The sequence below is a fragment of the Salvelinus fontinalis genome, chromosome 37 (genome assembly GCF_029448725.1).
Source record: "Salvelinus fontinalis isolate EN_2023a chromosome 37, ASM2944872v1, whole genome shotgun sequence".
NCBI classification, from domain to species: Eukaryota; Metazoa; Chordata; class Actinopteri; order Salmoniformes; family Salmonidae; genus Salvelinus; species Salvelinus fontinalis.
In genome coordinates this window covers 8,747,870-8,819,958 of record NC_074701.1, presented here as the reverse complement: position 1 = coordinate 8,819,958, position 72,089 = coordinate 8,747,870, and the positions used below count along the sequence as shown (strand labels likewise).

General features: G+C 42.8%; 2 protein-coding genes across 5 annotated transcripts in view; one reads left to right on the top strand and one right to left on the bottom strand.

The window, feature by feature from the left end:
- Nucleotides 1-23,036, top strand: part of LOC129836074 (suppressor of fused homolog) — a 23,074-nt gene extending 38 nt beyond the window's left edge. The window contains exons 1-12 of one of the 2 annotated variants that reach the window (XM_055901845.1): nucleotides 1-321; nucleotides 754-888; nucleotides 10,650-10,786; nucleotides 13,386-13,528; nucleotides 13,665-13,750; nucleotides 13,864-13,936; nucleotides 14,097-14,250; nucleotides 16,664-16,766; nucleotides 17,294-17,428; nucleotides 17,680-17,818; nucleotides 17,906-17,974; nucleotides 21,135-23,036. The exon at nucleotides 1-321 is cut by the window's left edge and continues 38 nt beyond it. In XM_055901845.1, the coding sequence (XP_055757820.1) occupies nucleotides 170-321; nucleotides 754-888; nucleotides 10,650-10,786; nucleotides 13,386-13,528; nucleotides 13,665-13,750; nucleotides 13,864-13,936; nucleotides 14,097-14,250; nucleotides 16,664-16,766; nucleotides 17,294-17,428; nucleotides 17,680-17,818; nucleotides 17,906-17,974; nucleotides 21,135-21,224 (1,416 nt within the window). In that variant the 5' untranslated portion in view covers nucleotides 1-169 and the 3' untranslated portion in view covers nucleotides 21,225-23,036. Of the gene's footprint in view, nucleotides 322-753; nucleotides 889-10,649; nucleotides 10,787-13,385; nucleotides 13,529-13,664; nucleotides 13,751-13,863; nucleotides 13,937-14,093; nucleotides 14,251-16,663; nucleotides 16,767-17,293; nucleotides 17,429-17,679; nucleotides 17,819-17,905; nucleotides 17,975-21,134 lie in introns of both variants that reach the window. The other variant, XM_055901844.1, reaches the window with a different exon arrangement.
- Nucleotides 23,037-34,928: 11,892 nt separating this feature from the next.
- Nucleotides 34,929-70,301, bottom strand: LOC129836073 (protein O-GlcNAcase-like). Of its 3 annotated transcripts, none has more exons than XM_055901841.1 (18): nucleotides 69,618-70,301; nucleotides 68,476-68,527; nucleotides 68,179-68,276; nucleotides 65,183-65,313; nucleotides 60,179-60,350; nucleotides 59,754-59,852; nucleotides 59,335-59,619; nucleotides 58,419-58,577; nucleotides 57,988-58,166; nucleotides 57,483-57,737; nucleotides 55,163-55,366; nucleotides 49,838-50,012; nucleotides 45,710-45,795; nucleotides 42,585-42,689; nucleotides 42,179-42,270; nucleotides 41,770-41,962; nucleotides 41,269-41,428; nucleotides 34,929-40,879 (listed from the first exon to the last, which is right to left on the bottom strand). In XM_055901841.1, exons 1-18 carry the CDS (start codon nucleotides 69,787-69,789, stop codon nucleotides 40,743-40,745), a joined length of 2,754 nt encoding a protein of 917 aa, XP_055757816.1. In that variant the 5' UTR covers nucleotides 69,790-70,301; the 3' UTR covers nucleotides 34,929-40,742. The 3 variants fall into 3 exon arrangements, with proteins under 3 accessions (XP_055757816.1, XP_055757817.1, XP_055757818.1); XM_055901842.1 differs by having other exon boundaries at nucleotides 57,997-58,166; XM_055901843.1 differs by lacking the exons at nucleotides 68,476-68,527; nucleotides 69,618-70,301 and having other exon boundaries at nucleotides 65,183-65,308; nucleotides 68,179-68,269.
- Between the last annotated feature and the right edge of the window lie 1,788 nt (nucleotides 70,302-72,089).

The window sequence follows — 72,089 nt, the reverse complement described above, 5'->3', positions numbered from 1 at the left end:
AGGGGGCCGATAGTAAAAAAAACATATTGGAAGCAATATCAACAAAAACAAAAAATACAGGGACTGTTTCATCAACCAACACTAAACCAAGGGACCCTTTCTTATCTTCGCGAAGAAAGTAATTTCTGTCGCCCTTTCAGGTATTACCACATTTAAAAAAAAAGCTGGGATGGACGAGGTGCGGCCTATCAACGGACCAGCAGCAGCCCCTGGGCTGGCGTCAATCTTCCCCCCGGGTCTGCAGGCAATCTACGGGGAATGCAGGCGCCTCTACCCCGACCAGGCCAACCCCTTACAAGTTACAGCCATTGTCAAATACTGGTGAGGAGATGGCTAACGACGTCTTATTATGGATACATTTCTTTGCAACAACGTCGGATTCCTCGAAAGCTAGCTAGGCTAACTTGGATTGCAATGTTGTTAGTTACGTTAGCTAACATAATATATGTTGAAAACGCTACGCTTAGTTACCTAGCTTGCTAGCCAGAGAAAACATGTGATGTGATTACTCTTTATTGTTGACCAAATTACCAGTGAGGAATGGGGCTGGAGAAATGTAACATTAACCACTAAACGCCTACAGAGTTTGTAAACAAACAATGGTGTGTAAATCGCCTCATATTTTGGGTTGTGAGTGCAACTATTAGATAGTTGTCCTAAGCTTATTAGACATGAAATAATCAATGGTAATATAATTATTTAAAATGGGAGTAAATATTGCAGATCGCACTTATCAGTGGTGTGTCTCTACAGGTTAGGGGGTCCTGATCCATTGGACTACATCAGTATGTACCGTAACGTGGGCTGTGCAGCGCAGGATGTACAGGAGCACTGGCACTACATCAGCTTCGGACTCAGTGACCTGTATGGAGACAACCGAGTACATGAGTAAGTATTGTACGTCAGGTTAAAGCTCCATCAGACCAGGTTACTAAGAACACACACACATGGTTTGTGCAGCTGTTGTTAACTCATTTTCATTCCGTTGTATCATCCTGCAGAATCAACATTGAGACACTAACACACTCCACTTGTATTTTTCGTGTTCCTCTAAAGCAGTTATGTCAAGCCAACAGCTTTCACCCCCGTTTGTTCTTGATTAGACTTGCCAGCGCTGAACATATTATTTTCTGTTATATAAATTACACAACTTTCTCCAGGTCCAGAAAGACCTCAGGAAAGTGGTGTAATTTAAATAAAACCAGAGAGGAAGAGGCAAACTTTAGGCTACTTTGGTGAATTTACGAGGCATACAAGATGAGATACAGATTACCAAGACATAGGCATACCGCGGTTCTTTCTGCCTGCCCCCTCCTCTTTCTCCCTTGTGCTGGCAGCATCACATTAGTGGAAACCAAGACCGTTCTCTGGGCAGGCCTGATTGTCAGGGACAATTTTAGCTAACCTTAACCTAATTCTCCTACCCTGCTGCGTAAGTTCTCCTAACCTGCTACAAAAAGGCAATTATGCTACTCAAAACTGGGAGACCTGTCCTCAGAATAGTCTTGGTTTCCAGTAATGCAATACAGCCTCGCGCTGGCCCACCTGCTCTTTCTCTTCGCTAATGATGCCGAGTGTGTGTTCAGTTTTCGGTCTGTTGCGTTTTAGAATTTCCTAGCCTATTCATTGATGATAGGCCGTGCTTTACTGAAGTTGCAAGACATTAAAAGGCAAGAAATTCTGATCAAATCTAATTTGCATAATACATAATGTAAAAATCTGACTAAGATAGAGATATCTGTTTTTTGCATGGGGCTGTGTCTCAATGGCGGCCTTCAGCATCTGCGGTGCAAGGTGGCCGAGCTACGGCTATTAGGCCCATGATCTACTATGGTTAGGCCCACAAACTACTATGACCACTCCATGGAGAGATGAGACTCTCACGAACACGATGGTGTTCTCTGTTTTGCTCTTCGACACCCACAAGTGTCACAGAATCATTGGTATAACTTTTAATCTCCCCCTCCGGGCTTAGACACTAAAGTATTGATTGCTACTCATACAAATAAGATGATTTCTTAATACGTTTGAAACAAGGTCCAGTTGTGGCTGCAACCGGACTAGATTGTGAACGACTCTTGGCGGAATGCATTGCTTGACTGCCGTGAGGGTGAAAAGTAGCCTGACGACTCGTACCGTCGTTCGCTACATACTGCTGCAGAGAAGAAAGTAACGTCTGTGGCATAGCGTTTGGCCGGAGCCTGGGTAACCGGGCATGGTGACAATCAGTCGTTCGCGAACTGCAGCCCCCCAAATGATGAGTTTGAGTTTGTTTGGCATTGTACACAGCAGAGGCTGTGTACAATGCCTTCGGGAAAGTATTCAGACCCCTTGACTTTTTCCAAATTTTGTTACTTATTCTAAAATGTGCCTTAAACAAGTTTGTTATGAAAGTTCACATGTTTACCTTCAAATGGCACTCCTGTGAAGTAGTGACGCGCGACATACACCTAGTTATTTGAAACAAGTCAAATTTTGTTATGGTACAGCCTTATTCAAACATTTATTTTCCCCAGCAATCTACACAGAATACCTCATAATGACAAAGTGAAAAAGGTTTTTAGAAGTGTTTGCAAATGTATTTAAAAAAAAACATGAAAGGCACCTAAAGACTCTCAGACCATGAGAAACAAGATTCTCTGGTCTGATCAAACCAAGATTGAACCCTTTGGCCTAAATGCCACGGGTCACGTCTGGATGAAACCTGGCACCATCCCTACCGTGAAGCATTGTGGTGGCAGCATCATGCTGTGTGGATGTTTTTCAACGACATGGACTGGGAGACCGGCAAAGATGAACGGAGCAAAGTACAGAGAGATCCTTGATGAAAACCTGCTCCAGAGTGCTGAAAATTGCTCTGCAGCAAAACTCCCCATCCAACCTGACAGTGCTTTGAGGATCTGCAGAGAAGAATGGGAGAAACTCCCCAAATACAGGTGTAACAAGCTTGTAGGTCATATCCAAGAAGACTCAATGCTGTGATCACTGCCGAAGTTGCTTCAACAAAGTACTGAGCAAATGTCTGAATACTTAGGTAAATGTGATATTTCAATTTTTTATTTTTGATACATTTGCAAAAAAATCTAAACTAGTTTTTGCTTTGTCATTGTGAGGTATTGTGTGTAGATTGATGAGGGGGGAAAACAATTTAATTACATTTAGAATAAGGCTGTAACGTAACAAAATGTGGAAAAAGTATAGGGGTCTGAATACTTTCTGGAGGCACTATGTTTTTGTTCTACAAAGCTGTGTCCATAAAATTCAATAATCAATTAATTGCAGTCATTCTTGGACCATGCGATAAATTAGCTGTTCTAAACATAAAGAAACGTATTTTGTTTCTTTATGCTCATGATCTATTTTCCTGTGCGTATATGGCAGATAGTTGGTGGTCAGATCATGTCTCTGGAGTCGCTGAGCCGGAGGAATGTGCAATGCTATTGATCCAGCTGTAGGACTCATTGCAGCCAGCGCTAGTAGGTCAAACCCATATCTCAGTCGGTGAAACAAATGACTAAAATCAGGGTTCGCACTAGAAGGTCGGCCGATTAATCGGAATGGCCGATTTCAAGTTTTCATAACAATCGGTAATCGCAATTTTTGGACACCGATCATGGCCGAGTGGTTCAACGGGTGGTTTAACAAGCGCATTCGTGAAAAAAGCACCGTCTTTGCACCTATGTGCACCTAACCATAAACATCAACGCCTTTCTTAAAGTCAATACGCAAGTATATCTTTTTAAACCTGCATATTTAGTTAATATTGCCTGCTAACATGCATTTCTTTTAGCTAGGGAAATTGTGTCACTGTCTTGCGTTCTGTGCAACAGAGTCAGGGTATATGCAGCAGTTTGGGCCGCCTGGCTCATTGCGAACTGTGTGAAGACCGTTTCTTACTGACAAAGACAACCAACTTCGCCAAACGGGGGATGATTTAACAAAAGCGCATTTGCGAAAAAATCACAATCGTTGCACGAATGTACCTAACCATAAACGTCAATGCCTTTCTTAAAATAAATACACAGAAGTATATATTTTTAAACCTAAATATTTAGTTAAAATAAATCCAGGTTAGCAGGCAATAACTAGGGAAATTGTCACTTCTCTTGCGTTCATTGCACGCAGAGTCAGGGTATATGCAACAGTTTGGGTCGCCTGGCTCGTTGCGAACTAATTTGACAGTTATGTCATAACTAATTTTCCGTAGTTATGACATAACATTGAAGGTTGTGCAATGTAACAGCAATATTTAGACTTATGGATGCCACCCGTTAGATAAAATGTGGAACGGTTCCGTACTTCACTGAAAGAATAAACGTTTTGTTTTCGAAATGATAGTTTCCGGATTTGACCATATTAATGAGCTAAGGCTCGTATTTCTGTGTGTTATTATGTTATATTTAAGTCTGATTTGATATTTTATAGAGCAGTCTGACTGAGCGGGGGTAGGCAGCAGCAGGCTCGTAAGCATTCATTCAAACAGCACTTTCGTGCGTTTTGTCAGCAGCTCTTCGCAATGCTTCAAGCATTGAGCTGTTTATGCCTATCAAGCCTATCAACTCCTGAGATTAGGCTGGTGTAACCGATGTGAAATGGCTAGCTAGTTAGCGGGGTGCGCGCTAGTAGCGTTTCAATTGGTGACGTCACTCGCTCTGAGTCCTTGAAGTAGTTGTTCCCCTTGCTCTGCAAGGGTCGCGGCTTTTGTGGAGTGCTGGGTAACGATGCTTCGAGGGTGGCTGTTGTCGATGTGTTCCTGGTTCAAGCCCAGGTAGGGGCGAGGAGAGGGACGGAAGCTATACTGTTACACTGGCAATAATAAAGTGCCTATAAGAACATCCAATAGTCAAAGATATATGAAATACAAATGGTAGAGAGAGAAATAGTCCTATAATAACTACAACCTAAAACTTCTTACCTGGGGATACTGAAGACTCATGTTAAAAGGAACCACCAGCTTTTATATGTTCTCATGTTCTGAGCAAGGAACTTAAACGTTAGCTTTTTTACATGGCACATATTGCACTTTTACTTTCTTCTCCAACACTTTGTTTAATGCATTATTTAAACCATATTGAACATGTTTCATTATTTATTTGAGGCTAAATAGATTTTATTTATGTATTATATTAAGTTAAAATAAGTGTTCATTCAGTATTGTTGTAATTGTCATTATTACAAATAAATAAATAAATCGTCCGATTTAATCGCTATCCGATTTTTTTTGGCCCTCCAATAATCGGTATCGGTATCGGCGTTGAATAATCATAATCGGTCGACCTCTAGTTTGCACAAGGTGCTTAAACTCTGAAATTCATGTACCTTGAAAATCAGACATTTTCTCAAGTTGGTTCTTGAAAACTACTTGAATTAAAATGGAGAACAGAAAATTATCAAATATGTTAATATGGAAAATATTAGAAATGCATTGGTCTTGCAAATTAATTTCCAGGCAGCCAACCAAGTTTTATTTCCTCACGTGTTTTGCACGCTGGTTGCCAGGTGAGCTCGCTTAATCTACCCAGACTGCCACTCAGCTAGGCAGGTACAGAACTGACTGATTAGGCGCCGCCAAACGTCACATTGACAGCTGGAATGTACATTCAATCCTGCCTGGCAGGAAATTGATGTTTATTAATGGGTTTTGCCAGACCCAACCAGGGATTTAGTGGAGAGTAAATGCCATATATGCACCTTTTTATTTGTAAATTAGTTTACTCAACTTTTTATTTAGTTAATTATCATTTACCCACTTATTATTGTGTTCCCAGCGTTGATCAACGCTCAGAAGGCTGAGTTCTAATCGCGCTTCCCTCTGTTAATGAGTGGAATCATGAATGATTCATGTATCTTCATTATGTTTGCCTGCTCCCCCGGATTTTTCTTGTTAGCAGTGCATTCATTCACCACTCTGCCCAATGGAAAACTCCACCCACGACATAGGCCAAGATGTGAAACAAACTACCTTAGCCCAGACCTACAGTGTCAAGTAGCAGAGAGATACCTCGACTCCTGCCGTTTCAACAGACATCCCCCAAATAAAAACCCCTCACTCTCGAGAATAAGTGTATAACTGGTAAATAGTCGCTGATAATTCAGTCAGATGTCTAGCTAGCTAGGCAGCTCAAGGGCTCTGGCTATTAGCCAGGTAGCTAGCTATTACTAGCTGGCTAGAAAGATGACGTTCGACGCTAAAGTTGAACGGAGCCTGACCTCAGCAGGAGCAGTTTGCTGAAATTAAGCTAGCTAGAATCACAAAATGGGTTACTAAACTCAGCAAAAAAAGAAACGTCCCTTTTTCAGGACCTTGTCTTTCAAAGATAATTAGTAAAAATCCAAATAACTTCACAGATCTTCATTGTAAAGGGTTTAAACACTGTTTCTCATGCTTGTTCAATGAACCATAAACAATTAATGGACATGCACCTGTGGAACGATTGTTAAGACACTAACAGCTTATGCAATTATGCAGCTATGAAAACGTAGGCCACTAAAGAGGCCTTTCTACTGACTCTGAAAAACACCAAAAGAAAGATGCCCAGGGTCCCTGCACATCTGCGTGAACGTGCCTTAGGCATACTGCAAGGAGGCATGAGGACAGTAGATGTGGCCAGGGTAATAAATTGCTATGTCCGTACTGTGAGACGCCTAAGACAGCGCTACAGGGAGACAGGACGGACAGCTGATCGTCCTCGCAGTGGCAGACCACGTGTAACAACACCTGCACAGGATCGATATATCTTAACATCACACCTGCGGGACAGGTACAGGATGGCAACAACAACTGCCCAAGTTACTCCAGGAACGCACAATCCTTCCATCGGTGCTCAGACTGTCCGCGATAGACTGAGAGAGGCTGGACTGAGGGCTTTGTAGGCCTGTTGTAAGGCAGGTCCTCACCAGACATCACAGGCAACAACGTCGCCTATGGGAACAAACCCACCGTCGCTGGACCAGACAGGACTGGCAAAAAGTGCTCTTCACAGACGAGTCGCGGTTTTGTCTCAACAGGGGTGATGGTCGGATTCGCGTTTATCGTCCAATGAATGAGCGTTACACCGAGGCCTGTACTCTGGAGGGGGATCGAGATGGAGGTTCCGTCATGGTCTGGGGGCGGTGTGTCACAGCATCATCGGACTGAACTTGTTGTCATTGCAGGCAATCTCAATGCTGTGCGTTACAGGGAAGACCTCCCTCATGTGGTACCCTTCCTGCAGGCTCATCCTGACATGACCCTCCAGCATGACAATGCCATACTGCTCGTTCTGTATGTGAATTCCTGCAAGACAGGAATGTCAGTGTTCTGCCATGGCCAGCAAAGAGCCCAGATCTCAATCCCATTGAGCACGTCTGGGACCTGTTGGCTCGGAGGGTGAGGGCTAGGGCCATTTCCCCCCAGAATTGTCTGGGAACTTGCAGGTTCCTTGGTGGAAGAATGGGGTAACATCTCACAGCAAGAACTGGTAAATCTGGTGCAGTCCATGAGGAGGAGATGCATTGCAGTACTTAATGCAGCTGGTGGCCACCACAGAGAGCCTAGGTTAGTAGTACAGTGGTACCCAAACTTGAGGCCCCAGAGAGAGTCTTTCATCTTTTCGAACACATTAGTAACTTGTTTCTCTTCAAATGGGTATAGAATACAATATTTACACTGTCAGAATTCACTACCATGTCAATGTGTTGGGACAGCCTGTGGGACCTAACATTTTGTGAAATATAAAGACAATTTGTATATAAAGACAATTTAATATTATCATGTACACTGAACAAAAATATAAACGCAACATGCAACCATTTCAAAGATTTTTCTGAGTTACAGTTCATATAAGGAAATCAGTCAACTTCATCATTACTGACTTATCACTCATGTACAGTGGGGCAAAAAAGTATTTAGTCAGCCACCAATTGTGCAAGTTCTCCCACTTAAAAAGATGAGAGAGGCCTGTAATTTTCATCATAGGTACACTTCAACTATGACAGACAAAATGAGGAGAAAAAATCCAGAAAATCACATTGTAGGATTTTTAATGAATTTATTTGCAAATTATGGTGGAAAATAAGTATTTGGTCAATAACAAAAGTTTATCTCAATACTTTGTTATATACCTTTTGTTGGCAATGACAGAGGTCAAATGTTTTCTGTAAGTCTTCACAAGGTTTTCACACACTGTTGCTGGTATTTTGGCTCATTCCTCCATGCAGATCTCCTATAGAGCAGTGATGTTTTGGGGCTGTTGCTGGGCAACATGGACTTTCAACTCCCTCCAAAGATTTTCTATGGGGTTGAGATCTGGAGACTGGCTAGGCCACTTCAGGACCTTGAAATACTTCTTACGAAGCCACTCATTCGTTGCCCAGGCGGTCTGTTTGGGATCATTGTCATGCTGAAAGACCCAGCCACATTTCATCTTCAATGCCCTTGCTGATGGAAGGAGGTTTTCACTCAAAATCTCACGATACATGCCCCCATTCATTCTGTCCTTTACACGGATCAGTCGTCCCGGTCCCTTTGCAGAAAAACAGCCCCAAAGCATGATGTTTCCACCCCCATGCTTCACAGTAGGTATGGTGTTCTTTGGATGCAACTCAGCATTCTTTGTCCTCCAAACACGACGAGTTGAGTTTTTACCAAAAAGTTCTATTTTGGTTTCATCTGACCATATGACATTCTCCCAACCTTCTTCTGGATCATCCAAATGCTCTCTAGCAAACTTCAGACGGGCCTGGACATGTAGTGGCTTAAGCAGGGGGACACATCTGGCACTGCAGGATTTGAGTCCCTGGCGGCGTAGTGTGTTACTGATGGTAGGCTTTGTTACTTTGGTCCCAGCTCTCTGCAGGTCATTCACTAGGTCCCCCCGTGTGGTTCTGGGATTTTTGCTCACCGTTCTTGTGATCATTTTGACCCCACGGGGTGAGATCTTGCGTGGAGCCCCAGATCGAGGGAGATTCAGTGGTCTTGTATGTCTTCCATTTCCTAATAATTGCTCCCACCGTTGATTTCTTCAAACCAAGCTGCTTACCTTTTGCAGGTTCAGTCTTCCCAGCCTGGTGCAGGTCTACAATTTTGTTTCTGGTGTCCTTTGACAGCTCTTTGGTCTTGGCCATAGTGGAGTTTGGAGTGTGACTGTTTGAGGTTGTGGACAGGTGTCTTTTATACTGATAACAAGTTCAAACAGGTGCCATTAATACAGGTAACGAGTGGAGGACAGAGGAGCCTCTTAAAGAAGAAGTTACAGGTCTGTGAAAGCCAGAAATCTTGCTTGTTTGTAGTTGACCAAATACTTATTTTCCACCATAATTTGGAAATAAATTCATAAAAAATCCTACAATGTAGGCCTCCCGGGTGGCGCAGTGGTCTAGGGCACTGCAGCGCTAGCTGTGCCACCAGAGTCTCTGGGTTCGAGCCCAGGCTCTGTCGCAGCCGGCCGCGACCGGGAGGTCTGTGGGGCGACGCACAATTGGCCTAGCATCGTCCGGGTTAGGGAGGGTTTGGCCGGTAGGGATATCCTTGTATCATCGCGCTCCAGCGACTCCTGTGGCGGGCCGGGCGCAGTGCACGCTAACCAAGGGGGCCAGGTGCACAGTGTTTCCTCCGACACATTGGTGCGGCTGGCTTCCGGGTTGGAGGCGCACTGTGTTAAGAAGCAGTGCGGCTTGGTTAGGTTGTGCTTCGGAGGACGCATGGCTTTCGACCTTCGTCTCTCCCGAGCCCGTACGGGAGTTGTAGCGATGAGACAAGATAGTAATTACTAGCGATTGGATACCACGGAAATTGGGGAGAAAAGAGGGTAAAATGTTTGTTTTTTTTTAATTAAAAAAATCCTACAATGTGATTTTCTGGATTTTTTTCTCTCATTTTGTCTGTCATAGTTGAATTGTACCTATGATGAAAATTACAGGCCTCTCTCACTTTTTTAAGTGAGAGAACTTGCACAATTGGTGGCTGACTAAATACTTTTTTTGCCCCACTGTATGTAGTGAAACTTGTATTATTGAGTAGATGAATAGTGTTTTTTTTTTTATTAGGTTGTGGTGATATACTGCCTTCTGGTGGCGACTAGAAACAATTGCATAATAGGAACTATTACATATTGATGGTCCTTGTAAATACATTTTAGTGCTTTGAAAAAGACCTACGAACCCTGTAAAAATGCACATGACTGGAGTTGATGCGCAAGGAATCAATTATTTTGGAGTAGACTCTTCTCCACTACGTTACCATCGTTAACAGTTGGAAAAATGACAGAGGAAGGCGAATACTTTGAGAAGTTAAATGACAAGGAAATGTAAACTTTGCGCGGTGGAAGTGAGGCACAGTAATGGTAGTACAGGTGCAATGTTTAACTATTTGGAAGAGACCCAAACCGTTGCATTGTGAATTAATGTGTAATTTTACGAATGTTCTTATAGTTTAAACGTTAAGAACTTTTTTCATTTGTCACATCCCTATTGGAGTAATGGAATTAAGCTAACGGGAAGGCTAATCTGTATTGGGTTTATGTTGTCTTGGGTTGTGTTTACTCATGGTCAAATAAGGACGGCCCAGGGTTTGTTATTTTTGAGAGGAAGACACACACATGCACACCAGAAGAGAGAGGTGGGTTAGACAGCTTGAATTAAGTGTGTGTATTCCATATGTGTATTGTCAGGTTTACAGGTCAGGAAGGCCCCAGTGGCTTTGGCTTTGAGCTGACGTTCAGGCTGAAGAGAGAGGTGGGAGAGACCGCACCCCCTACCTGGCCGGCTGAACTCATGCAGGGCCTGGCCCGCTACGTCTTCCAATCAGGTAAGAACCCAGGCTCTGTGTTTGTGTCTAGTGTGCAAGGGATTTAGTAATTACGGAAGGAAGGATAGGAGATGGTCAGTTATCTACCAATTATAAACCCGGCGCTCTGACCGTTTTGTTACTCTCCACCACACACAGCACAGAGGGCTCTGCTACCCCCATATTGAGATTGACGCATGTCAATATTTGTAACCTTATGTCGCTCTACGTCAGTGACGTTTCGCTTAAGGGGAGCACTCCAGCTTCCAATTGACTCTTTCAACGCCTTGCTTCTCCACCTCAACTTCCTCATGTAGCCTGTAAAAGAGAATGTGTTCTCAGTCAGCTTACCTGGTAGAATAACGGCCAAATAGAAGTAAATGCCTGGGACAAGTTAATGCAGGCAAACTTCAATCCGTTTTACCTCATTTCTATCAGCATGTCACGTGCAACCAGGGGGGAAAAAAACTCTAGACCACCTTTACTCCACAAACACAGATTTTTATTTTATTTTTGTTTTACCTTTATTTAACTAGGCAAGTCAGTTAAGAACAAATTCTTATTTTCAATGACAGCCTAGGAACAGTGGGTTAACTGCCTTGTTCAGGGGCAGAACGACGGATTTGTACCTTGTCAGCTCGGGGATTCGATCTTGCAACCTTTCGGTTACTCGTCTAACGCTCTAACCACTAGGCTATGCTGCCGACTATAGATGCATACAAAGCTCTCCCCCGCGCTCCATTTGGCAAATCTGCCCATGATTCTATCCTCCTTAAGCAGGAAGTACCAATGACTCGCTCAATACGGAAGTGGTCAGATGACGTGGATGCTACACTACAGGACTGTTTTCCTAGAACAGACTGGAATATGTTCCGTTATTCATCCAATGGCATTGAGGAGTATACCACCTCACCCATGATTGGCTGAGATGAGTGGGCTGGACATGCCGAGAGATGAGTTCGGATTGGTCTGCCATGTAGCACGCTTTTGTCGATAACATGAGCTAGTCGGTATGTGTAGGTAATCCTTTTTAACACGGCTTTTTTGGAAAGATATCACATAGTACAACTGCATAAGGGTTGCTCTCCACTTTCAGGAGGACCGAGTTTTTAAATCAGTGGAATTAGGTTATGATAGCTAATTCTGGCATTTGATTGTCGAAAAGACAACTGTCGTATGAAACACTTTTCGCTCTAAGGTCAACCATGGCATCCGTGATAGAGAGGGAGAAGCGTCCTTCCATGTTTACGGGTAAGATAGTCTAGCTAGCTACATTTTCATATATTACACATTTCATCGAAGTCGTTTTAAAGTTAGTGTACTGTTAGCTAGCTAGCTAACATTAGCTGGCTGGCTTGTTAGCTAACGTTACGTGTATGATCTGTGTAGTAATATTATTCATATCTCAGAGCCATTTGCATTGCTACTTATAGCCTAATGTTAGCTAGCTAACAATGAACCTTGTTGGTTAGCTACCTACAGATTTATGCAGAGTAGTAATGTTATGAGTTGGGATTATGGTTCATTGTTTAGCTAGCTAGCTAAATATCTAAACAATGGACTCCACTATGCAAGTAACCATTTCAATAGAATGTTCATGATGTCACTGCAACAACTGTCGATAGACGTAGCCAGAGCGAATTTACCAGCTATCTACTCCGATTTCAGAGCACTGACTGTGCAGAATAACTTTAGAATTTATGAACGCTCAACACCCGTTAAATATGGCCAGTGTCAGTAAACGTTGGCAAAAAAAGTATAATTCAATTGTTGCCAGCAGCACAGTTGCAGGCTCCAACACTCTGGATCACATAAAACAGCCTAACCAGCTCTGCTAGTGTGAGTAAAATGGTCAGAGTGAGCTGTTCTGGAAGTAGCTAGCAATCTAGCCAACTTTAGCCAGTTAGCTTGGGTGCTTGACTACTGCTATTAGGTCTGAACGCTCCGAGATTGAAGCGCTCTGAATTTACGAACGGACGATCTGACAACGCTCTTAGTTTTCGAACGCCCAGAGCACACTCTTGCGCTCCAAATTAAATTTACGAACACACCCGTAGTATAAACCAGCCTTTAGTCTTGAACTCTTTGGTTGTTTAGTGAATGGCCTCGCATGTAAATACTTAGAGATAGGTGGGGTTAAAGCTTAAGAGGGTGTGAACGATACTCAATGGGTGTAGACAACGGAGAGTTCTTCAGTACGTGTACCAAAACATTCAAGGGCCATTTTCTGAAAGTGAGGTTACAAGTTTATCAACTATCAAAGCAGAATTACTTTCCCATTGTTCCTCAACTGTAGTGTATGATATACCATGTTCTAGCTGAGTCTCTACTTTTATCCAATGTGAAAAAACACAGTTTAAAATGTTGCTACATAAGGCAGAATTGAGCCGGTCGGTCACAAATCTGGAAAAAGTAAAGGGGTCTGAATACTTTCCGAATGCACTGTATACACACACTCCCTTTTTTCCTCACTTTCTCCTATCATTCTTACCATCAGACTGAAAGAAAAGTCTGATGGTCTTTTCTCGTTTGCTGTTAGACTAGTGATGAGAACTGTAACGTATTTTCCAAAATATCACAGAGTTGTCTTTGACATCCATGTCTCTCCTCTCTCCTGTAGAAAACACATTTTGCAGTGGAGACCACATATCGTGGCACAGTCCCCTGGACAACAGTGAGTCTCGTATCCAACACATGCTGCTCACTGAGGACCCCCAGATATCGCCGGTCCACACACCCTTCGGCCTGGTCAACTTCCTGCAGGTGAGCTAATCTAGCCCCAGGCTCTCCGGTCTACCCCCTCAACTCCCTCCGTTGAGTCTATAATGGCCTTCTGTGTGTGTTCTTTTACCCTCTTTCTTTTTTTTCTCTGTGTGTTAACTCCCTCTCCTCTCTGTAGATTGTGGGTGTGTGTACAGAAGAGTTGCAGGCGGCCCAACAGTGGAACGGGCAGGGAATACTGGAGCTTCTCCGAGGGGTCCATGTGTGAGTTTGAAATATGAGATACCTCCCTGCCCAGACTACCAGTCTTATTTCACATTAACCCAGTGTGACCGAGTCCATGATTCTCTTTTCTCCTCCATGCCGTCTGTGTTCAGTGCCGGAGGACCCTGGTTGATAACTGACATGAGGAGAGGAGAGACCATGTTTGACATCGACCCGCATTTACAAGTAAGGCTTTGATGAGTTACTTTCGTGTATTAATTCAAATTGTATTTTCATTCAAACAGCGCCACCTGCTGGTTCAGTCCCCACAATGTGTTTGAGTGTGCGTTAATGTGTGTGTGGGCTAGTGTTAAGGTTTGCGTGTGTGTTTGCTCATCCTAAGCAGGAGCGTGTGGACCAGGGTATAGAGACAGAGGGATCCAACTTGAGTGGCGTGAGCGCAAAGTGTGTGTGGGACGACCTCAGCCGACCGTCCGAGGATGAAGAGGACAGCCGCTCCATCTGTATAGGATCTCAGCCACGAAGACTGTCGGAGAAAGGTATAACACACACACACACACCTAACTTATATCCCTATACAATTCTAATGGGCCCTCATAGATCTGACCTGGGTTGTGTCAGTTAGGATCACCACTTTATTTTAATAAAGTGAAATGCCAGAATAATAGTAGAGTGATTTATTTCCGCTTTTATTTATTTCATCACATTCCCAGTGGGTCAGAAGTTTACATACACTCAATTAGTATTTGGTAGCATTGCCTTTAAATTGTTTAACTTGGGTCAAACGTTTTGTGTAGCCTTCCACAAGCGTCCCACAATGAATTTTGGCCCATTCCTCCTCACAGAGCTGGTGTAACTGAGTCAGGTTTGTAGGCCTCCTTGCTCGCACACACTTTTTCAGTTTTGCCCACAAATTTTTTATAGGATTGAAGTCAGGGCTTTGTGATGGCCACTCCAATACCTTGACTTTGTTGTCCTTAAGCCATTTTGACACAACTTTGGAAGTATGCTTAGGGTCATTGTCCATTTAGAAGACACCTTTGCGACCAAGCTTTAACTTCCTGCCTGATGTTTTGAGATGTTGCTTTAATATATCCACATAATTGTACTTCTTCATGATGCCATCTATTTTGTGAAGTGCACCAGTCCCTCCTGCAGTAAAGCACCCCCACAACATGATGCTGCCACCCCCATGCTTCACGTTTGGGATGTGTTCTTCGGCTTGCAAGCCTCCCCCTTTTTCCTCCAAACATAACGATGGTCATTATGGCCAAACAGTTCTATTTTTGTTTCATCAGACAAGAGGACATTTCTCCAAAGTAAGATCTTTGTCCCCATGTGCAGTTGCAAACCGTAGTCTTTTTTTTATGGCGGTTTGGAGCAGTGGCTTCTTCCTTGCTGAGCAGCCTTTCAGGTTCTATCGATATAGGACTCGTTTTACTGTGGATATAATTACTTTTGTACCTGTTTCCTCCAGCATCTTCACAAGGTCCTTTGCTGTTGTTCTGGGATTGATTTTCACTTTTTGCACCAAAGTACTTTCATCTCTATAAGACAGAACGCGTCTCCTCCCTGAGTGGTATAACGGCTGCGTGGTCCCATGGTGTTTATACATGCATACTATTGTTTGTACAGATGAACGTGGTACCTTCAGGCGTTTGGAAATTGCTCTCAAGGATGAACCAGACTTGTGGAGGTCTACAATTGTTTTTTCTGAGGTCTTGGCTGATTTCTTTTGATTTTCCCATGATGTCAAGCAAAGAGGCACTGAGTTTGAAGGTAGGCCTTGAAATACATCCACAGGTACACCTCCAATTGACTCAAATGATGTCAATTAGCCTATCAGAAGTTTCTAAAGCCATGACATCATTTTCTGGAATTCTCCAAGCTGTTTAAAGGCACAGTCAACTTAGTGTATGTAAACGTCTGACCCACTGGAATTGTGATACAGTGAATTTTAAGTGAAATATCTGTCTGTTAACAAGAAATTTGTGGAGTGGTTGAAAAAATAGTTTTAATGACTCCAACCTAAGTGTATGTAAACTTCCGACTTCAACTACATACATACATACATACATACATACATACATACATACATACATACATACATACATGCATACATGCATACAGTGCCAGTCAAACGTGGACACACCTACTCATTAAATGTTTTTTCTTTATTTTTACTATTTTCTACTTTGTAGAATAATAGTGAAGACATCAAAACTATGAAATGACACATGGAATCATGTAGTAACCAAAAAAGTGTTAAACAAGTCAAAATATATTTGAAGTAGCCACCCTTTTCCTTGATGACAGCTTTGCACACTCTTGGCATTCTCTCAACCAGCTTCACCTGGAATGCTTTTCCAACAGTTTTGAAGGATTTCCAACATATGCTGTGCACTTGTTGGTTGCTTTTCCTTCACTCTGCGGTCCAACTCATCCCAAACCATCTAATTTGGTGAAATAGCCCTTACACAGCCTGGAGGTGTGTTGGGTCATTGTCCTGTTGAAAAACAAATGATAGTCCCATTAAGCGCAAACCAGATAGGATGGCATATCACTGCAGAATGCTGTGGAAGCTATGCTGGTTGTGTGCCTTAAATTCTAAATAAATTACTGACAGTGTCACCAGCAAAGCACCCCTACACCATCAGTCCTCCATGCTTCACGGTGGGAACCACACATGCAGAGATCATCCGTTCACCTACTCTGCGTCTCACAAAGACACGGCGGTTGGAACCAAAAATCTAAAATTTCCACTCATCAAACCAACAGACAGATTTCCACCGGTCTAATGTCCATTGCTTGTGTTTCCTGGCCCAAGCAAGTCTGTTCTTTTTATTGGTGTAGTGGTTTCTTTGCAGCAAATCTATCGCTCCTTACGGAGTGATTTTGTGTCCTAATGTTACTGTATGTCCAACAACTAACCCAATGGTTTGTCCACTGCAGATACCGAGCAGATCAGAGAAGCCCTGAGGAAAGGCCTGGAGTTCAACACCAAAGCAGCACTACCCCCTATCAACTCCCAGAAACAAGGACACGACAGGCCTCAGTGAGTACATACCCACGCAGTGCAGCTGCTGTTTACTCACTTTCCCGCTCTAAATGTTCATTCTGAGTCAGCATTGAGGCACACACACGCCACTCTTGTTTTTCTCTCTTTCCTCTCAAGCGGTGATGTCACATCAACAGCTTTCACCCCCTCCTTTGTAGTGTTCTCTAGAGTAGACTGTACACATGCACACACCTCCCCTTAACCCAGCCAGAGACCACGCCATGAGACCCAAGTGTGCACACAGTATTGGGACATTGAACAACACATGATAGGTGTGTGAAATTGTATGTGGTAGAATTCGCCCCCTGGTTTCTCCGTAGACAAACAATGGCCATTTGCAGCGCCAGCCGTATCACAGGTAAGAGAAAGCCGAGATGAGGGGTTAGGTGCTTATGCACATGTCCAGTTCCACAGCAAACTCGTTCACACACTTTATAGGGAGCTACACGCCACCATGGGACTTGTTTCCCCTGAACGTAAAGTGGTCATTTTAAATCTCTTTCTGACTCCCCTTCTTTCTCTAGAAGTCGTAAGGACAGTCTGGAGAGTGAGAGTTCGGCGGCCATCGTTCCTCACGAGCTAGTTCGTACCAGACAACTGGAAAGTGTTCATTTGAAATTCAACCAGGAGTCAGGAACACTGCTGCCCCTCTGTCTCAGGTACACACACACACACACACTGGAGTTGGGGGTGAGCCTTGGTCTTCCCACATACATACAGATTACATAAAACAAGACCAGGGTCATCTGAGCCCTTTGTGTGTGAAAGCCGGTGAGATTGGGAGTGGTGTGTGAGAAAGAGAGACGAAGGGTGAGAAGAAGCAGGTTCTCCAATCCAGCAGACTTCTTACATACAAGTATGTATTCGGTGACGTTTAATGATTGTTGTGCTGGTCATCTTCCATGATTAGGGGTCGTTTGCTCCATGGTAGACACTTCACCTATAAGAGTATAAATGGAGACACGGCCATCACCTTCGTATCCACTGGAGTGGAGGGGGCCTTTGCTACTGAGGAACACCCGTACGCAGCACATGGACCCTGGCTACAGGTAAACACACACACACTGGCTCCTGGTACACACTGCTTCAAGTGCATACTTGCTGCATGTACTTATGTTACCATATCTCCTCCTCAGATATTGCTGACTGAAGAGTTTGTTGAACAGATGCTTGGAGACCTATCGGAGCTCAACACTCGAGAGGAGGTGAGGGGAAACACCTTTTACCATTCTTTACAGGGTTAATATAAAGAATGGAGTGGCTGCGGGTCCGAGTTCTCTGGAACCCTCTTCCCGACAGCTGAAGGCACGACGCTTCTGCGCATGTGTGGGATTCTCTACTTTACGCACAGCACACTCTGCTCTACTCGTTCGTCTGCTCAGAGAACAGGCTACTCCGTGTGATGAATTGAGAATGGTGTTTGTTTAATCAAGTTAGATCAAAGCTCAATCAATGTCTACGTGATCAACGATAGTATTCTACACAAGAGAATATAATACAATATAAGATTACTGTAATACAAAAACACCACATTTTCTTAGGAGATTTATGGATTGTGCGAGTGGTTGCATTTTTCTTTAATGTGGCCAAAATTCAACTGTGCACTAGTGTAGGCAAAATACAGTGTCTTCAGAAAGTATTCATACCCCTTGACTTATTCCACATTTTGTTGTTACAGCCTGAATTCAAAATGGATTAAATTAATTAAATTTTTCCACTTATCTACACACAATAACCTATAATGACACAGTGAAAATGTGCTTTTAGAAACTGTAGCAAATGTATTGAAACTGAAATATCTAATTTACATAAGTATTCAGTCAGTACTTTGTAGAGGCACCTTTTGCATTCATTACGGCTGTGAGTCTTTAAGAGTCTCTAAGAGCTTTCCACACCTGGATTGTGCAACATTTGCCCATTTAAAAATATATAAATATTTTCAAAAATCTTAAAGCTCTGTCAAATTGATTGTTGATCATAGCTAGAAATACATTTTCAGGTCTTGCCATAGATTTTCAAACGGTTTTAGTCAAAACTGTATTGTGGCCACTGTCTTTTTGGTTTGCAACTCGAGTGTAGATTTGGTCTTGTGTTTTAGGTTATTGTCCTGCCGAAAGGTGAATTGATCTCCTGGTGACTTGTGGAAAACAGACTGAACCATGTTTTCCTCTAGGATTTTGTCTGTGCTTAGCTCCATTCCGTTTCTTTTTTATCCTGAAAAACTCCCTGGTCCTTAACGTGATACAGTCACCACTATGCTTGAAAATGTGGAATGTGGTACTCAGTTATGTGTTATGTTTGATGCAAATCCAATACAACACTTAATGTTCAGGACAAAAAGTCAATTTCTTTGCCACATTTTTTTTGTTGCAGTATTACTTTAGTGCCTTGTTGCGAACAGGATGCATGTTTTTGAATATTTGTATTCTGTACAGGCTTCCTTTTCACTGTCAATCAGGTTAGTATTGTGGAGTAACTACAATGCTGTTGATCCATCCTCAGTTTTCTCCTATCACAGCCAATAAAATGTTTAAAGTCACCATTGGCCTCATGGTGAAATCCCTGTGCGGTTTCCTTCCTCTCAGGCAACTGAGTTAGGAAGGACGCCTTTACCTTTGTAGTGACTGGGTGTAATGATCCCCATCCAAAGTGTAATTAACACAATTAATTACACCAAAGTGTAATTAACACCAACAGCAAGGGATATTCAATGCCTGCTTTTAAATATTTTTTTACCCATCTACCAATAGGTGCCCTTTGCAAGGCATTGGAAAATCACCCTGGTCTTTGTGGTTGAATCTGTGTTTGAAATTCACTACTAAACTGAGGGACGGTAACAGTTATCTGTATGTGTGGGGTACAGAGATGAGGTAGTCATTCTGAGATCATATTGAACACTGTTATTGCACACAGGATGAGTCTGCAATGTATTATGTGACTTGTTAAGCACATTTTTACTCCTGAACTTATTTAGGCTTGGCATAACAAAGGAGTTGAATAATTATTGACTCAATACTCCTCCATGCTTCACGGTGGGAACCACACATGCAGAGATCATCCGTTCACCTACTCTGCGTCTCACAAAGACATGGCGATTGGAACCAAAAATCTCAAATTCAAAAATCTCATTCTTATTTTTATTGGTGTCCGTTAGTAGTGTTTTTTTTTGCAGCAAATCGACCATGAAGGACTGATTCACAGTAGATGAACAGTAGATGTGGATGAACTCTGTGAAGCATTTATTTGGGCTGCAATTTCTGAGGCTGGTAACTCTAATGAACTTATCCTCTGCAGCAGAGGTAACTCTGGGTCTTTCTTTCCTATGGCGGTCCTCATGAGAGCCAATTTCCTCATAGCACTTGATGGTTTTTGCGACCTGCACATGAAGAAACTTGCAAAGTTATTGAAATTTCCCAGATTGACATAAGGAAATAAATTCCACAAATTAACTTTTAACAAAGCACACCTGTTAATTGAAATGCATTCCAGGTGACTACCTTGTGAAGCTGGTTGAGAGAATGCCAAGAGTGCAAAGCTGTCAACAAGGCAAAGGGTGGCTACTTTGAAGAATCTCAAATATGAAATATTTTGATTTGTTTTACACTTTTTCTTGCTTACTACATGATTCCATATGTGTTATTTCATAGTTTTGATGTCTTCACTATTCTACAGTGTAGAAAATAGTAAAAATAAAAAATAAAAACTGGAATGAGTAGGTGTGTCCAAACCTTTGACTGGTACTGTATATACATTTGCAAACATTTCTAGGAACCTGTTTTTGCTTTGTCATTATGGGGTATTGTGTTCAGATTGGAGGGGGGGGGACAATTTAATATATTTTAGAATAAGGCTGTAACATAACTAAATGTAGAAAAAGTCAAGGTCCTGAATTCTTTCCGAATGCACTATAATTCAAATCAACACTCATAAATGCATATTTCCATGAAACTGATTGAGGTCAAAAGTTTGGTATGCAGATGCTGCATGGACGTTTCACCAGTAAAACTTGGAGAATTATCACTCACGATTGACGGTGAGAAATGTGAAGGGAGGGTGACCATGAACATGTGCGCATAAAGTAGAGGTAAAGAAATGCATGCGCCGAATGTGATTAGGATCTCTGGCTCTTGGGAAGGCTTCCGGGGGGGGACTACCTATGGATCTGCATCCTCGGCCTATAAAGAAGCTGTTCTGTAATATTACGGTTGCAAAATTACAGAAAAGTTCCTTGATTTTTCAGAAATCCTGGTTTGAGGATTACGGTAATAACCAGGGAAGGAAAAACCCTGCAAAGTTTCTGGAATTTTAACTTTGTTCTGGGTCTATCATTAAATGTTTTTCTCCTGTTTTGATTCCTCCTTCCAGACCAAGTTACCGAAAGAATATAGCTGGCCAGAGAAGAAACTGAAGATCTCGGTCCTGCCTGACTCTGTGTTTGACAACCCTCTGCAGTGAGACTGGGATCCACTCCTCTTTTCAGAATACTCTGGACCTCCTTACACAGTCAGTTCCCATGGATGGACCTGTTCACCCAGCCTTTAAATGTGTCATGTTCATTAGGACAAATTGTAGCAAAGTGTTTTGCAACAGAATATGAAAGCAAGTTTTTATTTTTTTATATTGGACATGTTCAGATAGTAGCTCCTGTAACACACACGTTTCGGACATTTATCTCTCATTTTGTGCCTACTGAACACAACCATGCTCTTTTCCAGGGGCTCTGGTCTGCCTTGTATACCCAGGGCGAGAGAACCTGACCCAGCTACTGCAGGATGTCTATCACATCTTCCTTTGACTGTAGACTGTTACTGCCTTCTGTCCAACCCACCTGTTTCGACTGGGTTTTTCAACCCTTTAGAACCATCTGTAAATGTTCTGGAAACCTGTTTCTCCAAATAGCTGCCTTGTTAGATGAGACGTCGTTGCCATGCCTTGTGAATGGGTCAAATGTCTAGTTATGAGACATCCACTAGAGTCGATAAGTTTGTAACACAAGCAAAGATGCGGTGTCAGTTGATTTAGTTCAAACATATCTTTGTTTCGGTGGAATTTTGTTTATTTCCATGTGTTCATGAATGTCGCTAATTATAACTGGTGAGGTAAAAAATGATGAAAAACTATACCAAATCGATTCATTTTTAATTGTTGATCATCTCTCCTTGCCGTTATCGTTCACCTGATGAGATCTTATTTTTATTTTGTCTGGGCAAGAAAAGTTTGACCCCTGGCAAAGGGTGCCATTTTGGATGCCGACTCTGTGAAAATCAATCAAAACTACATAATCCTCTCATTCTATTGTGTCTGTCAAATCTTAGTTCTCCCTCTTTGCCAAGAGAGACCAATTATTTTATTGAGTAATATTTTTTGTGTTTATTGTTTTCCCTTCATTTGATTTAGATCAAGATTACCCTATTCTGTGACTTGCTCATGAAATGTATGGCTAAAGCTCTACGACCACTTAACTACTATCGGTGGAAAGATTGTGTTTGTAAGAGTTTTTATAAGGGCTGAGAGAGAGTGAAACACGGGAGAGTGTATCATAGAACGTCCCATGTGGCCACACAAAGTTTAGTATAACTTTCTCACTGATTAACAGTTACTGTATTGTGTTTCTTGTCCTTAATTGAATCGGAGTTGATAGAACTCACGCTAATTCCCCCCATCTCTGTGTTTGTTTTTAGGAGGCCAGTAGAACTTGTCAAACCCTTGGTCGACTCCACGTTTCTGATCAATACTTTCTTGGGAACTCATTCTTTTAGTTTTGATACCAAAGCCAAAACTTGTGATACTTTGTCCTTTTATCACTGTCACAATGCGTGTCCTCAACTGTTACATGAATTGTGTTCTCGTAGATTGACTCTCGCTGCCGTTTCAGTCTACCAAGGCCTTTGTGTTTAGACTAAATGTATTGTCTAGACTATCCACTGCCTACTGCTCCTGTATTTTAATGTACATCGGTTTCAATCAAGGGCCTCGGTCTTCATACAGCATCCCAGATATCTCTAATGCCACGACTGCATTCCATAGCTAGATAGTCAACATGAGCTAAGTAACTCTTTCTTCTCTTTCTACAGTGGCCTCCTGTTCACTATGTATTTCACTATGTCTTTCTGTTTCTATTCCTGAGTGAAAATGTAAAAGAGCTTTTTATTAGGGCATTTTTGAAAGGTGAGTTTTGTAGTACTGTTATTTTATAATGAGTGAATGAATTACTGAACTGCCTGTTTCTATGTAATCACAAGTGCATTAAACGTAAATGTACATTAACGTCAGTTGTTTTTGGTCTAATGGTCTATTGACATACTACGGTGTAAATAAATGGAAGAAATGTTCCGGGAGCTTTGGTAACTACGAAGTATATATATTTTTTAAATATGAGTGAGAGCCAGCAAGATGCACATGATGCATCCACTGTAGAGGGAGAGAGGGAGCAATAACGTGGTGCGCATATCTACACGTGATGAACTATGCAATTATCGGTAACCGCTTTTGGGCACTAATTTCAGAATGACTGGCTGAGAAGTATCCAAAAGTACCGGTGAATCTCTTTAATTGTTTCCATATATTGAATATATAATTAGATATGTAGAAATGTGTATTGAATATTTTGGTATTGTTTTGACATGGGAGATTCTCAATTGGGCAAAAGTTCATCCTCTTGTCGACGACTCCGTCCTCCTTTACTTTGTGACTGGGAAACCAATAAGTGGTCTAGGAGGGTGTCAATTGGCTAGTAGGTGAATGGAGGAGTGTCCTCCTTGCCTCTTCCTGCCGAGGAAGCACAAGAGAGTCCTTCGTGGAAGAGTTTGGAAATCTGCCGCGCCCTTTGAATCAGCTCCTGTTTTGTCCGAGGAGAAAAGCATCCATATATTTAAAATAAGTAGCATGTAAAATATACATTTTATCTATAAAATGTCTAGCACAACTAGCTACATTTGTTTACTACTTAACACATTTATTTTGGGATTCCACCCCTGTAAATGTAATTTGCATGATGACCCGCTAGTGAAGGATTTCCTCTTACATTTCCTCTCCTCACTCCCTCTCCTCGATTACCTTTGAACTTTTTCCAAAGGAGGATGGAGGAGTTGAGAAAAAACAATTGCGAATCTACCAATGATTTCCTCTGTAGTATTTTCACCTTGAGACGCTCTGATACATGCATTCACAGTGGTAGGCCTACTTAGGAACAAAGACTGAAGCAGAAAGATAACTTTCATATGATTCCACCCCCCTGGGTATCATAATGAGAATCTGGGATGAGTTGCCCCAGAGCCATATATTGTCTGATATTTTGCAGATGAGTTGTTATTTTAAAGGGTAACTCCCAACCCCGATTTCAGACTTTGCCCAACACCTTAAAACAAAAATGTAATGCATTCAGGTGAGAAGTTGTCGGTGGGTGTAAATGGCACAACAAATACCGGATGTTCCACTGCGAGGTGGAGCAGGTATGTCAGTACTGCTGCTTCTCCCGTTGCTCCTCCAGCGATGGACACGCTGTCTGCGACGCGGAGGTCAGGCACAACGACCTACGGGTAAGTCATCAAGAGGTGGAAAAAGTTGTAAGTGGCAAGGAAGCAGGAAGTAGGCCTGTAGAAGTTGAAACTAACCATTGGTCAAGGGTCAGATACTGTATATCATCCCCCTGATGGATAAGGTTAGGATTAGGGATATTGTCTGATCCTAGAACTGTGTGGTTTGAGACAAGCAGGCAGTCTACCTCTGTCTCTCCAGGTATAAAAATCATACTTTTTTTGTTATTTTTGCTTTGTACTCCAGCACTTTTGATTTGAAATGATACAATGACTTTGAGGTTAAAGTGCAGACTATCAGCTTTAATTTGAGGGTATTTTCTTCCACATCAGGTGAACCGTTTAGAAATTACACCACTTTTTGAACAGTCCCCCCCCATTTTAGGAGACCAAAGGTATTGGGACAAATTAATTTACGTGTAGTCAAAAGTTAAGTATTTGGACCCATATTCCTAGCAAGCAATGATTACATCATGCTTGTGACTCTACAAACTTGTTGGATGCATTTTTTGTTTGTTTTGTTTGTGTTTCAGGTAATTTGTCATCAATAGAAATGAATGGTAAATAATGTATTGTGTCATTTTGGAGTCACTTTTATTGTAAATAAGAATACGTTTCTTAACACTTACATTAATGTGGATTCTACCGTGATTATGGATAGTCTCAAATGAATTGTGAATAATGAGTGAGAAAGTTAGACGCACAAAAATCATACCCCCAAGACATGCTAACATCTCAACATTACAATAACAGAGGTGGTTGGCGTTTTTGGGGGGAATGATATTTATGCCTCTAACTTTCTCACTCATAAGTCACAATTCATTCAGGATTATACGTTTTTCTAAATTAATTCAAAATGAAAACCTGAAATGTCAAAAAGTATTCATAGACTGTGTGCGTAGACTCACTCTGTGTGCAATAATAGTGTTTAACATGATTTTTGAATGACTACCTCATCTCTGTACCCCACACATACAATTATCTGTAAGGTCCCTCAGTTTAGCAGTTCACCCACCCCTCACAGTTTGAGAGCAGTGCTTTCTCTCACTGTATCCAAATCATAATTAAAACATTTGATAAATTATCCAACCCAAATTTAGAATGACAGTCCTTAGTGCTTTACTTTGAGTCTATCATTCGAATTCAAGCCCCTCTACCTAGCCCACATCACGGTTTCAATGTACATTTACAAATGGGACCATATGTTACCGGTAATAACTTTTCTCATTTACAGCCCCCATTTGTCCATGTTTTCCTGTTGCGAGTGGCATGGTAATGAAAGATCGGTATTTCAATGCATTCTTAGTATAAATGACTATGAATTTCTCCTAAATAAACCTGACACCCTAACTAAACAATTACGGGCACGGTTGACCACCCCCCTCTTCTCCCGGCACTTATCCTTCTAGCGTGTCTTCATTGGTTCTTCTTCAGATAGCGTTACAGTTGATCTTCCCAACGACACACATGTAACTTTTGCCTGTCACATTTGATATCCAAATAAATTAATCTGTTCACACACTGTTCGTGGTCAAATGATCCCTTCCGAGAATTAAGACACCATCTGACGCCACTCTTGCCATTACTTGAGAGGGGACAGAGCAAAACAACAGTTTAAGACACTTCTGAATCTGGAAATCCAGATCGTCCATTCACTGTATGATAAATTATTACATTCCCAATTTTCTTAATACCATTATCTCTAAGACATGTCAAAGAGCATAACAACATACTGCTGAAACCATTTTCAAAATTAGTTCATACGCCCTTATATTACTGGCGACCTCTCTGAAGAGTTACCAGATCAGGGAGTTAAAACTCCAACCCATCGAGGAAATCCCAACAATCCAGCAGACCCAATCTGGTGAAATTTGTATCGAAACAAAAAGGAAATCAGCAATACACATATCTGAATCCATTTGGAGTCACTGTCAACCCTTAACATATATTTTTCCTTCTATATGCAGACTGAACAAAATACATTTGTGTTTTTACCAAAGGGCCAGGGCTCCAGGGAACTGTTAATTTCACCTTTGAACACATGATTGACATCGTGATTCAAAAACAAACGACACTGTTAACTAAAAAATAAACAAATTAGAATAACCAATCAACTTAGAATTACAACTCTTGATAACTCCATAAGGAAATAATGGTATCCCGTAAGGTAATGGTGAAATAGACTAGACACTGATGTCACTCCTTCATATTATAATTAAATCCCACCTGACTCGATCATTTCTAGCGAGGTTGATCAGGCATCACCAGAAATTCAGGACACAGGTCATTCAACACCATTAAGTATTTTCTTTCACTGTTCTTCAGAAACCATTTACAAACATTTCCATCATTCTACGTGCACAGTTTAAAACCAAATTGAAAAGACCCCACACAATAAATCCCACGGTATTAACGGCAATAACAAATATTCATAACTGGTGAGTGGTGTGTGCAAGCTGGTGTGTGTGTGTGTGTGTGTGTGTGTGTGGTAAACCATAGGTCAAAAATATACACACGAACAGGCCTTTCTTATCTGGGAGCCCCTTCTACGGACTAATCCGGGGACTTTTATACTTATAAAACGGCCTAATATCACTAACTGCTCTCTTACATACTGTTTTACCCACTTTATATGTATAATATATACTGTATTCTAGTCATGGCTCATCCTATATAACTACTTTTGTACACACATTTCCTGTTCATATACTGTCTATACACAAATTCCTAATATTGAGTTGCACCCCCACACCTTTTGCCCTCAGAATAGCCTCAATACGTCGGGGCATGGACTCTATGGTGTCGAAAGTTAGCTGGATGTCCTTTGGGTGGTGGACCGTTCTTTATACACATGGGAAACTGCTGAGTGTGAAAAACCCAGCAGCGTTGCAGTTCTTGACACAAACCAGTGCGCCTGGTACCATACCCCGTTCAAAGGCACTTAAATATTTTGTCTTGTCTTCTGAATGCCACAAAACGCAGAGCGCTGTCTACTTATCAGAAAGTTGTACACAAGCAACTTCATCCGGATCGGTCTACACATTTTAAAGTTTGAATGGGGTTTCTAGTGTGTGTGTGTGTGTGTGTATGTGTGGAGTAGACTCCTCTCAGAGATACTGCTGGCCCCTGTTCTACACAGCTGGCCAGAGAGAGAATGTGAAAAGGAGAAAGGAATGGGCAAAGGATGTAGGGCAAGGTTCAGGGCCAACATTCCTTGTTGTGTGGGCGTGCAACCTTTGTGTGGGCGTGCAACCTTTTTTCCCCCATTTCCTTATTCATAAAGTCTGAGTAGTCCCGAGGGGTCAGGGGCAGACATGAATGAACCAGATAACATCCTGTTGCTACATAGGCCTACACCCACACACAGTCACCACTTCCTGTTTGACTGATGACATCACCAACCCTAACTCATGGTACTGGGGTGATGGGGCAATGCTCAGAAGAACGTGAAGTTTTCACAAATTTCCATAGACTCTAATCTAAGGTCAATATTGCATTTCCCCCCCTGATGGTTAAGGTTAGTATCGGGGAAGATAAAGCTGAACCTGGATGTTGGGTTAAATTAACTTCTACCGGGACTATGGTCAGAAGAATGGAGGGTGGTACGGTTTAGAAGAGGAAAGACAGAGGAATAAATTACATGAGGTAGTCCAGTTGTATCCTCTGACTGTCTCACCCCCCCCCCCCCCCCCCCCCTAACCAGAGATAATGCCACATAGATATGAGTATGAACTGTCTTGTTAAGTGATTGAGAGAAAATGCCTGTTTGTCAAATGAGCAGACAGCAGTCACCTGTTACTGAATTGATGACGATAAACATTATCAGAACGAGGACAAGGATGTGCATTTGATCAGACACAGACGTGATCGACCAGTATTGAACTTGTTTCTCTCGACCTTGTTAGCCCACTGAGCTAAAGCTTGAGAACCAACATGAGTCTTTAGATATCAGATTACTAATTTCACGAACCACCGCTACTATAATGACACACTCAGTATGCTTTATTTCTCGATGCATCGGTGTAGATCTGACATTTACATAAAAAAAATATGCAAACTTCAAGAGCATTCTGTCGGGCCGTATCGCCGCCTGGTAAGGCAACTGCATCGACCACAACCACAGGGCTCTCCAGAGGGTGGTGCGTTCAGCCCAACGCGTCACCGGGGGCACAATGCCTGCCTTCTAGGACATCTACAGCACCCGGTGTCACAGGAAGGCCAAGAAGATCATCAAAGACCTCAGCCACTCGAGCCACGGCCTGTTCACCCCGCTACCATCTAGAAGGCGGAGACAGTATAGGTGAATCAAAGCCGCGACCAGGAGACTGATAGAAGCTATTTATCTCCAGGCCATCAGGCCATCAGGCTGCTTAACTGTCATACCCTGCCCTGAACCTTTGACTAAATTACTAGCCCGCTACTACCCGGTACTCTACCCTGCACCTTAGAGACTGCTGCCCCTTTGTACATAGTCATTGAACACTGGAAACTGTTGAGCATGAAAAACTCAGCAGCGTTGCAGTTCTTTACACAAGCCAGTGCGCCTGGCACCTACTTCCATACCCCGTTCAAAGGCACCTAAATCTTGTGTCTTGCCCATTCACCTTCTGAATGGCACACATACACAATCTATGTCTCAATTGTCTCAAGGCTTAAAAATCCTTCTTTAACCTGTCTGCTCCCCTTCATCTACATTGATTGAAGTGGATTTAACGTGTGACATCAATAAGGGATCATAGCTTTCACCTGGATTCACCCGGTCAGTCTATGTCACGGAAAGAGATGGTGCCCTCAATGTTTAGTATACTCAGTGTATACACTAGGTGGCCAGTTTATAAAGTACACCACCATGTTCATGAAAACGGTTCGCTCCTACAGATAGTGAGTCACGTGGCTGTAGTGTGCTATATAAAGAAGGCAGTTAGGCATCAAGTTACTCTTGGAATGAATGTTAGAATGAGGCAAAACGAGTGACCTAAGAGACTTTGAGTGTGTTGTATGATCCTCGGTGCCTGGTGCACCGGTTCCAGTATCTAAAAAATGGCAGCCTCCTGGGCTTGTCGTGCACAAGTGTCTCGGGTTTACCAAGAATTGCGTGACAAACAAAAAACATCCAGTCAGCGGCAGGCCTGTGGGCAGAAAAAGCTAATTGATGAGAGGTCGAGGGAGAATGGCAAGAATCGCGGAAGCTAACAGGCAGGCCACAAACAGGCAAATAATGGCACAGTACAATAGTGGTGTGCAGAACAGCGTCTCGGGAAACTCGTTGGTCATTGTGACAAATGGGCTATTGCAGCAGACGACCGCACCGGTTTCCACTCCTATCAGCTTAAAACAAGAAGAAGCGGCTCCAGTGGGCATGCGATCACCAACGCTGGACGATTAAGGAGTGGAAGAGCGTCCCCTGGTTCGATGAATCCCGGTTCCTGTTGTGTCATGCTGACGGCAGAGTCCGGATTTGACATAAGCAGCATGAGTCTATGCCAACATCCTGCCTGGTGTAAATGTTACAGGCTGGTGGCAATGGTGTAATGGTGTGTGTAATGTTTTCCTGGCACCCTTGATACTAATTGAACAATGTTTCCATGCCCCAAAGAATTCAGAACGTTCTGGAGGCAAAGGGGGTCCACCTAGATGGGTGTACCTAATAAACTGGCCACTGAATGGATTCAGAAAGTATTCACACCCCTCGACTATTTCCAAATGTTGTTGTGTTATCAAGTGGGATTAAAATTGATGTAATTGTCATTTTTTGTCAACGATCTACACAAAATACTCTGATGTCAAAGTGGAGTAAAAATGTAAAATAAAACACTGTAGTAACCTGGTATATTTATCTTTACCAATATATGGCAGTATTGACTCAAGACGGGGGTTAGCTTTCCGCTATCCGTAGTCGTTTTCTGTGTCTGCCATATATAACCATGCTTGAAAAAGCCTCTGGTAGCTTACGCCAGGTGCATAAGGGGATGTTAATCTAAGTTACAATTAAATACTAAAACCGTACTTACGTGTACGGTGTCATCAATCTAAGAAGACTCTTAAGATACTACAAACACTAATATATAGTGCTTTCGGAAAGTACTCAGACGCCTTGACTTTTTACACATTTTGTTACGTTAAAGCCTTATTCTAAAATTGATGAAAACATTTCCTCAGCAATCTACACACAATACCCCATAATGACAAAGCGAAAACAGGTTTAAAGACATTTTTGCAAATGTATTGAAACAAAACAGAAGATAGACAGAAGCTCCATAGAGCTCTGAGACAGGATTGTGTCGAGACACAGATCTGGGGAAAGGTAACAAAAAATGTCTGCAGTATTGAAGGTCCCCAAGAACACAGTGGCCTCCATCATCCTTAAATGGAAGAAGTTTGGAACCACCAAGACTCTTCCTAGAGCTGGCCGCCCGGCCAAACAGAGCAATCGGGGAGAAGGGCCTTGGTCAGGGAGGTGACCAAGAACCCGATGGTCACTCTGACAGAGCTCTAGAGTTCCTCTGTGGAGATGGGAGAACCTTCCAGAAGGACAACCATCTCTGCGGCACTCCACCAATCAGGCCTTTATGGTAGACTGGCCAGACGGAAGCCACTCCTCAGTAAAAGGCACATGACAGCCTGCTTGGAATTTGCTAAAAGACACCTACAGACTCTCAGACCATGAGAAACAAGATTCTCTGGTCTGATGAAACCAAGATTGAAATCTTTGGCCTGAATGCCAAGCATCACGTCTGGAGGAAACCTGGCACCATTCCTACGGTAAAGCATGGTGGTGGCAGCATCATGCTGTGGGGATGTTTTTCAGTGGAAGTGACTTTGAGACTAGTAAGGATTAAGGGAAAGATGAACGGAGCAAAAGTACAGAGGGATCTTTGATGAAAATCTGCTCCAGAGGGCTCAGGACCTCAGACTGGGGCGAAGGTTCACCTTCCAACAGGACAACGCAGGAGTGGCTTCGGGACAAGTCTCTGAATGTCCTTATGGCCCAGCCAGAGCCCGGACTTGACACCAATTTAACATCTCCCTAGTGACCTGAAAATAGCTGTGCAGCAACACTCCCCATCCAACCTGACAGAGCATGAGAGGATCTGCAGAGAAGATTGGGAGAAACTCCCCAAATACAGGTGTGCCAATGTTGTAGTGTCATAACCAAGAAGACTTGTGGCTGTAATTGCTGCTAAAATTGCCTCAGGAAAAAGTATTTTGTCTTGAAGAATCTATGCGTAATGCCAGGTAAATGAATTCTAAAGAGGTCATTTTAATTTGTTTTCTGGCCAAACATTTCTTGCAAACTCAGAAAACCTTGGGGGGTTTTTAATCTCGTGAGACATGTTATGTTGTTTTATTATGAAATAGATTTACGTTTTAAGTCTTACTCTGAAATAGATTTATACAATGGACGAAAGGGAGAAGGGGTCACGAGAAATTAGCATTGGGGTTACCAAACCTAAAATGAACTTTACATTTTTTTAGTTCATGAACATGAAGAGCAATGTGGTGCGGTGGATATGGAGAATCATGGGGAAAAGAGACCAGTGAAGGCGTCATTATCTCGCCACCGAGTCTAAAGGGTGGTACATGCCAAATAAGAGATACGTAAACGATGGGGTGGATTAAAACAAACGTTTAATGATTGGAGTGGACAGTGGATTTACCATTATCAAGTTTGGTTTATAATTAATACTTTTGGATTGCTGATTAAGATGTAACATACATAGTGAATGCTAACGAAATGTACACTTTCTTTTCCAGAAGAAGAGGGGGATTCATTATCTCTCTTTGGAATGTTTCCTGAGACTATGGTCTTGGGGAGAGCAGTTAGTGATATTAGGCCGTTTTATAAGTATAAAAGTCCCCGGATTAGTCCGTAGAAGGGGCTCCCAGATAAGAAAGGCCTGTTCGTGTGTATATTTTTGACCTATGGTTTACCACACACACACACACACACACACACACACACACCAGCTTGCACACACCACTCACCAGTTATGAATATTTGTTATTGCCGTTAATACCGTGGGATTTATTGTGTGGGGTCTTTTCAATTTGGTTTGATACTGTGCACGTAGAATGATGGAAACATTTCTAGATGGTTTCTGAAGAACAGTGAAAGAAAATACCTAATGGTGTTGAATGAACTGTGTCCTGAATTTCTGGTGATGCCTGATCAACCTCGCTAGAAATGATCGAGTCAGGTGGGATTTAATTATAATATGAAGGAGTGACATCAGTGTCTAGTCTATTTCACCATTACCTTACGGGATACCATTATTTCCTTATGGAGTTATCAAGAGTTGTAATTCTAAGTTGATTGGTTATTCTAATTTGTTTATTTTTTAGTTAACAGTGTCGTTTGTTTTTGAATCACGATGTGAATCATGTGTTCAAAGGGGAAATTACCAGTTCCTTGGAGTCCTGGCCCTTTGGTAAAAACACAAATGTATTTTGTTCAGTCTGCATATAGAAGGGTAAATATATGTTAAGGGTTGACAGTAACTCCAAATGGATTCAGATATGTGTATTGCTGATTTCCTTTTTGTTTCGATACAAATTTCACCAGATTGGGTCTGCTGGATTGTTGGGATTTCCTCGATGGGTTGGAGTTTTAACTCCCTGATCTGGTAACTCTTCAGAGAGGTCGCCAGTAATATAAGGGCATATGAACTAATTTTGAAAATGGTTTCAACAGTATGTTGTTATGCTCTTTGACATGTCTTAGAGATAATGGTATTAAGAAAATTGGGAATGTAATAATTTATCATACAGTGAATGGACGATCTGGATTTCCAGATTCAGAAGTGTCTTAAACTGTTGTTTTGCTCTGTCCTCTCTCAAGTAATGGCAAGAGTGGCGTCAGATGGTGTCTTAATTCATGGAAGGGATCATTTGACCACGAACAGTGTGTGAACCTCAAAACCCTCCCTAACCGGTTGAAGAAAGAGCGACAAAGGCGTTCAATACGAAAGTGACTTTTAACACTCCTACCTGTGACCTGAGTCCGAGCCATAAACCTGGGTACGTGCGGCAGGAGTGCGCCATGAATCCTGAGACCGTGAATGTGGAGTGAGCCTAGAGAGAGAGATCACATTCAAACTTGTATAATACTGCTGGCGTACTGGTGTAAAAATAGACCAGACAGAATGATGGTGGTGGCTCAGGTGAGAGACTTGTGTACTTGGAAAAAACAGATTAATTTATTTGGATATCAAATGTGACAGGCAAAAGTTACATGTGTGTCGTTGGGAAGATCAACTGTAACGCTATCTGTAGAAGAACCAATGAAGACACGCTAGAAGGATAAGTGCCGGGAGAAGAGGGGGGTGGTCAACCGTACCCGTAATTGTTTAGTTGGGGTGTCAGGTTTATTTAGGAGCAATGCACACTGAAAAATTCATAGTCATTTATACTAAGAATGCATTGAGATACCGATCTTTCATTACCATGCCACTCGCCACAGGAAAACATGGACAAATGGGGTCTGTAAATGGGAAGAGTTATTACCGGTAACATATGGTCCCATTTGTAAATGTACATTGAAACCGTGATGTGTGCTAGGTAGAGGGGCTTGAATTTGAGTGATAGACTCAAAGTAAAGCACTAAGGACTGTCATTCTAAATTTGGGTTGGATAATTTATCAAATGTTTTAATTATGATTTGGATACAGCGAGAGAAAGCACTGCTCTCAAACTGTGAGGGGTGGGTGAACTGCTAGAATTGATTGGGTCTGGGGAGGGTTTTTCTCTAGAAACCTTCTCTAACTGTCCTCCGAGAGGGAGGTTATTAGAGAACACTAGATGATAGCTTGAGTCAACCATGAACGGGTTTCTCTAACACATTTGTGGCCTGCTGGAGGTCATTTTGTAGGGCGCTGGCAGTGCACCTCCTTGCACAAAGGCGGAGGTAGCGGTCCTGCTGCTGGGTTGTTGCCCTCCTACGGCCTCCTCCACGTCTCCTGATGTACTGGCCTGTCTCCTGGTAGCGCCTGCATGCTCTGGACACTACGCTGACAGACACAGCAAACCTTTTTGCCACAGTTTGCATTGATGTGCCATCCTGGATGAACTGCACTACCTGAGCCACTTGTGTGGGTTGTAGACTCCGTCTCATGCTACCACTAGAGTGAGAGCACCGCCAGCATTCAAAAGTGACCAAAACATCAGCCAGGAAGCATAGGAACTGAGAAGTGGTCTGTGGTCACCACCTGCAGAATCACTCCTGTTTTGGGGGGTGTCTTGCTAATTGCCTATAATTTCCACCTTTTGTCTATTCCATTTGCACAACAGCATGTGCAATTTATTGTCAATCAGTGTTGCTTCCTAAGTGGACAGTTTGATTTCACAGAAGTGTGATTGACTTGGAGTTACATTGTGTTGTTTAAGTGTTCCCTTTATTTTTTTGAGCAGTGTATATATATATATACTGTATATATATATATATATATATATATATATATATACAGTACCAGTCAAAAGTTTGGACACACCTACTTATTTGAGGGACCTTCTTTATTTTAATTTTTTTTCTACATTGTAGAATAATAGTGAAGACATCAAAACTATGAAAAAACACATATGGAATCATATAGTAACCAAAAAAAGTGTTAAACAAATCAAAATATATTCTTCAAGGTAGCCACCCTTTGCCTTGATGACAGCTTTGCACACTCTTGGCATTCTCTCAATCAGCTTTACCTGGAATGCTTTTCCAACAGTCTTGTAGGAGTTCCCAAATATGCTGAGCACTTGCCTGCTTTTCCTTCACTCTGCGGTCCAACTCATCCCAAACCATCTCAATTGGGTGATTATGTTGGTCATCTGACAGATTTCCACCGGTCTAATGTCCATTGCTTTACAGAGTTCAAGTAACAGACACATCTCAACATCAACTGTTCAGAAGGGACTGCGGGAATCAGGCCTCCGTGGTCAAAATTCTGCAAATAATTCACTATGAAAGGACACCAATAATAAGAAGAGACTTGTTTGGGCCAACAAACACGAGCAATGGACATTAGACCGGTGGAAATCTGTCCTTTGGTCTGATGAGATCAAATTTGAGAGTTTTGGTTCCTATCGTCATGTCTTTGTGAGATGCAGAGTAGGTGAACGGATGATCTCTGCATGTGTGGTTCCCACTGTGAAGCATGGAGGAGGAGGTGTGTTGGTGTGGGGATGCTTTGCTGGTGACACTGTCTGTGATTTATTTAGAATTCAAGGCACACTTAATGAGCATGGCTACCACAGCGTTACGCAATCCCATCTGGTTTGGGTTTTGCGGGCATTTGTTTTTCAACAGGACAATGACCCAACACACCTCCAGGCTGTGTAAGGGCTATTTTATTAAGAAGGAGAGTGATGGAGTGCTGCATCAGATGACCTGGCCTCCAAAATCACCTGACCTCAACCCAATTCAGATGGTTAGGGATGAGTTGGACCGCAGAGTGAAGGAAAAGCAGCCAACAAGTGCTCAGCATATGTGGTCAAAAGAACTGTCCGTAGAGCTCCGAGACAGGATTGTGACGAAGCACAGATCTGGGGAAGGGTACCAACAAATTTCTGCAGAATTGAAGGTCCCCAAGAACACATTGGCCTCCATCATTCTTAAATGGAGGAAATTTGGAACCACCAAGTGTCACGCCTGCGCCCGCTCCCCCTCTCCGGTCCTCGAGGGAAGCCAGGCGGCCCATCATTACGCACACCTGTCAGCATCGTTATGCTCATCAGCGCTTCAAGGGACTCACGTGGACTCCATTACTTTATTGATTGCCTCCCCTATATCTGTCACTTCCTCAGTTTCTTCCCCGTGTCTGCATTAAATATAGCAACTGGTATTATTACTGAACCTGTGGCTCACATTTGACTTGAGTCTCTTGACCAATTCCATACCCAGCATTTGGAAATAGGCTTATATCCTCCCACTACTAAAAGGGGTGGAGATCCCTCAGACGCTAATAACTATCATCCCATCTCCAAACTCCCTATCCTGGCCAAAGTCTATGAATCCCTAGTGAACTCAGTTAAACGTCTTCATTGAAAAGAACACACTGAGTGGGGTTTAGTCTGGCTTTAGATCGCCATAGCTACAGTTGTGGTGCTGTGCCCGTGTCAAATGACAACTACACTTGATAAAAAGCAACATTGTGCTGCTCTGTTTGTTGATTTATCAAATGCATTTGATTCATTTGACCATGAATTGTTGCTAGCTAGACTCAGTAACATTGGTCTCAGTGAATGGGCGATACATTTGTTTAGGAACCATCTTTGACAGAACACAATTTGTATACAGTATGCTGAGAATCACAAGTCTAGCTTTATTGAGATTAAAAGAGGTGTGCCCCAGGGCTCCATTTTAGCTCCTGTGTTGTTCTCCATTTTATTAATGATCTGGGAAACGGAAAGTTGGAAAGTATGGATTAAAAATAAAAATAAATCTACACACAATACTCCATAATGACAAAGTGAACAGGTTTAGATACGTTTGCTAATTTATTACAAATAAAAAAACAAATACCTTATCTACATAAGTATTCACACCCTTTGTTATGAGACGCTAAATTGAGTTTAGGTGCATCCTGTTTCCATTGATCATCCTTGAGATGTTTCTACAATTTGATTGGAGTCCACCTGTGGTACATTCAATTGATTGGACATGACTTGGAAAAGCACACACCTGTCTATATAAGGTCCCACAGTTGACAGTGCACGTCAGAGCAAAAACCAAGACATGAGGTCCAAGGAATTGTCTGTAGAGCTCCGAGACAGGATTGTGTCGAGGCACAGATCTGAGGAAGGGTACCAAAACATTTCTGCAGCATTGAAGGTCCCCAAGAACACAGTGGCCTCCATCATTCTTAAATGGAAGAAGTTTGGAACCACCAAGACAATTCCTAGAGGTAGCTGCCCGGCCAAACTGAACAATCAGAGAAGGGCCTTGGTCAGGGAGGTGACCAAGAAGCCGAAGGTCACTCTGACAGAGAAGAGGAGAAGGGAGAATCTTCCAGGACAACCATCTCTGCAGCACTCCACCAATCAGGCCTTCATAGTAGAGTGGCCAGATGGAAGCAACTGCTCAGTAAAAGGTTCATGACAGCCCACTTGGAGTTTGCCAAAAGACACCTAAAGGACTCTGACAATGAGAAACAAGTTTCTCTGGTCTGATGAAATCAAGATTGAACTCTGACCTGAACACCAAGCGTCACGTCTGGAGGAAACCTGGCACCATCCCTACGGTGAAGCATGGTGGCAGCATTATGCTGTGGGGATGTTTTTCAGCGGCAGGGACTGGGAGACTAGTCAGGATCGAGGGAAAGATGAACGGAGCAAAGTACAGAGAAATCCCGATGAAAACCTTCTACAGAGCACTCAGGCAGAGCACTCAGGATCTCAGACTGGGGTGAATGTTCACTTTCCAACAGGACAACGACCCTAAGCACACAGCCAAGACAACGCAGGCATGGCTTCAGGACAAGTCTCTAAATGTCCTTGAGTGGCCCAGCCAGAACTCAGACTTGAACCTGATCGAACATCTCTCGAGAGACCTGAAAATAGCTGTGCAGCAACACTCCGAATCTAACCGGACAGAGCTTGAGGATCTACAGAGAAGAATGGGAGAAACCCCCCCAAATACAGGTGCGCCAAGCTTGTAGCATCATATCCAAGAAGACTCGAGGCTGTAATCGCTGCCAAAGGCGTTTCAACAAAGTACTGAGAAAAGGGTGTGAATACTTAAGTAAAATGTGATTTAAGTTAAGTATTTTTTTTGCAAACATTTCTAAAAAAACAGATTTTGCTCTGTCATTATGGGGTATTGTGTGGATTTTAGAATAAGGCTAACGTAACAAAATGTGGAAAAAGTCAAGGGGTCTGAATAATTTGCTAATGCACGGTAATAACAGTTACATTATTGCAGCTGTTTCAGTGCACCTCAAGTGCTCTCTTGATTGGAGAGTACCTACGTTGGTGTTGGCACGCCGCTCCGTTCTTACGAGAGCATCCTTGAACCTACTATTGTCAATCACACCTTTCAAACATATGAACGATTGCCATTGCCATCATTGGTTGCTGTGCCTGTGAAGCACCTTGTGACAAAAAAAGTGCTATAGAGTAAGATCAGATTGATAGACGATTCCAAACCAATAATTTTCTAATGCACGGTAATAACTGTTACATTGTTGCAGCTGTTTCCTGATATGATTACTTAACTCGACACCCAGTTATATCACCTTTTCATGAGTTAATGTTTATTAACAACAATTTCTTTCACATACAAAGTATACCATTTTTATCAATAAACTCCTCCCCACCAAAAAAAAACGAACAATGTATGCATCATCAATGTAGGCCTATAATTGACGCCCTTTCAAATTGCAGCTAAACATAAAATCAGCAGATGCAGAAAAAAAAAGAAGAGCAAAAGTTCACGATAGCACAAGCAATGACAAAATGTCTGTTATATAACACACACACTTAAGGAAAAGTAAATCATTTAATACCAGTGGACAACTAGGATACATGTTGCTATTCTCTCTGGGAAACGTACGTACTTGTCCACCACAGAATACTAGTCCAGAGGGTGATGAGTTGGATGAATAAAGCAGACTAAAAGGACTGCAATCTAACTAGCTCGATGTTTAGACTCATCATAAACATTCAGGCTGGCAAAAGACAAAAAAATCAGGTAACAAGGTATTCCTTTAAAAAGCATGTTTGAATTGACGTGTCTATGTAGGTGGTGTCCTAACCAGGAGAAGAGCAGCCTCTCAGCAGCTTGACATTCAAGTGCGGGCGATGTTGTATGACGTTGCAGATGGACATGTGGCGTACACAAGCCAACGTGGTTCCTCATTCTGCTTGGCATTGGGATCACACCTGTTCTACATAGTATCTTTCTAACGGAACGTTCTGTCCTCCTGGAAAAGAAGCTGGTTAGTGGTAAATGATCCGCACCGCATCTCGTGGAAGTTGAGAAATAGAGCCGCTGTATTATAGAGGGAGTGCTGAAGCGTCTAAACTTGTCTCGTCCTATTTTCACAATTAGAAAACGATTGAGATTAGGCTCATCTCTCTTGGTTTAAGAGCCAGAGCACTGGATTAGTGACAAAAACCGAGAGACGTTTTCGATCGGATGGCCCACCTTTGAGGCAAGGTGCGTTCGTTTTAGCGTGCAGCGGGATGGTGGTTTGCCCATTTTAGACCATCCAGGGCACCGGGCAAGCTAAAATGAACGCACCCATTCTCATGTCCCCTTATGTATTTGTCAGGTGGATTGACAGTAGATAAGTGTGCATGATAACCATCGGTGATCTACAGTACAGTGCAATAGGCCCCTTGGAGATCTCCACAGGTACAAAAATCCTATTGAAAGGCAATACAGAAAACAGAAAAAAAAGCACTGTAAAAAAGCATGGCCAAAAGCAAAGAGTTAAGGGAAAAAGACTGAGAACCATGTTTTTTAGTGAGTGGAAACATACGTGACCAATTCCACATCTTCCTCTCTTCAAGGTTATTCATTTCTACTCAGGTGGGTTTTCCAGAAAATAACACTCTCGTTACTAAAGTCTCCGTAAGTTTCCTCGAACACTCAAACGTATGCTTTCCTCTGCGTGTATGTCACTTACGCAAACTATTGAGGAACCTGTAACGCACCACAAAGAGAAATGTTTTTCCACTCGGGAGTTAAACTACAGTATAGGTGGAAGCATAAACCGCTCTTTACTCTGTAAGCTACAGGGACCACCTGTTCAAAGGCCCCTTTTCCCTAACCCCCCCCCCCCAGGATATACGTCAGGATATACGGCCAAATCTCAAACCACTCCCTATTCTGTATACACTGCACTACCTTCCACCAGACAAAAATGATGTGTTACATTGAGAAGAGAGTGCAGCTTGAGATGCAGTAGTATCTAAATACACCCCCTGACCATCTGTCTGTGAGAGACAGACACAGACCCCCATTCGGCCGCTGACAGTCAGGTCACATGGTCTGAACGGCTAACGGGAGTAGATGGCACCTGACCAGCTCCTACATCATAGAGCCGCATGGGGATCAGTCACTGCCACTCCACTGGTGGAGACCAATGACAAGAGGGGACACCGTCCACCATAAACACACACGGCTTTACAGGGCTGCAGACGACTACTTTGGCTCTTTACAGTTTTGGATTCCGCTTCATTCCCGGCAGAGCTCTGGGCCTCTAGCGGCAGCACAGTGAATCTGTACAGGCTGTCTTATTTCTGATCACTATCTAAAAACAGGGATGCCTCTAGCCTCGTCTAGTCCAGGTGGTTGAAGTATAAAATCGTCAAGTATCGGTAGGTATGTAAAAGTAACAGACAGTTATCCTTAGGCCCAGATGACCGGAGCTCTCTACACAGCTCCGTGGTTGCTTGGCTAGCCAGGCTGTCTCAGAAGCGGCGCCCTGTGATGCCGTCATTGTCCTCAGAGGCTGCGGCCCATGATGATGATGTTTTTGGGGAAGCCCTCCATCTTGGCGACCTCGAAGCAGCCCAGCTTACTGTAGAAGTCTATCATCCTCTTGTCCGCCTGACGCACCTCACAGAACGCACCGATGGAACCTGGGGGGGGGGGGGGGGAGTAAACAACAGATTAACAACATAAGTTGGTAACAGTTACGGTTTACACTACTTAAAAACCTGCTGATATGCTTTATGTAATTTGTTATAAGCATGTGTGAGCCTTAATGTACTATTATAAAGGCTAATAATGTCACGTCTCTCTATGTACGACTCAAAATGGCTGACACTTATAGGACCATTACGAGATGATAATACAACATTACAATAAGTGGGTCCTACATGCTCATGACAACCATCCTTACGCATTATAATTGGGATGCGGACAACTGAAGTCTCCAATAGTAGATTCATAGATGGTTGCGAGGGACCATTCATAGATGAGCAAATGTGCTTGATTGATCGAGACAGGTTCTGTAGACACCACCTACCGTTGGCCTTGAGGCAGGAAAGCAGGCATCCCATCATGCTCTTGGCCACGCTGGGATCGATGACCTTGGCATGGATGTCCATCTTAATGAGGGAAGGGAAGTTGGAGAGGAACGACTCTGGGAGGCCCTCCTCCTCCTCGTGGAAACTCAACATCATCTTCTACAGGAAGGAAGGAGAAATTGTTTGACATTTTTAGTCATTGAGCAGACGCTCTCATCCAGGGCAACGTACAATACCCTTTCTAGGGGAACAATGCCCAGCTGAACCGTACTGCGCTGGCTTGCCTATTTTCCTTTCACAGGAGAGTCCAGTACAGCTCTGATTGGCTCAGTTCGGCTCAGTTCAGTAGTGTGAAAGGGATATGTGTGTATTTGACCAAAGAAGGCAACAAATATCACGTTCATTGCACAGCTTATTAAAAAAAAAGAAAAAAAAAGAATAAGTGTCACAGTGCTAGAATTTTAAAAAGTGAAAGAAACCGAGTGAACCCAGTCTCCTACCTCAGCATCAGAGAGGTCCTTCTGGCAGTCAGGCTTGTTGTATTTCTCCTGCATGGAGGGGATCCAGCTCATCTTACACTTCTTGACGAAGGGCTTGACGTCCACGGTGCCCAGCGCGTAACCACAGATCCCCTCCTCATCCTCCAGGACAAACCCATAGTCTGGACTCAGGTTCAGGAACCCTCCTACTAACCTGGAAAAACAGAGAAACATACTGTTAGTTAGGTATACTACATTGAAAAGACACTCCAGCACACCAATCATTTTGCTGCACAGATTTAATGAATATATATTTTTTTAACCATCGGTTCAATCTCAATAGAACCTTCATTCGGGTGAATTATCTCCGCTTCCATTTTTTCAAAATAATGTTGGGCGACAACTAAAATTGAAAAATGAAAGTCCTTACCTGTCTCCTATGAGGTCTGGCTCCTCTCCACCGAAGGGCAGTTCCTCCACTCCTTCAGAGTACATCTCTCTGCAGATTTTATACACTGCATGCTGGAACACACACACACAGACACACGCAGTTAGAGAGGACTAAGCACGTGGCACTCACAGGAATAGAGGAGACTGCTGACAGTCCAGGATGGATGAGCTGGCCTGCAGATGAGCCTAGAGGCAGTATTTAAAAACGAGGATAGTTCAGATGGGAATACCAACAGCGTGCCGTTACACCCAGTATGTTCAGCTAATCACTGAGTGAATACAGGAATCAGTGATCCAGAGGGGAAATTACACTCACCCATACCCACAGACACACCCACTGATGTAGAGGAAAACTGCTGTAAAAAAAGAAAGAAAACACTCCTCACCTCATCTTTAGGATAGCAGGGCCTGATGGAATAGATTTTGGATGTTGGCAGTGCGGGGGGAGGCTGGAAGAAAAGATCGTTTGCCCCGTCGATCGGCAAAAATCTCTGTCGGGGATCAAAAGAAACAGGTTCAGTCAAACTGACACCAGGCACCGGGTCTCTTGCATTCACCGTTTCAGACACCTTTGCTACTGCTGGGACACTGTGGCACCAACAACAGCTGCATGTCAAAGGAAGGCTAAACCAGCCAATGGTCCAAGACTTACTGCTGGCTTCTGTGGCACTTTTGGCTCAACAGTGAACAGCAGCAGCAAATCATCACATCTGTTCTCATGAGAGCATAGCGCATAGAGCATGGTTTCTTTTTAAAAAGACAGGAATATGACTTATAGGTGTATATTGGAAGAGCAAAGGCTTGGTCTCAGAAAAGGTGTTGCTGGCTAAAGGAGATGTTGCTGCTCCATTCCCCGTGTCTGGTCTAAGGCATCGCTCAGAGCTGCTGCGCGGCGCAGGGCCGGGCCCATGGCCCTCCTGTAGAGAGAAGTCATGATGCTGCCGCTGACAATGAGACAAAACTCCAGGAGCAAAACACTGTTCTAACATACAATGCCTAGTGAAAGTCTACACACCCCTTGCACAATGTTCACATTTTGCAGCCTTATAATTAAATTTTTTAAAAGATATTAAAATTAGACTGAAAAGGTGGAGTAGTACACAACGTACATCTGTTCTAAATTTAAAAAAAATTTAAACAAAAAAAAAACATAGATGTCTTGAGTGCATATGTTCTCACCCCCCAGAGTTAGTACTTGGCGGAAGCACCTTAGGAAACCATTAATGCTGTGAATCATTTTGAATAAGATTTTACCAGCTTTGGACAAGTCCATTGTTTTTGTCAAAATTGCTCCAGGTCAGTAAACTTGGTTGGGGATCATGGATGGACAGCAATAGTCAAACCTTATCTCTGATATCAAGCACATTTAAGTCAGGACTGAGACTGGACCATTCAGGAACACTCAACAACTATTGGAAAGTCATTCTGGTGTGTATTTGGCATTAAAATGTGTGTATTTTCCCACGGAAAAATCCAGGGTTAAGTATTCAGAAGACTAACGTTCCTCTAACGTTTTATCTGAGCCCTTCTCCTTTTATATATATATTTTTAGATTGTGACAAACTCCCCAGTCCCTGACGGTGACAACCGCACACATAACATGATGCCACCACCACAATACTTAGGAAACACAGACGATAAACAGCATTGCATTCACTCCACATTACAGGCCTGTATGACAAAGTGAAAAGGAGGAATCCTGTGTTAAAAAAAAAAATCCACTCCAAATCATCCATTCTGTTTGCATCAAGGCAGTTAATTAATACTGCAAGACAACACACCAAAGACAATAACTTCTGGTCCTAAATTTAAAGAAAAACAGGTTTGGGTCAAATGCAATACAACACAGAGTGAAACCCTATATTTCGGTGGCAGCATTAAGTTATGGCTATGCCCGTCATCGTCAGGGACTTGGGGAGTTTGTCAGGATCCCAAAAAATATGAAACGGACCAAAGCCCAGGTAAAAAGTTGGGAGGAACACCCACCTCGGTCTTCTGAAAACCTAGCCCTGCGATAGATCTTTTCAATGACACAACAGAATGGCTTTCCAAGAAGTGTTGAGTGTTCCTGAGTGGTCCAGTCTCAGTCATGACTAGCATTTGCTTGAAAATCATAGACAAGGTTTGAATATTGCTGTCCATTTTCTATAATTTTTCTTTCACTTTGAAAATGTGTAGTAGATTGTGTAGATTGAAAAAAAAAAAAAAACTAATTTAATCATTTTTTCGATTTAATTTTAAGACAGCATAATGTGAAAACCGTGCAAGGGGTGTAGATTTTCATTAGTGACAGTATATTAAACATTAGATACAGCTAAAGACCAAGTCTGGAACCAACAGGACCCTGAACAACTTCTACAGCCAAGCCATAAGACTGCTAAATAGTTAACCAAATAGCTACCAAACTATCTGCATTGACCTTTCTTGCGCAAACTTTGTCTCATCACATACGCTGCTGCTATTGTTTACTATCTGTCACTTTATTTCATAGTTATATGTACATACAGTGCATTCATAAAGTACTCAATTTTAGAATAAGGCTGTAACATAACAAAATGTGGAAAAGGGGAAGGGGTCTGAATACTTTCCGAATGCACTGTATCTACCTACATTACCTCAGACCCCTGCTTATTGATCGGTACTGGTACCCATTGTACATAGCTAAGTTATCATTAGTCATTTTTATCTATTATATTATTACACGTTTAACTTTTCTATTCTTGCTCTATTTTCTTTCTCTCTGCATGGTTGGGATGGGCCCTTAAGTAAGCATTTCACTGTTAGTCCACAACTGCTGTTTACGAAGCATGTAACAAATAACATTTGATTCGATTTTTATTTGAAGACCAACCACCAAGTCTTTTAAAGATCAATTACTACAAGTAAAAAATGTTTTTCCAACATGGGATATCTGATCTTAGTCTAGGAGTATCGTGTTTGCTCATGGAGTTTTTTTTGAGCGGGCGGTGTCACTTGCGTTCTCGCTGGGCCTGCTATGCATACCCTTGCGTGTGCAAAGGGTAGAATTTTGCACGAAGCTTTTCCGGCAAATAAATGAGATGTCATGGAAATCACGCGGAGAATAGGCAGAATGCGTGCCCCATGGAAAAGCAGCATCTCCTTTGGGCAGTCGGCTGAGAGAAATTCAAATTTTCAGGAACTTTAGGATTAGAAAAACACTGCCTTGGAGGGACTCCTTCAGATTTTTATGGTGTCAGTTCGCCCTTTTCCTTTTCAGACTGATCGGACCATACCAGATGCTGGTTGGGCCAATGCCTTCAGAAACTCACAGGCACACTGTTGAAGACATGGACTTTTTATAAAAATTCTCATGATTCAGAGGTATACCCCTTCCTAGTCATGATCAGCCCACCTTGTACAGACCAAACCCTTTCACATCTGCTGTTGCGCAACAAACCACTTTCTCTTCAACACAAAACCCGTAATTCATTTTCTTTACTAGCATTACAAACAGTTTTATCATCTGTTAAGTCAGTGCGTAAGCATATACCTGGAACTCTCCTGCTAGACCGCCCCTAAAGGCCCAAGGCTCTTGGTCTCCACTAAGGAACTGTGCAGTGGCCTGACTACGGCACCCTGTTAGGAGCACACAGTGGCGGAGGGACACAGCATTACCATGGGGACCAGAGATAAAACGGGACTCACTGACAGGTCGCAGGTGGGGGGGGGGGGGGCGTTTGGAAAATAATGATAACCTATCACTCCAAAGAAAATAAAAAGCTTTTTAAATTATATTTTAAAAAAGTATATTATATTCGTATGAAAATGGTTTGGTTGGACTTTGGGCTCGAGCAACTAAAGCTTACTTTGGTGTTTCTCAACTGGGAGGAATCATTGAGGTTATAAAGCCTGAATCAATTTGAGTGTCGGATTCTGGTTCACTTGCAGTGAGAATTTCCAAGTCATTCATGCTCTAACTAGCCTAATCTGACCTTGGATCAGTATTCTAGGGGGGAACTCGTCCTACCGTGTAAGCTTCAGCTGCCGTTGCCCCCCAGCACCTCATCTGAAGTCACATTCTCATCTAACCTGCCTCATCACATGACCAGGGAGCAGGACTCAAAACAGGAAGAAAGAGAGGACAACTGGGAGAGGACAGCTCTGTGCAAAGACACAAAACTAAAAAGGGGTGCAAAGTTCAGTGCACCTCAAGTGCTCTCTTGATTGGAGAGTACCTACGTTGGTGTTGGCACGCCGCTCCGTTCTTACGAGAGCATCCTTGAACCTACTATTGTCAATCACACCTTTCAAACATATGAACGATTGCCATTGCCATCATTGGTTGCTGTGCCTGTGAAGCACCTTGTGACAAAAAAAGTGCTATAGAGTAAGATCAGATTGATAGAAGATTCCAAACCTGGTGATGAGGTCTCCTGTCATGTGACGAGACAGACACAGCGCGAGAAGAGGACAGAAGAGTCAACGCTCCTGCTATAGCATCCAGTAACAACCTCACCTTGACACCTAGAACACTTCCTTGGATGAGGCTGGCTCCACTCAGCATACAGATGCATCCACAGGGAGGAACTCACAGCTAGCTTTCAGGTGCTTGGGAGTAAAGCACCACCACATGCCATTTGTTGCTATCAAATAATTACTGGAGACACATATCTATGTAAATAAAACAGCTATTTCACAGTTCTGTTTGCCTCAGTGTTTCACACTGCAATGCGAGTTGCTAGTCGCTTTCGTGAACAAACGCCTAGTCACTTTCAAGGCAACATTTTCAAAATATGGTGCGTACTATAGTTAGTACCCCCAGACTACGAGGGACAGTAGAGAAACTAACACTCTGAAAGCCAGATGTGAACTCCAATGTGTAGGTGCATCCAGTGCTGGTTTAAGCCTCTTCCATGAAAAGGCCTACTTGTAAAAAAACAAACATGTTAGAGAGAAATGAACGCTGTCAAAGAAAATAGCGTCTAAAACATTAACGTTGGTCTCTCGCTCCTAAAGTTCGCTGCGCAAAATGGGACTGTGTTCCATCACCCATATCGAACATCCTGATCTGATGTGAAAATCAAAAACAATGAAAAACAATAACCAAATCAGAAAGGTGGCCTGCGCAGACATTGGCCAGTGGTGATCCACTAGCAGTAGAAACTGCTACTGAGGATTTGTCCATCTGCACAACGGTGAAGGGAGAGAACAGTAGAAGATAGCCGTTAGTAAATGTGTCTCAGTAACAACACCAGGGGGGAGGAGGTAAGACTGACTGCCGGCTGCACAGCTACAGACCAATCAGGGGACGGATACTTAGAACATAGCTCTTTGATCGGGCCTCGAGTGCCGGTTTAGTTATAAAAAGAGAAGCTGTAGACAAGCTGTAGACAAGTTGTAGACAAGTTGTCTACAGACCAAACTGGTTCACCGGATGTGGGAAAGCCTTTAGATTGCTTTATGTTCTGGTCTAGCTAGCCCACAGCTGGTCACGCTTTAGAAAGACAGACTTCCTACTAAATTCACTGAAAGATTCTCTAGCGTCTAAATTGTTATACTGGTTTAAGGCTTCATGACGCCGTTATAGCTTCGATTGAGCCGTAGTTCTGCCAGTGTGGGTTTGCTGCCTGCTGTGTACTGTATAGGTTAGAGGTCTCAGCTCTGGACAGAAACCTGTGAATGAAACATGGTTAGTGTGTGACATACAGGCCATGCTGGTGCTTCAGGGTTGATCAAAAGAGCTTCCAATGGCTGCAGAAGACCACTCGCAGAAATGTTGTTCTAACCGTATCAGGGTGCATTCAGGATCCCTGTCTGCTTGACTCATTATCAAGACATTGTTACATGCAGGTGAAGTGTGTCTGTGCTCACATGTGCGTGCGTGCATCCGTGAGTAGTGTGTAAGTTGGAGTGATTTTAATTTCAAGGAGTATGGGCTTTGACACAGCTAGAAGAAACTATTCAGTAGAGGCGAAGCACTCCGAGCCAGCAATAACACTGGTACATAGAGCATGTGCTGAGAATAGGCTCGGCACTGACTCTGCTGACCTCTGCATTACTCAGTGAGGACATTTTATGAAATGAATCGTTTCAATGCGGATATCAATAATAAAACCGGCTCAGATATTCGATCACTATCTTTGTTTCATGCACCAGAATGGCCTTTCACTGTCAGTCACCTCGCTCTCCAAGCTCACAGGCATGCTACGGGGTGGAAGTGGGGGAGTTACCCTTGCGTTCCACCCCCCAGACACAGGCTGGCAACAGGTCTGTGTGTGTGCGCATGTGTGCGCGTGTGTGTGTGTGTGTGTGTGTGTGTGTGTGTGTGTGTGTGTGTGTGTGTGTGTGTGTGTGTGTGTGTGTGAACGCAGCAGCCACCACACACAGCAAGCAGCAGAACCCATCTCTGGACCTGTCACTACTGATACTGACAATTCACTTAGTTGTGGTGGACCAATTCATTTAGGGTTACTGTACGGGGGGACGAGCAGTGCAAGCGGCATTCAGTTAGTCAAAGTAAAAATCGACAAATCAAAAAGTGCAATAAAACAGAATAAAAACAACAATTGAAAAGCAATGTAGCGGATGTCGATATCTGTCGCTATGGATACTTCGAAGCCGAAGTTATCCTAAAACTAGCTGGGAGAGCTGACAATAAAAGTGAGTCTGTCTGCTCTAGACTCACCTTGAACACAAGTGAAAGGCGACAGAGGTGAAATGTTGCATTGCCAAGTCCACAAATATGCTTAATTATCTGCAGACTGGGGAGTGGCCACTATAGATACAGTGCATGTTCAGATGATTCATTAATATGTGCATGACTAAACTACCGAAGACTGATCTTTCATCTGCCATCCATACTGTTGCACTATCAATCGTATCGTGGAGAAACTGCAATATGGCCAAACATACATCTTTAATGCTGGTACAGAAGCTTACCAAAATGATATTCACCTTTGTGTATGTATTGAGCTTATCTAAACTAACCATGAGACTTCACCATGAAGCTTAAAGACTTGACATATTTTTCCCATACCTACAGTACTAGTCAGAAGTCTGGACACACCTACTCATTCATGGATTTTGACCAAGAAGGAGAGTGCTGCATCAGATGACCTGGCCTCCACAAATCACCCGTCCTCAACCCAAATGAGATGGTTTGGGATGAGTTGGACCGCAGATTGAAGGAAAAGCAGCCAACAAGTGCTCAACATATGTGGGAGCTAAGCATATGTGGGAACTCCTTCAAGACTGTTGTTAAAGCATTCCAGGTGAAGCTGGTTGACAGAATGCAAAGAGTGTGCAAAGCTGTCATCAAGGTAAAGGGTGGCTACTTAGAATAATCTCAAATAAAATAAATTTTGATTTGTTTAACACTTTTTTGGTTACTACATGATTCCATGTGTTATAATATAGTTTTGATGTCTTCACTATTATGATACAATGTAAAAAAATATATATATATATATATTTTTTTAAAGAAAACCCCTGGAATGAGTAGGTGTGTCCAAACGTTTGACTGGTACTGTATATGTGTTTCATGTCCTACACTTACTGTTCTGTTGCTCTGAGAAGTCGGAGTCAAGCTGTACCGTTCCAGGTGTCCATACCGTACGTACCTATTCGTTGTGTGTGTGTGTGTGTGTGTTTGTGATAGAGTGTGTGTGTCCATGCGTACCTAGCCACTGGACAAAGGACTTGACCATGGACATGATGCTCTTGATGTCCCAGATGTAGGGGTAGAGGTCATAGAGGATGGTGCGGTTGGCTGAGTTCGACAGCCTGGTGAACATCTGGATGACCGAGCAACACATCTCCTCAAACCTCTCCGCCCGGGACTGCCACTCCACTACCTGGGGGGACACGAAACAGGGTGGTGTTCATCAGCGCACATAACAGAAGGGGCTATGATGATTTTTGTTTAACTGTGTAATCGACGATTATGGATGAAGACCGCCATGAAAATAAAAGAACCTTCAATTTCATTTCAAAGTCGATAAACTTTACCCAAAAGCAGCAAAGTAAGCCTGGTTAAGGTAGAACAGCCGATATAGACACGACGAGGAAAAACTAGGAAGTTTTAGAATTTTGTGATGTGGAAGGAACAGCTGACTGACGACGGGACCTCCGGGCTTTAAAAAAGATGACACATGCAGTTGTCTCCAGTCCGGAGTGGAGATAAAAAAAAATATTAAAAAAATTAAAGTTTTGAAAAATTATAACTGTGACCTTGGTAACATGACTGTCATTAGTCCTACTAATGAACATGGGCCAGTTGAGACTCTTTTAAAAGACATATCCAATGGTCACATGGTCACTGACAGAACCCATCCACAGCCTTGGACAGAACTAAATGTATCGACATGACAAAACTGTCATCTCTGTGAGGTGACTTTCCAGCGTGTGTGCCACTGCACGGATCAAGTTTCGGTGTTTTAGACAAACATCTCAATGGCTGCTTAGAGATACTACACAACCACCTGTGGTAAATCGTGGGGTGTTGGGTTGAGCGTGCAGAGATTAACACAGAGACCGGGAGGTTTCAGTCAGCAAACACAACTTTACCAGGCCATAAAATCAACATAACAAAGAAAATCACGTAGGTTTGGCTCAGTCCTTCTTCTCAGCTTTGGTTCTGTGTCGGTCTCTCCCGCGGTGTGCCACAGTGCTCCTTTTATGTGGCCTCCACAGCTGGTTGGCACTTTCCCCTAATTACATCCACTTGGAGCCATCCATGTCGGGTTGCCCGGCTCGTGTACTCCCAGCAGAGGGGGCCAACATTGCAGCACGTACCTCCCTTCTATCACCACCCCCCGGGGTAGACCTCTCAGGATACCACACACCATTTTGTACCGCAGTCGTCACCACCATCAACCCTGAATATTTTTCAGCTCTGAATATCAGAAAAAAATGTAATGACTAACAAGATTAACATAAATAGAATCTCCCTCTCTACCAATACCTGGGTGGCCTGGAGGTTAAAAGCGTTGGGCCAGTAATTGGAAGGGCGCTGGTTCGAATCCCAGAGCCGGTGGAATAATCTGCAGTTCTGCGCACCCTCTGAAATCTAATTAGCATAATAATAATAATAATCCCCATAAAAGTGTCAGTTAAAGCTAGAGATATGTTTTTTTGGCATCCACGGGAAAAAGGTGACAGAGCTAGAGAGCCGTGTTTGTCAGATCATGAGACATCCTGAAAATCGGTATTCTCACAAAATCGTCTTTAGCGTCCGAACGGTTTGGCCTACAAACTATTGACACCTCTATAGAAAGGTGACACCTCTCACAAACATTTAAAAATATATATATATCACCTTTATTTAACCAGGTAGGCTAGTTGAGAACAAGTTCTCATTTGCAACTGCGACCTGGCCAAGATAAAGCAAAGCAGTGCGACACATTCAACAACACAGAGTTACACATGTAACAAACAAACATAGTCAATAATACAGTAGAAAAAATATACAGTTAGTGTGCAAATGAGGTGAGATAAGGGAGGTAAGGCAATAAAATAGGCCATGGTGGTGAAGTAATTACAATTTAGCAATTAAACACTGGAATGTTAGATGTGCAGAAGATGAATGCGCAAGTAGAGATCCTGGGGTGCAAAGGAGCAAGATAAATAAATGAATACAGTATGGGGACGGGGTGGTTGGGTGGGCTATTTACAGATGGGCTATGTACAGGTGCAGTAATCTGTGAGCTGCTCTGACAGCTGGTGCTTAAAGCTAGTGAGGGAGATAAGAGTCTCCAGCTTCAGTGATTTTTGCAGTTTGTTCCAGTCATTGGCAGCAGAGAACTGGAAGGAAAGGCGGCCAAAGGAAGAATTGGCTTTGGGGGTGACCAGTGAGATATACCTGCTTAAGCGCGTGCTGCGGGTGCGTGCTACTATGGTGACCAGTGAGCTGAGATAAGGCGGGCTTTACCTAGCAGAGACTTGTAGATGACCTGGAGCCAGTGGGTTTGGCGACAAGTATGAAGCGAGGGCCAGCCAACGAGAGCGTACAGGTCGCAGTGGTGGGTAGTATATGGTGCTTTGGTGACAAAACGGATGGCACTGTGATAGACTGCATCCAATTTATTGAGTAGGGTATTGGAGGCTATTTTGTAAATGACATCGCCGAAGTCGAGGATCGGTAGGATGGTCAGTTTTACAAGGGTATGTTTGGCAGCATGAGTGGCGGATGCTTTGTTGCAAAATAGGAAGCCGATTCTAGATTTAATTCAGGATTGGAGATGCTTAAATATGAGTGGAATGAGAGTTTACAGTCTAACCAGACACCTAGGTATTTGTAGTTGTCCACAGATTCAAAGTCAGAACCGAACATGTTGGTTGTTTTGCTCTAGGACACCCACAGGCCTCACAAGACTCGTCTGAAGGTCCCCCCGTCAATGTTGCCTCATTCTATAAGGCACCAAGCAAATTTCAGGTCTGCTGAGCACAAAAATCTGTGCAACTTCCAGTGTGCGTTTACCCTGAACACTGAGGCTGTACTCGCTTTAAGTTAAAACTAACAGTGGTCAAGTAGGCTTCTGTAGCTATTTGTTCATAATAGGCCTAGCAGGAGGGGACTACCATCAAAAACAATGGAGAAAATGCATCCCATAACATTTTAACATGGAAATAGCTGAACGATAGAAAAGATGACAGTAGCTGCCAATGTGTGGTGTTCAGTGTAGCCCTACATTCCATGATCATTTTGAAAAAAACATGCAGGGCTTGACATTAACCGGTATATCCACTCGTCCTTCAGACAAGGAGGAGACTGAAAATGGTGTTGTTCAATGCAACAAATGACTTAAAAAAAAATAAAAGGCTTCATTATTCCCATACCATTATTACAGAGAATCCGACAAATGATGCTACCCTCTGCCTATTGGCTACTTAGCTTATTCAAGCCCGTCTCAACATACAACACTGCCCCTTTAAGACAAAAAAAAAGCTTGACCTGACTCGCTTTTCAAAGATGTTTAGAAATGCTAACGTTCTGTGCTCTTGTAGGAAGCAATCACTTCCCCATTGCTGACTACAAATTAACTAGAACTAGGATAATAACTCACTAACTAGCAGAGAATATGAACACTTTACACAAGTCGCTACAAGTAGCTCTCGCTATGTTATCAAAAACAAGCGCATGCTCACGACCGCTCAGGCTGTAAAAACATTCCAATTTAATGTGAATAGCACTTAGCCATAGAGCGCATTCGGAAAGTATTCAGACACCTTGACTTTTCCCACAGTTTGTTACGTTACAGCCTTATTCTGAAATGTATTAAATAAAAATGTTCCTCAATCTACACACAATACACCATAATGACCAGGCTGTATCACATCCGTCCGTGATTGGGAGTCCCATAGGGCGGCGAACAATTGGCACAGCGTCATCCAGGTTTGGCTGTGGTAGTCAGTCATTGTAAATAAGAATTTGTTCTTAACTGATTTGCCTAGTTAAATAAAAGTAAATGTAAAAAATGTTTTATGTCAACGTGAAAACAGGGGTTTCAAACAGAAATACCTTATTTACAGAAGTATTCAGATCCTTTGCTATGAGACTCGACATTGAGCTCTGGTGCATCCTGTTTCTATTGACCATCCTGTGGTAAATTCAATTGACTGGACATGATTTGGAAAGGCACACGCCTGTCTATACAAGGTCCCACAGTTGACAGAACATGTCAGAGCAAAAACCAAGCCATGAGGTCGAAGGAATTGTCCGTAGAGCCCTGAGACAGGATTGTGTCGAGGCACACATCTGGGGCAAGGTACCAAAACATAAAAGGACCACAAGAACACAGTGGCCTCCATCATTCTTAAATGGAAGAAGTTTGTAACCAAGACTATTCCTAGAGCCACCCGACCAAACTGAGCAATCGGGGGATAAGGATCTTGGTCAGGGAACTGACAAATAACCGGATGGTCACTGACAGAACTCCAGAGTTTATCTATGGAGTGGAGATGGGAGAACCTTCCAGAAGGACAACAACAACCTATGCAGCACTCCACCAAATCAGGCCTATATGGTAGAGTGGCCAGACGGAAGCCACTCCTCAGTAAAAGGCACGACAGCCTGCTTGGAGTTTGCCAAAAGACACCTAAAGACTTTCAGACCATTAGAAACAAGATTATCTAGTTACCTTACTGTTCTTGGGCACAGGGACTATGGTGGTCTGCTTAAAACATGTTGGTATTACAGACTCGGACAGGGAGAGCCTGAAAATATCAGTGAAGACACTTGCCAGTTGGTCTGAGCATGCTCGCAGTACATGTCCTGTTAATCCGTCTGGCTCTACAGCCTTGTGAAGGTTGACCTGTTTAAAGGTCTTACTCATGCCTGTAAATGCAAAATAATCCTACTCCTATGCATTCTGCCAACATCAAAACCTTGTTTCGGTACGTTGCATTGAAAGTGGCTAATATTGCATTGATTCGATCACAATTTCAACAGTAAAGGGAAACATTGATAGAGTTAAATAACAGGGAATACTCTAGAAAGTTGATTGAAGTTCAATCTCGTGCTTCTCTGCGCAGCTTCCTTGGGACTACCGCGCAGAGGGAACCATTGCCCCCGGTACCCCCAAAAATATAGATAAATAAATAAGATACTGTTTAGTGCCCAAAAAATTTAATAAATAACAAATGTTTCCTGATCTTTCTTATATCTCTCAGATATAGAACAGACACTTCAAACTCGTACTAATTGTTTTTCCATGTAGCAAATCTGTTATTCAATGCGTTTGTACTGGCTAATAGAAGGCCAAAAATAATTTACATAAAAAATATATATATATATTGATACTTCAAGGGGTCTTAAATTCAAAATCAAACAGCAAAACGATCCTTGGTATGACACTCTTAAAACAATTCCATATAGCTTAGTAGAACCCCTCCCTCCCTCGGCTTAGACACGGCTTAAGACTTTTATGAGTTAAATGCGGAAGACACATTTCGGGTTGAATGGATTCAGTTGTGAAAATGACTAAGTACCCCCCCCCCAATCTACCTTCTCTGGCTCCTTGTCCTTGCAGTCGACACCGACGGTGCTGCAGTTAGCCCGTAGCCAATTGAACTCCTTGAGCATGTGCAGGGCCTTGGGTCCGTACTCATAGGGCAGGTAGAAGAGCTCAGCCAGCAGGGTCAGGTCCTCCAAAGAAAGAGACTCTGCAGTGTACAATACCTTCTCATTGGGACCAAGCACAAAAACATCCTGAAAGACAAACAAATGTAATTGTTTAAACATACATAATTTAATTGTAAGTCACTTTGGATAATCTGAGTAGCTTTGTATGTAATTGACGGACACACACACACACAAGACCTGGGTTCAAATACAATTTGGGGTATTTCAATTACCTTCAAAGACATTTGTATGTACAGTGCCCTCGGAAAGTATTTAGACTGATTGACTATTTCCACATTTTGCTCGTTTACAGCCTTATTAAAAAAAAATATTTAAAAAAAATCCTCAGCAATCTACACACAAAATGAAAACAGGTTTTTAGAAATGTTTGCTAATTATTTAAAAAAAATACAGAAATACCTTATTTGCATAAGTATTCATACACTTTGCAATGAGACATGAAATTGAGGACAGGTGCATCCTGTTTCCATTGATCATTATTGAGATGTTTCTACAATTTGATTGGAGTCCACCTGTGGTAAATTCAATTGATTGGACATGATTTGGAAAGGCACACACCTGTCTATATAAGATCCTACAGTTGACAGTGCATGTCAGACCAAAAACCAAGCCATGAGGTCGAAGGAATTGTCCGTAGAGCCCCGAGACATGATTGTGTTGAGCCACAGATCTGAGGAAGGTTACCAAAACATTTCTGCAGCATTGAAGGTCCCCAAGAACACAGTGGCCTCCATCATTCTTAAATGGAAGACGTTTGGAACCACCAAGACTCTTCCTAGAGCTGGCCGCCCGGCCAAACTGAACAATCGGGGGATAAGGGTCTTGGTCAGGGAGGTGACCAAGAATCCGATGGTCACTGACAGAGCTCTAGAGTTCCTCTGTAGAGATTGGAGAACCATCCAGAAGCAATATCTGCAGCACTCCACCAATCAGGCCTTTATGGTAGAGTGGCCATGCGGAAGCAACTCCTCAGTACAAAGGCACATGACAGCCTGCTTGGACTCTCAGACAATGAGAAACAAGATTCTCTGGTCTGATGAAACCAAGATTCAACTCTTTGGCCTGAATGCCAAGCGTCACGTCTGGAGGAAACCTGGCACCATGGTGGTGGCAGTATCATGTGGGGATGTTTTCCAGCAGCAGGAACTGGGATACTAGTCAGGATCGAGGCAAAGAGGAACAGAGCAAAGTACAGAGAGATCCTTAATGAAAACCTGCTACAGAGCACTCATGATCTCAGACTGGGGGTGAAGGTTTACCTTCCAACAGGACAACAACCCTAAGCACACAACCAGGACAATGTAGGAGGGGTTTCAGGACAAGTCTCAATGTCCTTGAGTGGCCCAGCCAGAGCCCAGACTTGAACCCGATCAAACATCTCTGGACACCTGAAAATAGCTGTGCAGCGACAGTCCTCATCCAACCTGACAGAGCTTGAGAGGATCTGCAGAGAAGAATGGGAGAAACTCCCCAAATACAGGTGTGCCAAGCTTGTACTGTCATAACCAAGAAGACTCGAGGCTGTAATCGCTGCTAAAGGTGCTTCAACAAAATACTGAGTAAAGGGTCTGAATACTTATGTAAATGTGATATATTTTTAAAAAATGAGCAAACATGTATATTGTGTGTAGATTGATGAGGGGGAAAAAACAATGTAATCAATTTTAGAGTAAGGCTGTATGTAACCTAATAAAATGTGGGAAAAGTCAAGAGGTCTGAATACTTTCCGAAGGCACTGTATATCCCTTCCTCCCATTCCTCCAGCCAAATCACAGGTAGTCCTTTGTAAATATGAGCAAATACGCCATTATACTATATACAATGTGAAGTTGAATTAAAATGTGTTGAATTGAGTAGAAGTGTGTATTTCCGTGACAGGTTTTTGCATAGCACATGCGCAGAACGTTTAGAAAACGTTAGTAAATAGTAAAATGTTGGTGTCGTGACAACACTACTCCCATAATGTATTTGGAAATAAACAGACTATTTATAGGAATTGTTTTGAAAACACTGAAATACTTTTCAAATTCCAATAGAAGTAGTTGATTAGGGCCACATTATTTGAAAATAAATCATTGAAAATACTCAAATACACAGAACATAAGAAATTTAAATAACAAATAATCAATTAAATACACATGTATACGAACCCGGGTCTGACACACACACACAAACGTCTTACCTGTTTGAGCTGTTCGTCTGTCTGCATGGGGGCCATGTCAATGTCCTCCTCTGGAGACTTGGACTCGGGAACTAGGACCTCCCTGTCTGTGTCCATGGGCTTCAGCTCCTCCGCCATCTTGTCAAAAAGGACCAGGCTGTTCTTGGTCTCAGTTTCAGCCTCGGCTACAGGGTCTGGCTCTGGGTCCGTCTCATACGGTTTCTCCACAACCATCTCCATGGGCTCTTCGTCAGACTCCTTCTTCTCAACATCCACCTGAACAACAGAAACGTCCAGAAAACAAGTTATCGCCTCACCATCTTCGTGATCCCGCGGGGATCTTTTCATTCTATTGCGTGTTTGCTGTCGATCAGTTGTAATGAAAATCAGGTTTTTTTGTAGACTAATGTGAGACTTCAGTGACAACACAGACAAACAAGGGAAATGAACTCAAAGCCATTGGATGTGCATTGCATACTTCATGTTCTATCTATCTAATATCTATCTAAGTTAAATCAGTAACTACCTCCCCCACCTCTTGTTGTTGCAGACTCTTGGCCATGGGGTGATTGTTGGGGTCGGGGGCACCTGTGGGGGCCATGATGGGCTGCTGGAACACTGTAGTACCAGCGCAGAGGGAGGAGGCGCCTAGTGATGACACGTTAATAGCTGAACTCTTAGCTCCGCTATGGGGTACCTGGCGACCTGGAGAGGAGACAAGAACGGAGAAAATGTCAACATGCTATACACGACAAATATATAACGGCTTTAATAACAAATATCAACATACTAGAAAAATATATAATGTCTAGCTTTAATGGATGATTGACAAGTGTTTAAAATTCAGTGGTGGATTTGAGAGACATTTACCACTGCTCCAAATGATACAGTATGAAGGCAACAGAAATACATACACGGGTGTTATACGCGAGATGATAGGTAGGTCACGGTGCTTACTGTTGTACTGGTGAGGCACTAAAAACTCCCCCAGCCACTCTGTGAGGGCCAGTTTCAGGGCCAGCTGAGGGCTGTACAACATGTCTGTCTCCAACTCCTCATCACTGCCCTCATTTTCCAGCCTGATCTGGATAGACACAGTACTGTCCTCTCCATCCGCTGAGAGAGGGAGGAAGGAAGGGGAGAGAAGGGGAAGGAAGGACGGGGATAAATACAGATACCATAACAAGGTGTAATGTACAGGCCTGATTGAATACTGCGAAAGTGCCTCCTTCCCTTCCTCTATTGGAGAAATCACTCATGTGACTGGACGGAACTGAAAGCCATGTAATCTGAATGGACAGAATGCTGTGCTCTTTCGAGAACATATTTTTTTTGTGTCACTCTAAAACACCTACAGACATGAGACTTTGCGGGGCAGCCATTGTGTGTACCTCGCGTGACACTGTCAGTGACCCTACTCTACTCTATAAACACCAAAACAAACATTCACTTGGCCTCCAAATAGACACGTGGATTAACAATGCATAACAGTGCTAAAGACCATACACCTTTAAGACAGGGGTGACTACATGGGTTACTGCTGTCCTGCGACTCTTGGTTTCTCTGCGGAGCTTCATTGATCAGTTATTGTCACTAATTGGCAATAACACACCAGTTCAGGACAACAATAAATACCAACACACACAGCAGTCCTTGAGGACTAAAGCTGTACAACCCTGCTTTAAGACATTTGCCTTTTAGGTTAAATCTGGCAAATTGCAGAACATAATGTCGCTGAAAAAAATACACCTATTAAAGTGAATAAATAAATAAAGTCCACCCCAGTCAGACTAATTTCACTGTACCAGAAAGTTCCAGAACTGACAAATGAATTCAATTGTGGGATTAAAACGAAAGTCTAAATCAGACTTACTCATGGCGACATCCTTGCGCACTCCGTTCATGTTGGACTTGTACCAGGTGGCCAGGGTGTGGATGGCTACGAAGTTGGACTCGAACTCACAGTTGGGGTTGGTGAGAACCCCCTTGAGGCGGGGGATGAGCTCCGTGGAGCGCCCCTTGTACGGCCCCAGGAACAGACGCTTCTGGTCGTAGTCGTTGGCATGGATGTTGTCCCAGATTACCGGAGCTCTCTTCAGGATCTTAGAGACCTCCTCTATTGATTCCACTGTGATGTCTTTCGATACCACCTTAGGACCTGGAAACATCATTTCAGATATATCTAGGAGTCATAAAAGTTATTAAGTATGTTACAAGGTCTGTTAAGTGTTTAAGGTTGACAAGTGAGTGCCAAAACATGTGTAATTTGAATTTGTTTCCGATCTCCTGTACCTGTCCACAGCACTTCAATACCAGGCAGCAGCTTCTCTCCTACTGTGTGCAGGTAGGGGGACTGGGCAACATTGGGGTAGCAGAATGTTCCACAGTACTCTGGTTTAGTAAAAACACAAAGAAAAACATACATAGAACCTATATCTTCCGTCAACTATGAATCCGGACCAAATTTCAGTTACATACATAAATACAGGGCACGTCGATACACAGATACAGGTTATCCAGGGTCGTGTTCAGTCGGCACGGAACCGAAGAAGCCATTCCGAAAAGGAGGGAAACCGGGAGATACTATATAAACTAAGAAATGCTTGTTTTTGTTTTCGATTGCAAAACATGTGTATGCATGTATGTATGTATGTATGTATGTATGTATGTATGTATGTATGTATGTATGTATGTATGTATGTATGTATGTATGTTACCTGTGGGGCAGAAGAGAAAGGTCTCAGGTTCTCCCAGGTACTGAAAGATCTCGTTGGTGATGGACACCTGGGCATGGGCGAAGGAGCTGAACACTTCCTTGTCGGCGGGGCACATGTTGTGGTCAATGTCGTCAAACAGTAAGGCAAATGACTTGCAGCCAAAGTGAGTCACCTGAGCGAGAGCATTAATTATGAGACGATGTGTTAAGGCTGCAGTAAATGAGTAAGTGCAGACAGTCAAGGATGTAGAGGTCATAGAATTAGGAATTAGAATGGACATGAACCGTATGATGATATAATGGTCGGCCATTTTGGTTAAGGAGTGGGTCAATCATGGTTTGCCAGTTCAGTGATAAGATAGTGTAAAATAATGAATGTATTTGCACTGTATGTTTGTTAGCTAGCTAGCCAGTCAGTCCTAGAAAAATAATTCCCCCAAAAATTCAAATTAACTGGCAATATGCTAACATTCCACTCAAACAAACCAAAAACTGGACGAAATCAGTTGATGATAGGATTTTTACAAGTTGTACATTTGCAACAAGTACTGACATTGTATCATATAAAAAGCACTCACCGCTTTCCAAGAAAACACAAATGTAGACATTTATGATCGGTTTACATATTTTAGAGGCAATATATACAGAAAATGTGCTATAAAACCTGTATTGATAACTATATATTACACCGCAGGCTGCTGATTTACAGGCTCCTAACCAACTTTTCTATTTTGTTAGTTTTTTCCACATTGTTTGTAACTTATTTTGTACATAAAGTTGCTGAGTCCTACGCGAAGGATATACTGCTTTCCGGAGACCAGGCCCATAACCCAATCATTAGCGGGAAGAAAATGCGGAGATACAGAGGGAGAAGGTCGGGGTGCCTTGTTAGGATTCGTAGGCGAGTGAGTAAATCGCCATTACCTTCGGTTCTATTGGCCAAGGTGCAATCACTGGAAAACAACCTCAATGATCTATAGTCGAGACTATCCTACAAACGGGACATTAAAAACTGTAAGATCTTATGTTTCACCGAGTCATGGCTGAACGACCACACAGATATCAAAGAACCGGCTAGGTTTCACAAGGCCGCGGACCAGACGGATTACCAGGGAGCGTACTCAGAACATGCGCAGACCAACTAGCAAGTGCCTTCACTGATATTTTCAACTGCTCCCTGACCGAGTCTGTAAACCGAGATGTTTCAAGCAGACCACCATAGTCCCTGTGCCCAAGAATGCAAAGGTAACCTGCCAGAATGATTACCGCCCAGCAGCACTCCCGTCGGTAGCCATGAAATGCTTGGCCTGGTCATGGCTCACATCAATACCATCATCCCAGAAACCCTAGACCCACTCCAATTCGCATACCGCCCCAACAGATCCACAGATGATGCAATCTCAATCACACTCCACACTCCCCTGGACAAAAATAAAACACCTATGTGAGAATGCTGTTCATTGACCACAGCTCAGCATTCAACACCATAGCACCCACAAAGCTCATCACTAAGCTAAGGACCCTGGGACTAAATACCTCCCTCTGCAACTGGATCCTGGACTTCCTGATGGGCCGCCCCCAGGTGGTAAGGGTAGGCAACAACACATCTGCCACACTAATCCTCAAAACCGGGGCCCCTCAGGGGTGCATGCTTAGTCCCCTCCTGCACTCCCTGCTCACCCACAACTCCAACACCATCATTAAGTTTGCTGACGACAACAGTGGTAGGCCTGATCACCGACAACTATGAGACAGCCTATAGGAAGGAGGTCAGAGACCTGACAGTGTGGTGCCAGGACAACAACCTCTCCCTCAATGCGAGCAAGACAAAGGAGATGATCGTGGACTACGGGAAAAGGAGGGTCGAACTGACTCCCAATAACATCGACGGGGCTGTAGGAGTGGGTCGAGAGATATGTTCCTTGGTGGCAGCATGTCCACATCCTCAACAAACTATCATGGTCCAAACACACCAAGACAGTCGTGAAGAGGGCACGACAACAGCTTTTCCCCCTCAGGAGACTGAAAAGATTTGGCATGGGTCCCCAGATCCTCAAAAAGTTATACAGCTGCACCATCAAGAGCATCCCGACCGGTTGCATCACCGCCTGGTATGGCAACTGCTTGGCATCCGTCAGTAAGGCACTACAGAGGGTAGCGCGTACGGCCAAACATCACTGGAGCCACGCTTCCTGCCATCCAGGACATATATAGCTATAAGACTGCTGAACAATTAATCAAACGGCCACCCGGACTATTTACATTGGACCCCCCCTTTGCTTTTACACTGCTACTACTCTCTGTTTATTATCTGTGCATATGCATTTATTATCTATGCATAGCATCTATGTGAACTGATTGCTCCCCATCTATCTTCAGAGCTCGTGCTGCTAGGCGACCTAAACTGGAACATGCTTAACACCCCAGCCATCCTACAATCTAAGCTTGATGCCCTCAATCTCACACAAATGATCAATGAACCTACCAGGTACCACCCCAAAGCCGTAAACACGGGCACCCTCATAGATATCATCCTAACCAACTTGCCCTCTAAATACACCTCTGCTGTTTTCAACCAAGATCTCAGCGATCACTACCTCATTGCCTGCATCTGTAATGGGTCAGCAGTCAAACGACCTCCACTCATCACTGTCAAACGCTCCCTGAAACACTTAAGCGAGCAGGCCTTTCTAATCGACCTGGCCGGGGTATCCTGGAAGGATATTGATCTCATCCCATCAGTAGAGGATGCCTGGTTATTTTAATTTTTTAAATGCCTTCCTCACCATCTTAAATAATAAGCATGCCCCATTCAAGAAATTTCGAACCAGAAACAGATATATCCCTTGGTTCTCTCCAGACCTGACTGCCCTTAACCAACACAAAAACATCCTATGGCGTTCTGCATTAGCATCGAACAGCCCCCGTGATATGCAACTTTTCAGGGAAGCTAGAAACCAATATACACAGGCAGTTAGAAAAGACAACGCTAGCTTTTTCAAGCAGAAATTTGCTTCCTGCAACACAAACTCAAAAAAGTTCTGGGGCACTGTAAAGTCCATGGAGAATAAGAACACCTCCTCCCAGCTGCCCACTGCACTGAGGATAGGAAACACTGTCACCACCGATAAATCCACTATGATTGAGAATTTCAATAAACATTTTTCTACGGCTGGCCATGCTTTCCACCTGGCTACCCCTAACCCGGTCAACAGCACTGCAGCTGATGTTCTGAAAGAGCTGCAAAATCTGGACCCCTACAAATCAGCTGGGCTAGACAATCTGGACCCTTTCTTTCTAAAATTATCTGCCGAAATTGTTGCAACCCCTATTACTAGCCTGTTCAACCTCTCTTTCGTGTCGTCTGAGATTCCCAAAGATTGGAAAGCAGCTGCGGTCATCCCCCTCTTCAAAAAGGGGGGAAACTCTTGACCCAAACTGCTATAGACCTCTATCTATCCTACCCTGCCTTTCTAAGGTCTTCGAAAGACAAGTCAACAAACAGATTACCGACCATTTCGAATCCCACCATACCTTCTCCGCTATGCAATCTGGTTTCAGAGCTGGTCATGGGTGCACCTCAGCCACGCTCAGAAACAATACTGTGCAGCCGTATTCATTGACCTGGCCAAGGCTTTCAACTCTGTCAATCACCACATCCTCATCGGCAGACTCGATAGCCTTGGTTTCTCAAATGATTGCCTCGCCTGGTTCACCAACAACTTCTCTGATAGAGTTCAGTGTGTCAAATCGGAGGGCCTGTTGTCCGGGCCTCTGGCAGTCTCTATGGGGGTGCCACAGGGTTCAATTCTTGGACCGACTCTCTTCTCTGTATACATCAATGATCTTGCTGCTGGTGAGTCTCTGATCCACCTCTACGCAGACGACACCATTCTGTATACTTCTGGCCCTTCTTTGGACACTGTGCTAACTAACCTCCAGACGAGCTTTAATGCCATACAACTCTCCTTCCGTGGCCTCCAATTGCTCTTAAATACAAGTAAAACTAAATGCATGCTCTTCAACCGATCGCTGCCTGCAACTGTCCGCCCGTCCAACATCACTACTCTGGACGGTTCTGACTTAGAATATGTGGACAACTACAAATACCTAGGTGTCCTAGATTGTAAACTCTCCTTCCAGACTCACATCAAACATCTCCAATCCAAAGTTACATCTAGAATTGGCTTCCTATTTCGCAACAAAGCACCCGTCACTCATGCTGCCAAACATACCCTTGTAAAACTGACTCTCCTACCGATCCTCGACTTCGGCGATGTCATTTACAAAATAGCCTCCAATACCCTACTCAATAAATTGGATGCAGTCTATCACAGTGCCATCCGTTTGTCCCCAAAGCCCCATATACTACCCACCACTGCGATCTGTATGCTCTCGTTGGCTGGCCCTCGCTTCATAATCGTCGCCAAACCCACTGGCTCCAGGTCATCTACAAGACCCTGCTAGGTAAAGTCCCCCCTTATCTCTGCTCGCTGGTTCTTGAACTGCATTGTTGGTTAGGGACTTGTTAGTAGGCATTTCACGGTAAGGTCTACACCTGTTGTATTCGGCACATGTGACAAATAAAAGTACGACAATATTTTAGGTTGACCATAATTATATGACACAATTTCTGATATATCACGCCTTACTTCTATTTTCATGCATATGTAAAATCATGATTATGCCTCTACAGCCCTTCATTCCAATTTAAACTGGTTAGAATTTCTCCCTGACCAATATGGCTGGAATTGTCATCCCTTCCTGGAACTTGGAAGGTTTATAACATAGTCTACCATATTCAATTACTAGAGGGGCTACGTGCTCAGTCAAGGATGTAAGACTATAGGCCTATGTGCTTGACCGTGATGAAAGATGATCGTCATTAGCAAGACAGTTCTCCTCCAACCCAATCCCAACATCTCAATCAGCACATTAGCAGTGGTTTTAGTGCATTGTCTGAAAGGGAAGGAGGGATGCATTTTTAAAAACCGGTTTGTGTTACCTGGTCGAGTTTCCTTTTGAGTGTGGACACTTCTTTCTGGTTGGAGAAGGTGATGTCGAGGCCCGGGGAGATGGCATAGATGAACTCAATCCCATACTCCTTTGCAGCACTGATCAGGGTAATCAGCTGTTCTATGAGAGAGAGATGCATTAGTTGTTATAGATACTATTTCACAACAATGCCTTTTTTTATTTTACTATTCAATGTGCCACTCACTCACACACACTTTGTATTGATGTGAAATATGTGAGACAGTTTGTTTATATATATATATTTAAAATATGTTATGAATTGCTGAAGGGATGCTCAGACCTAGAAATGTAAAACTGAAATGCTCTGAGAATGTTCAAGGAGGCAACTTAATTCCCTTTTAAAAAATTTAAGGGAAGATTGCAGAATTAGGTTACTGTTAAAAAACATTCTGATTTGTTTCATCCAACTAAAAGTCCCAAAATGACATAACATTACATTTGTATTTTGGGAGAAATATTTACTCTGAATTTGACCGAAGTCGTGATGGAAAGCGTTCGGAAAAGTGACGTCAAGAGAAGAACACACGAGTGAATATCAGCAGGAGTGAAGCCATTGTCCACATAAGACAGTGAAGACCAACATTACATTTACATTTACATTACATTTTAGTCATTTAGCAGACACTCTTATCCAGAGCGACTTACAGTAGAGTGCATACATTTTATTACATTTTACATACTGAGACAAGGATATCCCTACCGGCCAAACCCTCCCTAACTCGGACGACGCTATGCTAATTGTGCGTCGCCCCACGGACCTCCCGGTTGCGGCCGGCTGCGACAGAGCCTGGGCGCGAACCCAGAGACTCTGGTGGTGCAGCTAGCACTGCGATACAGTGCCCTAGACCACTGCGCCACCCGGGAGGTCGCCCGGGAGGTTTGACGTCATAATGACATTATTACAACAGCCCTATGACAATGTTATAATAACGTTACAATACTGTTGTGGAACAACGTTGTCATCTTCCTCCTAAATACAGAGAGTTAAACTCTGCCTCCAGCGGGTGGTCTTTGTGGACGGAGTCTGATTCTGGACAGGTGATGTCACCATCTCCCAGCATCTTCCACCAAGGCAGGCGACCGGCCTGGAGAAAGGCATTGTGGGATTGCCGGGCGCGGGCGGCTACGGGGGCAGAGCGACTCCTGAACACGACACAGTCGGTTACTGTGGCGACACTGAGTGAGGGGGCATTCAGCAGTAGTTCCATCATACCTAGTCCTCCAGTTGTTTTAGAAAAATATATTTGGCACTATGAATAAAGCCAACTTATCATCTCATCATATCCTGTGTTTTTCTTAATTCCGTATCAGCAAAAAAATCTAATTATATATAATGATAAATATACACATATATACACACACAATACAAGTCAAAAGTTGACACGCCAACTCATTCAAGGGTTTTTCTTAATTTTTTACTATTTTCTACTATGAAATAACACATATGGAATCCTGTAGTAAGCAAAAAAGTGTTAAACAACACTTAGGATCATTGTCCTGCTGGAAGGTGAACCTCCATCCCAGTCTCAAATCTCTGGAAGACTGAAACAGGTTTCCCTCAAGAATTTCCCTGTATTTAGCGCCATCCATCATTCCTTCAATTCTGACCAGTTTCCCAGTCCCTGCCGATGAAAAACATCCGCACAGCATGATGCTGCCACCACCATGCTTCACTGTGGGGATGTTGTTCTCGGGGTGATGAGAGGTGTTGGGTTTGCGCCAGACATAGCGTTTTCCTTGATGACCAAAAAGCCCAATTTTAGTCTCATCTGACCAGAGTACCTTCTTCCATTTGTTTGGGGAGTCTCCCACGTGCCTTTTGGCGAACACCAAACATGTTCGCTTATTCTTTTCTTTAAGCAATGGCTTTTTCTGGCCACTCTTCCGTGAAGCCCATTTCAGTGGAGTGTACGGTTTAAAGTGGTCCTATGGACAGATACTGCAATCTCCACTGTGGAGCTTTGCAGCTCCTTCAGGGTTTTCTTTGGTCTCTTTGCTGCCGGTCTGATTAACGCCCTCCTTGCCTGGTCAGTGAGTTTTGGTGGGCGGCCCTCTCTTGGCATCCGCCAAACCCAGATTATCCCATCGGACTGCCAAATGGTGAAGCGTGATTCATCAATCCAGAGAACGTGTTTCCACTGCTCCATAGTCCAATGACGGCGAGCTTTACACCCCTCCAGCCTACGCTTAGCATTGCGCTTGGTGATCTTAGGCTTGTGTGCGGCTGCTCGGCCATGAAAACCCATTTCATGAAGCCCCCGAACAGTTCTTGTGCTGATGTTGCTTCCAGAGGCAGCTTGGAACGCGGTAGTGTGTGTCGCAACCAAGGACAGACAATTTTTACATCCTAAACTTTTGCACTTGGCGGTCCCTTTCTTGTGTGGCCTACCATTTTGCGGCTGAGCCTTAGACGTTTCCACTTCAGAATAACAGCACTTACAGTTGACCGGGGCAGCTTTAGCGGGGCAGAAATTTGACAGACTGACTTGTTAGAAAGGTGGCATCCTATGACGGTGCCACATTGAAAGTCACTGAGCTCTTCGGTAAGGCCATTCTACTGCTAATGTTTGTCAATGGAGATTGCATGGCCGTGCCCTCGATTTTGTGGCTTAAATAGCCAAATCCACATACTTTTGTATACCGTATATAGGCCAATGAAGATCAGGCGGTTCAAAAAAATATATATATGTACTTGAAATAAACAATGAGATGAATCCGATTGGTATTTGACCATTAATCTCTACAAAGTATTCTGTGTAGTATTCTGTTGGAATTGTTGTTGTAGCTAGCTTATTCCACCCCAAAACCCCACGCAAGATCCCTTTAATGCTGATGCATTTCAGAGTAAGCTCATTCATCAGAAAATAAACCTATCGCAACAAGCACAAACAGCAACACCTGTGCACTTTTATATGTAGGTATATGTGACAGGAATCATTTCAACCCATGATGAGACAAGCTCACCTGCTTCTTCTACTGAGTACATCTCTCTCCAGAACATCCTGTGCTTGTAGTCATCTTTAGGAGCGTAGAGGTATGTGTTCAAGCCCCATTTCTGCTGTCTGGGGAACCCAACACATATTGTGATTAACACAGGCTTTGTGTTACACGTTTTGCTTTGTTTATCACAGAACATATTGACAACGTTCATTGAACACATTTCCAATGACATTGAAAATTACTGTACATTCACTGACTCCATTATGATAGAGCACTAGTCAACACCATACGCCAGCCTGCTGTACACAACCATTACATTACCTCCTGAACAGCTCTTTCCTTTGTTCCATTGTCCATGGCCGGCCGTAGAAGCCTGTTGAAAAAAAAAAAGTCAAACAGTCAGTTTTAAACACACATAGCAAACATTTCAGGTCTGCAGACATCCACCCCCATCTATTACCCTGGCTTTGTAGGTTCAGCTGCCACGCGTTTGCCATGAAGACAGTGCCGCTGGTCCTTTTGGCGGTAGGAATGTGAGACAATATATCCACAGGAAAGTATTATAACATCAACTTTTCAAAGCGCTGGTAATGCATTCACCTGAAGCATGCGCAGAACCATGTAAACACGTGCACGAGCTCAGCAAGTATTTGTATCTAGTGCACATGATTCAGGTGATAGAAATCTGAAGTAACTACCGGCGCTTTGAAAAGTGTACAATTATATACTCAACAAAAACATAAATGCAACATGTAAAGTGTTGGCCCCATGTTTTATGTGCTGAAATAAAAGATCCCTGAAATGTTCTATATGCACAAAAAATGTGTCTCAAATTACGTGAACAAATGTGTTTACATCCCTGTAAGTGAGCATTTATCCTTTGCCAAGATAATCCATCAACCAGACAGGTGTGGCGTATGAAGAAGCTGATTAAACAACATGATTACTACACAGGTGGGGACAACAAAAGGCCACTTTAAAGTGTGCTGTTTTGTCACAACACAATGCCACAGACGTATCGAATTTTATGGGAGTGTGCCATTGACATGCTTGTGAGAGGAGTTTTTCCTGAGTCAAACGCTCATTTCTGCCCCACATAGAATTCAATGCTATTCAATGTAGGGTTACCAGGCAAGGGTGCTAACGTTACATCAAGCTTTTTCAGAATCCATTTAACTATGCTGATCGGATTAAACATAACGACATCCATAATTCATACAGATGGGTCATCGAACTTGAACAATTGTTAATAGTACAATACAGAGTTAATGACACGTCCGGAATAATCACAATTATTCTCTAAAACGTATCAAGCTCAGCTGTAAAAGTAATGGTTGGCTGGCTGGCAAATGAGTATGCCACTCTCATTTGACTAGTCTGCAAATCCTGTATGCATCAAAAACAAAGACAGTAACTACAACAAAACAACGTAATTTATCAATAACGTTATATGTTCTGCTCACCCTCCACGACTCCACTGATGAATTTCCTGCGGCCCGACAGCTCCACCTCTATGTTTATCGGTTCTTCCACGAGGCCAGATGCTTCGGAACCAGCCTTAGATGGCCCCGAACATGGGCTCGCTTCAGTCTCCGCTTGAGACGTATCCACCACCGGTGTGTCTTTCTGAACCATTTCTACAGACGGTCTGTTCTCGTAGCTAGCACCAGACAGGGTTGAGAGGAAGAAAAAAAATTGAACCAGAGGGGAATCTGATCTGAAACTCCGGTGATAGCGAGGAATTGGAGGATATGCTCACAGGCCGCAGAACACAATAAATATTGTTCGACTTGTCCGTCCAAATTAGATTCACGCAAACAAGTTTCTAGTAAAACGAAACGACAGCTAGATGTTAGCTAGCTTCAGTTACCAATCTGTCAAAATATGAATAGGTAACGTTAGCTTGCTCGTTGGCTAACGTTGCTAGCAATGCTGCCTTCCGCTGTGCAAAAATACTTAATTTAGAATAATATTATGTCATATTGCATATTTGTTGACATACTTGTGCGCAACAACAAAAAATACATTTACGATTAATAAAGTATATATTTGTTCCTGTGAATATCTCTACTAGTCTTTTAGATTAGCCCTAGTTTCCGCAGATTCTTCCTGTTTACACCGACTGCGCATGTTCAGGAGACTGGATCAAACTAGTCGCCACCAGACATTAGTGGCAAAACACTATTCGCCTTGATCACAAAGTTTATTCAGAACTCAGATTGGAAGGCGTGGGCTTACTTGAGAGATATTGTTGTAATAAATATATAAGACAAATTCTTCATTCACAAAACCAACTTACACCGAGAGGAAAGTTTTTCTGGAACATGCTTATTCCTGACATTGTCTGGGAAAATGCATGGTTAAGGCCTTACAAATACTGTATACCAAACAAAGTTAAGGAAGTGCACTTCAAAATTTAACATAAGGTATATCCATGTAATTCTATGATTTCCAAATTTGTGGCTATTGATGATATCTGCGTTTTTTGTGAAAAATAAGGTGAGAATCTGTCTCACTTGTTCTTTGAATGTAAATTTGTGTCAGAATTTTGGGAAAACCTTGCAAAGTACTTATTTACCATTATGAACACTGCCTATATTTTTAACATAAAATATATATGTTACTATTGCAATGATAACAAAACCACTGAAATGATTGTAATTTTTTTTATTATTGTTGCCAAATACTTTATACACAAACAAAGATTCCAAAATTCTATACCAAAATTACCAATTTTTCTGATTGAATTTAATTATCTTATTAAAACATTAACCCTAGTGAATAACAACAAGAATAACATCTTCATGAATCATTATAATAAGATATTTTCTAAGTGGATATAATTGCACTTAAATTGTTTATTTTTTGTATTATTTTATTTTTATTTTTTGTATGTTTGAGTATTGTTAATACCTGTGTTTGGTTTGCTAGACATGTTTGATGTAGCAATGTAAGTTGATTTTTGTATTATTATTATTTAAAAAAATAAGAAAAATAAACTATTCGCCTTGGAACGTCAGTGATCGCCGCGAGTTACATGCAATTTGTGTTTCTATTTCCGGCAACATTCGCGCGACGCTAGCGCATGCTAGTGGCGGGAGGCGAATTGTGGTACTTTTAGTTGAGCGCTTGATAATTTGACTGACAGAACGGCACGAAATACTAAAATCGATCAACATAATGCATATGTTCAGTACGAGGCTGTCACAATAATTTGAGGCAGTTTTTACAACAAACAATGTTTTGAACACCAACCCCTACGACGTCGATCTGAATGTACCTGTGGTAGGCTGGACACATGACATTTTTAACAATGTTTTTGTTCTGATAAAAACGAGTTAATTGCATCCGCCGTGGAGCCCAGTTTCATAATATTACCATATGTCCCAGCTGCCTGCCATAGTCTTGAAGGCATCCTGCCAGCTCCTATTAGTTCTATTGAGCACCGTGGCACCAACTCGCCTTCCTGAACGTTCTATTCCCAGTTTACTGTTCTACGTCACAATGCCTACTTTGCTATCGTTGGCAATGAAGACCTGCCCGCGTTGTTTATATTTCACAATTTTTTTTTTCACCTCTATTTAACCAGGTAGGCTAGTTGAGAACCAGTTCTCATTTACAACTGCGACCTGGCCAAGATAAAGCAAAGCAGTTCGACACATACAACAACACAGAGTTACACATGGAATAAACAAACATACAGTCAATAATACAGTAGAAAAATGTATATATACAGTGTGTGCAAATGAGGTAAGGCAATAAAATAGGCCATAGTGGCGAGGTAATTACGATATAGCAATTAAACACTAAAAGTGATAGATGTGCAGAAGATGAATGTGCAAGTAGAGATACTGGGGTGCAAAGGAGAAAAATAAATAAATACAGTATGGGGATGAGGTAGTTGGATGGGCTATTTACAGATGGGCTATGTACAG

What these genes read in the sequence shown, in the direction of transcription:
- LOC129836073 (XM_055901841.1), bottom strand. Translation starts at nt 69,789, where the DNA reads ATGGTTCAGAAAGACACACCGGTGGTGGATACGTCTCAAGCGGAGACT. An exon ending in AGGAAAGAGCTGTTCAGGAG is followed by an intron (nt 68,277 to 68,475) that starts GTAATGTAATGG and finishes TGGGTTCCCCAG; the next exon opens with ACAGCAGAAATGGGGCTTGA. An exon ending in GCGCAAGGATGTCGCCATGA is followed by an intron (nt 58,578 to 59,334) that starts GTAAGTCTGATT and finishes TCCCTCTCTCAG; the next exon opens with CGGATGGAGAGGACAGTACT.